Source organism: Lithobates pipiens, unplaced genomic scaffold (genome assembly GCF_037356315.1).
Source record: "Lithobates pipiens isolate NorthernLeopardFrog02 unplaced genomic scaffold, aLitPip1_a1.2 Scaffold_22, whole genome shotgun sequence".
In the NCBI taxonomy this organism is placed as follows: domain Eukaryota; kingdom Metazoa; phylum Chordata; class Amphibia; order Anura; family Ranidae; genus Lithobates; species Lithobates pipiens.
The window spans coordinates 269,467,102-269,539,190 of record NW_027507784.1 but is presented as its reverse complement, the minus strand read 5'-3'; positions in this window follow the sequence as shown (position 1 = coordinate 269,539,190).

Below are 72,089 nucleotides of genomic sequence, written 5' to 3'. Positions count from 1 at the left end.
ACAACCACTTTAAAATATAAGATAGTTGGTAGCAGCATAACATGTAGCAGCTGCATATGCTCTATTATTTTTTTTCCACAAATATGGAGTAACCCCTTAAAGTGTCAGTAAATCTTTGTGTCAGTTTCTCTAAAATAATTTTCTCTTTGAGCTCAACCTTTCCTTAATTTTTATATTATTTCTTAGTAAATATCTGGAGTTTCTCATTCAGAGTGGCAACATTATGGCAGCTGATTCTCCATGTTCTGCGTTGCCACTTTCACTTCCCCTGTGAGAAAGCCTCTATTTTCTTCTGGAAGCCACCCCATGTGACAATGGCTTTCAGGGGGGCTACAGGAAAGTGACATGCAGCAGTTTTCTCCCCAGCTAGACTCTTCTCATTACATGTACAGATTTTATAACATTTTATACAAACTGGCATTTTATTTAACAACACTTTTGAATCCATGTACTGTATTGACATTTTTTCTTTGATATTTAAATGTACATTTAATGTATATTTTGACCATAATGTCATGTGATCACAACAGCAACAGTCAGCTCTCTGCTGCCATTGGCATAGGAAAGGAACATCATGCAGTGGTGCCTGATGGTCACATCACTGCCTGCCTCTTAGCGCCACCTAGTGGCTGCACATACTGCGGGGCAGAGTAAGATCTGGAAATCACGTAACCACAATCTACAGTTGCTCAGTAAAGGTTTAAATAATAACAAAAATGCTTAAATAATAATAGCTGGAAAATAGAAATAAAGAAACAAGCAGCATGAAAATAATATTTTAGGGGAGAAGGGGAAGAGTTAACTAGGGCTCCCCAGAGTAAACCTAGGGTTAATAAGGGGTTAACCACTTCAGCCCTAGAAGAATTTACCCCCTTCCTGACCAGAGCACTTTTTGTGATTCGGCAATGCGTCGCTTTAACTGACAATTGCACGGTCGTGCGACATGGTTCCCAAACAAAATTGACGTCCTTTTTCTCTCACATATAGAGCTTTCTTTTGGTGGTATTTGATCCCCTCTGCGTTTTTTATTTTTTGCGCTATAAACAAAAAAGCGTCAATTTTGAAAAAAAAATGCATTACAGTATGTTTTACTTTTTGCTATAATAAATATCCCCAAAAAATATATGCACCGCCGGCTCCTGAAGAGCACTCGCTTTGTGTTTTTGTCATTTAACCTCCCTGGTGGTATGATTATTTCGGATTTTAGGTGCTAAAAGCGGTACAATTATTTTGCATGAAAATTTGGCGTTTTATATTTTAGTCCTGTAGTTCTTAGGAATAACTCACTTAAATCTGTCCAAACCAGAGTCTAGAAGACATCCCGGGTATGATAAAGTTTGAAAAATGAAATCATAAATTATAATATAATAAATAATTATAAATAATTGTATCAAATAATAATATAACAATAATAAAAATTATTCAATAATGTAATCAAATCAAAAACACTGAAATTTGCTCAGTTGCAGAATTGTCACTGTTATTACTTTTCAGTATTTGATGACGGATCTCCCCACAAATCGCTATCGCTCATTTCTGCGATTGATTACAATTTATTATCGCTGTTTTCTAGCTGGTCTAAAATCATTTTTGATGTAAAGGGACAGTTTTGGTTGCTATGGACAATCTCCAGTTTCCAGGCATAAAGAACAGTTTTTATTATATAAAGCTGCATGCAGGACACTGGGCAGACCACTAGGGACAAAGGGGATGTGAAATTATTACATACAGCAATGTAATCTGTAAGATTACATTATACTTTATGTATAGTGAGTGTTTCACTTTTTGAATTTGGCGCCAATCTCCATCCCCGTGCGTCGCAACGCTCGCAGGGAACGGAGATCAGCTCCGTGATAGATCGAGAGAGATGTGGCTCACTCATACAGCGCGGGGACATCACTGGATCCGAGGGAGAAGGTAAGTAAGCGTCCTCCTGGATCCAGCGATGCGGTCCCGAGTCTGGCTCGGGGTTACCGCTTTTGGTATAAAAATTCCACCCGAGCCAGACTCGGGAATACCGCCAGGGGGGTTAATATTCCTGGAACCACAGTTTAGTTCTGGGTTCAATTACACTAAATTTTGTTCTCAGTACCAGTCTAGCTGGATTGCATTGTGTTCTGCTTGACCAAAGGTGGTGCTGTCATCTCTGGCAGGTGCCAGAACGCAGTCCAGTTAGGTGCATTGAGTGCCAGTCCTTTCTCGGAACCAGCCCAGTAGGAGTGTCACTCTTGCTGTGCATTCTGGGAGGGGGTACTTAAGGTGCTGACATCACGTGCTTCAGGGTTCCGATCCAGAAGTGCTTTCTGTCTGTTTGACCCAGGGCTTTCATGGCCTGGGGTGCGGATCCACCCGATTCCAAGTCTTGGGGCTGGCTGGCCCGAGGCAAAGTAACTAAAGGAAGGATTCTGAGGTGGTCTGGTGCCGTCTCGGTTTGTGGAGAGGCTCAGCAACAGGGGAGGACTCTTCGGGAGAAGACCACGCAAAGGTTGGCTTCTCAGAAGGAGCCTGGAGGCTTAGTTGAAAGACCCCAAGCAAATATGATCTCATATGGTATCGCTGGATCGCCTGCAAGATACTGGTACTGTACGAGGGTTTTCTAAGTTATCTACCTCTTTCAGTTATTCAAGTGTTTTACAACAAGTCTGTGGCAGAGACTTAATTCAAGTGTACTACAGCAAGTCTGTGTAGTTTTCCGACTAGCTTTCAGAATGAACGGACTTGGCCACACACAATCACACCAAAGTCCAAAGGATTTGAACGTGATGACGTACGACCGGACTAGAATAAGGAAGTTCATAGCCAGTAGCCAATAGCTGCCCTACCGTTGGTTTTTGTCTGTCGGATTAGCATACACACGAACAGATTTCTCGGTCTGGCAGAGTTCCGGTGGGAAAATTTAAAACATGTTCTATTTCTAAAGTCCGCTGGATTTTTGACAAGCAAAGGTCTGATGGAGCCCACACATGATCAAATTGTCCGACGGACTAGATCCGTTGAACCTTTGCTGTCAAAAAGTCCGGTCGTGTGTACGTGGCATTAAACTTGACTTAGTTCCAAGAGTACCTGGACTTTTCTACCTAAACCCTCTAACCCCTCCTACTTTGAGAGACTGTGTTTCGTTTACTCTTCTTTGCAAATAAAAATCCCTTAAGCGGATTTGGCGTCAGTCTCTGCAGTTCTTGGGCCATCTACCTCGGGAAACCCCTAGACATACACGAGGTCAAGAAGGTAACGGTAAGCCCAATCAAATCATCTGCTCCTTCGGGGGTCAGTGCTACATATATAAAAAAAAATAAGTGTTTATTGATTGGTTTGCGCAAAAGTTTTAGTGTCTATAAAATAGGGAATAGTTTTATGGCATTTTTATTGATAATTTTTTTTTTACTAGTAATGACGGTGATCATTGATTTTTATCGTGACTGCGACATTATGGCGGACACATTGGACATTTTTGACACATTTTTGGGACCATTGGCATTAATACAGCAATATAAAAGCGATATAAAAATTGCATTGATTACTGTAAAAATGTCACTGGCTGTGTAGGGGTTAACCACTAGGTGGCGCTGTAGGGTTTAAGTGTGTCCTAGGGAGTGATTCTAACTGTGGGGGGAGGGGCTGTGTGTGGCACGTCACTGATCACCGCTCCCGATCACAGACCGGATTGTCTGCCGAATTCACAGTCCGGCGGACAATTTTTGAGTCAAAACTACTTCCTAAGTCCGCCGGACTTTTGGGAAAAAAAAGTCCGCCGGAGCCCACACACGGGTGGATTGTCTGGCGGACTCTGGTCCGCCTGATAGTTTGATCGTGTGTATGCGGCATTAAAGGTGTTGAATGGCTAAAGACTCACTGGAATCACAAATTATTCCCACTAGAATTCATATATTGTTTGAACTTTGCACTATATGCCAATAATACATATTGTTTAACCACTTTCAGACCGGACCATTTTGCTGGTAAATGACCAGAGGTCTTTTTACACTTTGGCACTGCGCTGCTTTAACTGGTAATTGCGCGGTCATGCAATGTTGTACCCAAACAAAATTTGCGTCCTTTTCTTCCCACAAATAGAGCTTTCTTTTGATGGTATTTGATTGCCTCTGCGATTTTTATTTTTTGCGATATAAACGTAAAAAGACCGCAAATTTTGAAAAAAAATGATATTTTCTACTTTTTGTTATTAGAAAAATCCAATAAACTCAATTTTAGTCATACATTTAGGACAAAATGTATTCAGCCACATGTCTTTGGTAAAAAAAAAGTCAATAATTGTATATTTATTGGTTTGCGCAAAAGTTGTCACATCTACAAACTAAGGTACGTTTTCTGGAATTTACGCAGCTTTTAGTTTACGACTGCCTATCTCATTTCTTGAGGTGCTAAAATGACAGGGCAGTACAAAACCCCCCCAAATGACCCCATTTTGGAAAGTAGACCCCCTAAGGAAATTGATAAGAGGCATGTTGAGCCCATTGAATATTTTATTTTTTTGCCTCAAGCGATTGAATAATGACAAAAAAAAAATTTTTTTTTTTTTTTTACACAAAGTTGTCACTAAATGATATATTGCTCACACATGCTATGGGCGTATGTGAAATGACACCCCAAAATAAATTCTGCTGCTTCTCCTGAGTACGGGGATACCACATATGTGGGACTTTTTGGGAGCCTAGCCGCGTACAGGGCCCCGAAAACCAAGCACCGCCTTCAGGCTTTCTAAGGGCGTCAATTTTTGATTTCACGCCTCACTACCTATTACAGTTTTGAAGGCCATAAAATGCCAAGATGGCACAAAACCCCCACAAATGACCCCATTTTAGAAAGTAGACACCCCAAGCTATTTGCTGAGAGGCATGTTGAGTCCATGGAATATTTTATATTTTGCCACAAGTTGCGGGAAAATTACAAACTTTTTTTTTTTTTTTTTTTTTTTCACAAAGTTGTCACTAAATGATATATTGCTCATGCATGCCATGGGCATATGTGAAATGACACCCCAAAATAAATTCTGCTGCTTCTCCTGAGTACGGGGATACCACATATGTGGGACTTTTTGGGAGCCTAGCCGCGTACAGGGCCCCGAAAACCAAGCACCGCCTTCAGGCTTTCTAAGGGCGTAATTTTTTGAGTTCACTTCTCACTACCTATTACAGTTTTGAAGGCCATAAAATGCCAAGATGGCACAAAACCCCCACAAATGACCCCATTTTAGAAAGTAGACACCCCAAGCTATTTGCTGAGAGGCATGTTGAGTCCATGGAATATTTTATATTTTGCCACAAGTTGCGGGAAAATTACAAACTTTTTTTTTTTTTCACAAAGTTGTCACTAAATGATATATTGCTCACGCATGCCATGGGCATATGTGAAATGACACCCCAAAATAAATTCTGCTGCTTCTCCTGAGTACGGGGATACCACATATGTGGGACTTTTTGGGAGCCTAGCCGCGTACGGGGCCCCAAAAACCAAGCACCGCCTTCAGGCTTTCTAAGGGCGTTACAGTTTTGAAGGCCATAAAATGCCAAGATGGCACAAACCCCCCCCCCCCAAATGACCCCATTTTAGAAAGTAGACACCCCTAAATTTAGGGGTACACTAGTGAGACTAGGTAATAAATGGCGGGTGCCCTGAAACTATAAAAAAATAACTAACCAACCAGCGTCACCTGTAACAGTTATATGGTGATCACTGGTGAAAGGGTTAACTAGGGGGCAATCAGGGGGCTTTATGCGGTAGTATATGGGGGTCCCTGGCGCTATAAAAAGCTGCGGCGAACCTAAATACCTACCTGCCTAACTAGCGTCACCTGTGACACTAATACAGCGATCAGAAAAACGATCGCTTATTAGGCTGGGTTCACACTGGAGCGATGCGGGAACGCCACGAATGCGCGGCGGGTTCCCGCATCGCATGCCTCCCGGCGGCAGTTCACACTGCCCTATGCGAACTGCTGGGAGTGTCAGTGAAATGTTAATGACACCCCCAGATCAGTTCGCATATCGCAGTGCGATCTGCAAACTTGGATCGCATGGTGTGAACACCCATGCGATCCGATTCTGCTGCGGACCAAAAAAAGGGTCCCGTGCGAGTTTGCGGCGGGTGCGGCGGGTGCGACACGAATTCAGCCATACTATCTGTATAGCTGAACTCGAATCGCACAGAGATCGGATGTGATTTGCACTGCAGTGCGGTGCGAATCACATCCGTTCTCATAAACCGCTGCAATGTGAACCCAGCCTTAGTGACACTGGCGACGGGGGGTGATCACGGGGTTAAACCTTTATTGGGGGGGTTAGGGGGGTACCTTAGAACTAAAGGGGGCTAACCCTAACTGCCCTAACAGTTATTAGTCACAAATGACACCTGCCGGGTGATCAGGGGGTTAAACCTTTATTAGGTAATAAATGGCGGGTGCCCTGAAACTATAAAAAAATAACTAACCAACCAGCGTCACCTGTAACAGTTATATGGTGATCACTGGTGAAAGGGTTAACTAGGGGGCAATCAGGGGGCTTTATGCGGTAGTATATGGGGGTCCCTAGCGCTATAAAAAGCTGCGGCGAACCTAAATACCTACCTGCCTAACTAGCGTCACCTGTGACACTAATACGGCGATCAGAAAAATGATCGCTTATTAGGCTGGGTTCACACTGGAGCGATGCGGAAACGCCGCGAATCCGCGGCGGGTTCCCGCATCGCATGCCTCCCGGCGGCAGTTCACACTGCCCTATGCGAACTGCTGGGAGTGTCAGTGAAATGTTACTGACACCCCCAGATCAGTTCGCATATCGCAGTGCGATCTGCAAACTCGGATCGCATGGTGTGAACACCCATGCGATCCGATTCTGCTGCGGGCCAAAAAAAGGGTCCCGTGCGAATTTGCGGCGGGTGCGGCGGGTGTGGCGGGTGCGGCGGGTGCGGCGAATGGCTGAACTCGAATCGCACAGAGATCGGATGTGATTTGCACTGCAGTGCGGTGCGAATCACATTCGTTCTCATAAACCGCTGCAATGTGAACCCAGCCTTAGTGACACTGGCGACGGGGGGTGATCACGGGGTTAAACCTTTATTGGGGGGGTTAGGGGGGTACATTAGAACTAAAGGGGGCTAACCCTAACTGCCCTAACAGTTATTACAGTCACAAATGACACCAATGCAAAAAAAAAAAAAAAAAAAAAATGACATTGGTGTCACTGTGACTGGGGGGCAGGGGTAATTGGGGGGGTGATCGGGGGGTAAAGGGGGGGTGTGAGTGTGCCTGGCATGTTCTACTGTGTGTGGGATGTGTTGGTGCAACTCACTGATCCGCTCTCCTCCGTGTCGGAACGAAAAATACCGACACGGAGGAGAGAATACATCACTTCCTCTCCTGTGTTTACATTACAGGAGAGGAAGTGATGTCACCGGGGATTTCCATTCGTCGGGAGCGATCGCGAGGGGGTGGCCATGAATGAATGGCCGTCCCCTCGTCCGGGATCGCTCCCGAAACGAAAACCGACCGCCGCAGGCACCGGGCGGGGGCCCGATCGGGCCCCCGACCCGCGGGAGGCAAAGGACGTACATATATGTGCTTATGCCTGCCCGTGCCATTCTGATGACGTACATCGGCGTGAGGCGGTCGGCAAGTGGTTAACATGTCATTTTCACTGTTTGAGCATAACAGCTTCAGACAAGTCAACATATAGTTATTGGAATTTTTTGAATCACATATTTGTATTTTTAGAGCAGCATACAATTTAATTTATATTTGCTACTCTGTTAGTATATCACAGGAAAGTTGCTACTGGGTCACATTTGGGATAATAGCACGGTTTTTACCGTATATACTCGAGTATAGGTCGATCCGAATATAAGCCGAGGCCCCTAATTTACCACAAAAAAAATGGGAAAACGTATTGACTCGTGTATAAGCCGAGGGTGAGACATGCAGCAGCTACTGTTACAGCTTAAAAGAGTGGAAAAGAGGGTCAACAATGCCCATCTGCAGCTGTATACCTCCCTGTGTCCATCCCTGTGTCCATCCCTGTGTCTATCACTGTGTCCATCACTGTGTCCATCCCTGTGTCCATCCCTGTGTCCATCACTGTGTCCATTGCAGCCTACCTGTGTCCTGTGCATGCCTCTTTGTCCTTCTGCAGCGATCTGCATGTTTAAAAAACATATGGCGGCCATGCCAGGATCGCCACACCTCTCCTCCTCGTCTGTGACAGACGGCAGCCATTCCACTGTTCAAAAGCCGCGCCTCCGTCTGTGATAGGCGGAACACTCAATTTCCCCGCAGTCAGTCGTCCGTAGTATGAGGATGAGCGGATGTCCGTGATAGGCGGACCACTGACTGCTGGGAAATTGAGTGTTCCGCCTATCACAGACAGGGAGGCGCGGCTTTTGAATAGTGGAATGGCCGCCGTCTGTCTGCACGACACGCTGATCGGGTAGGCAGACGGCGGTGACTCGAGTATAAGCCGAGGGGGGCACTTTCAGCCTAAAAAAAGGGGCTGAAAATCTCGGCTTATACTCGAGTATATACGGTACTTCTTCTACTGAGTCATATGGTCCGCTTTTTGACAACAGTAGCTATTATAGCTGCAGAATTTGCACAGAAAATCTCCACTGTCATTTTGACAGCTCGGGAATATTTATTTACGTATTACAGATACTTACATAGCACTGTCAATTTACACAGCGCTTTACATACATATATACATTATATATATATATATATATATATATATATATATACATTATATATATATATATATATATATATATATATATATATATATATATATATATATATATATATATACATACATACATACACATCCTAGGGCCAATTTAGACAGGAGCCAATGAACCTATCAGCATATCTTTGGAGTGTGGGAGTAAACAGGCAGGTAGTGCTGTGGTTGGAAGCAGGCATGTACTGGCCATCAGGACTATCGGGAGTTTCCCGATGGGCCGATGGCTCAGTGGGCCGGTTTCAGAGACAGGGGAGGATAGAGAGATACACAGCACCAAATGTAGCATTAAAACAACTTTTATTCCACTTAAAGAACATTACTGACAAAGTTAGTAGGGTGAAAGGCATTGAGACACTGTGCAAGAGTCCAGGCTTGCCATCGATCTGAATTAGGAGCCGCCACTGGGAACCAATCGGGCCAGTAGATAGAGCATCAGTGTGTACTACTACTTTCTGACGTGGCAAGTGACATGCAGCATCTGGTGACATGCGGCATCTGGTGGCAGGTAACGTGGCAAGTGACATGCGACATCTGGTGACATGCGGCATGTGATGGCAGGTAACGTGGCAAGTGACATGTGGCATCTGGTGACATGCAGCATCTGGTGGCAGATAACATAGCAAGTGCTCTGGTGTGTACCAACTGGTGACAGGCGATGTGGCAAGTGAAATGCGGCATCTGCTGACAGGCGATGGTGGCAAGTGACATGCAGCACCTGGTGGCAGGCAACGTAGCAAGTGACAAGCTGCCTCTGCTGACAAGTAACATGGCAAGTGACACACTGCATCTGGTGGCAGACGATACACTCAGAGCTCCCACTGATTCTGCATTATGGTGTGTTTAACTATTTCATGTTATATTACAATGTAATAATAGAAATAATGCGCTTCAATTATCCTGACACCATATCAACCATGGTGTCGTGTTGATTGAAGCGCCAACACCAGGTGTTTGGAGTAAAGTGGGCCGGTCTGGATGAAGTCCAGGGCCAAATTTTTGTCCCAGTCCAGCCCTGGTTGGAAGTGCTGCCAGGGGGAAGTGCTATCCACTTAGTCACTGTGCTGCCCATAACTGACAAGTGCCAGGAGGACTACACATACCCTTTGTACTTTGATGAAGTTTTTTTGAGTGTGTGTAGTCAGGGCAGGACTTAGGGTGGCGGGGGCCCCTGGGCTTGAGTCACTTTCGGCCCTACCTTCTATACATTACGTATTTATCTGTGTATAACACGTGCAGGCGTATAACACGGGCCGATGTATAACACGTACCCCAAGTTTAGGAGGGAAGTTTAAGAAAAAAACTTACATTTAAATGCCCATCAATGCAGCCTTATTAGTGTCCATCTGCAGCCTTGCTCATCCATCTGCAGCCTTGTCCAGTGCCATTGCAGCCTTGTCAGTGTAGCCTTGTCATTTTCAGCCTTGCCCCAGTGTCATTTGCAGCCTTGTCATTGCAGTCTTGGGGTTTAAAAATGGTGCAGCCGAGATACAGAGTCCTGTGTATCTCGGCGGCACTCGGGTCCTCTCTGCGGCTATCAGGTCCTCTTGGCAGCTCTCGGGTCCTCTCAGTGGCTCTCTGGTCCCCTTGCAGTCCCTAGCGGAGCCAAGAGTAGCTGAGTGTACTTGGCTCGGCTCAGTGTCACGCCCAGTCCCTGTGTTATGTCCATCATAGGGCAGGTCTGGGTGTGACTGTGAGCAGAGCCAAGCTGAGTACACTTGGCTATGTATTTTGGCGGGGCCCACAGGGCCCCCTATTGGGCAGGGCCCATGGGCTTGAGCCCAGTCGAGCCCAATGGTAAGTCCGGCCCTGTGTGTAGTATATGCACTAATCACAACTGTTTAAAAAGCATAAATACCTTGTGAAGCCATTCTTATACTCACCTAACTCTGCCATTTCCCTTGCCGATACCATGTCTGGGGGTGATGCCCAATGGATTCAATGCTGCAGTCTGTGCCCACACTGACTGGTCCCCTTATCATGGAGCCATCATGCCACTGCATGTATTTTATATGATAACAGAACCTTGCAGTTGGACAACCAGCATGAAGTGTACAGGTCACTTAGGCACTCTTTCTCCGCAGGAAAGAAAATAGAATGCTGATTGACAGGATAGTACTACCGATTGTCAAGCCTAGTAAGTGTTTTGAAGATCTTGGGATTGAATTGCTAAAGGCAATTAGACTGTGCACTTTGCAAGTACAGTTGCTCCAGAGCTTTGTAAAGAATTCCCAATAACATGCAAGAAAAAAAAAGGCGCTTTGCATGTACGTGATTGGACAATGGAAGTCAGCTGAGCTTCCCCTCATTTACTAAGCTCTCAAGCAACTGCACTTTATAAAGCGCAACTGCACTTGCAAAGTGCACAGTCTATTTGCCTTTAGTAAATCAAACCCCAAGTCCCATCCCAATGTCTCGTGACAACATCAGGTTACCAACATGAATCTCTGCGGGGCTCCCTCCATCTAGGCTGCAATTATGACAGGATAGCCAGGTTATGTGACCTGATTTCAGAAGATTGTTTAACTGCTTGCTGACCAGCGCACAATGATTTACGTCTGTACAATGGCAAAGCTGTGCAAATTGGCGTACCTGTACGTCCCCTTTAAATTGCGGGCTAGTGGGCTCGCGCACGCCGCTTACCTTGTGAGCATGTCCCACGGACTCGATGTCCGCCGGTGGCCCGCGATCGTGACACAGAGAGGCAGAACAAGGCATTTCCCTGTTCTGCCTAGCAACATGACAGGGATCTATTGCTTCCAGTCATCAGGAGCAGTGATCTCTGTCATGTTCTAGTGAGCCCATCCCCCCTACAGTTAGAACACACTGAGGGAACATAGTTAACCCCTTGATCGCCCCCTAGTGTTTAACACCTTCCCTGCCAGTGTAATTTACATAGTAATCAGTGCATTTTTATAGCACTGGTCGCTGTATAAATGTCACTGATCCCAAAATAGCGTCAAAAGTGTCCGATGTGTCCACCGCAATGTCGCAGTCATGATAAAAATTGCAGATCGCCGCTAATTACTAATAAAAAAGAAATGAATCATAAAAATGCCATAAATCTATCCCCTATTTTGTAGACGCTATAACTTTTGCGCAAACCAATTAATATATGCTTATTATGATTTTTTTTTTACCAAAAATATGTAGAAGAATACATATCGGCCTAAACTGAGGAAGAAATTAATTTTTTTATATTTTTTGGGGGTATTTATTATAGCAAAAAGTAAAAAAAAATGCTTTTTTTCAAAATTGTTGCTTTTTTGTTTATAGCGCAAAAAAATAAAAACCGCAGAGGTGATCAAATACCACCAAAAGAAAGCTCTATTTGTGGGAAAAAAAGGATGTCAATTTTGTTTGGGTGCAACGTCGCACGACCGCACAATTGTCGGTTAAAGCGACACAGTGCCAAATCGCAAAAAATGCTCTGGTCAAGAAGGGGGTAAATCCTTCCAGGGTTGAAGTGGTTAATGGTGCTTTCAGAATGTATTTTCTCTGCTGAACTATGTCTTTATTTGTGGGGCTTTGACCTTCACCTTAAGTAGATTACTGCAATCTGGCAGAAAGCATAAATATAGTGCTAGGGTTTCTTATTACATTTTCTTATAAAAAAAAATCCAGCATGTTTTTCAAACAGAATGTCAGCAATACACCTTGTAAGAACGTTATTTTTAATATTAAATATTGCATACTTATAATTACAATGAAAAAATAAAATAATAAAAAAAAGTTGACTTTCCTTTTAATAAGTGTGTATTTTTCATATCCAGCACAAGTCCCTTCGATATATAAAGCACTCTTCCAGCTACCACATTTACAAAGTGGAATAGTATGAGGCTTGCAGACTGCGGTGGGAATAGAAGCTTTGCAATTAAGCTATGATATATATTATTGTGCTGGACTTCCAGACATTACATCTGTTTCCTGTTGTGAACACCGCAAATGACAAACGTGCACTGACAAGAACTTATGAAGAAAACAACTGCTCTGCTTGGCACAATTATCCGGTATTGTGGTCAGTAATGCATATTTTACATCACTTGACAGTGAACTTCTAGAATTTACAGTTTTATGTTTTCACCGTAAAATTACAAATTGATGGAAAAATGTCATTTTAGCTTTGATTTTGAAGCTGTCACAAATCTAGGCAATTGGAACTGAGAACATAAAGAAAATCTATGTAACTAGAAATGAGGCCGGATTATGAGGCTTCATCAGGTTAATTGCTATTTATAGGTGCTCACACACATGTGGCATGTCTCGATTCGAGCATGACCGCTGTGATGTGTGCAATCTTACTAGGATATTGAAAGGTAATGTACCCCTGAATACAGGCAACTCTGGGCAATTTATGCTACTATCTTGCTTTCACAGCACACTTGCTGTGTCTGTGTATTAATCTCAGTGTATTGATTAACCACTTAAGCCCCGGACCATTTTGCAGCTAAAAGGACCAGGCCCCTTTTTGGGATTCGGCACTTCGTCGCTTTAACTGACAATTGCACGGTCGTGAGACGTGGCTCCAGAACAAAACTGACGTCCTTTTTTTCCCACAAGTAGAGCTTTCTTTTGGTGGTATTTTATTTATTTATTTATTTATTTTAATCACTGTTTATTAAGGAAAAGAAGCATATACAGTAAAACACAGTGACCAGCGTTTGGGACAACAAAGGTGACATTAACATTTACCATAGCTCTAGGCAATGGCCGAGACAAAAAGGACAGAACTTCAGAGGTGGGTCAAGTATATATACCACATGTGAGTCCCTAAGATCCCACAGCCAATGGCAATTCTACAAAATATCCCAGCTGGAACTCTCAGACAAGTGTGTCAATTAGGAGTACATCCTCCTTTCCAAATTTAAGAGAGAATTTACAAGATATAAAGAGAGAAGAAAGCAGGAGACGAAGAGAACACAGAAGGGGACGGGAGGAGGGGGGGGGGGAGGAAATATATGTCCGCCTCCACAGCATTCACCATCATCGTTATAACCTTAGGTACTGAGATTACAAAGGTTGAGACATAATATCTGCATAATTAGTGGTGTATTTGAAGGCAACCCAACAGGCCCAGATCAGATTTACCACGGAGGGAAAGGGTCAAGTACTCCATGTAATAAGTGTTATCTACCTTAATTAACCAACGGCGAAGCGTTGGGATCGTCCTTGTTTTCCAAAACTGCAAAATAATGTTTTTTGCTGCATTAAGGAGGTGGGGCGTAATTGACCTTTTATAGGGGCCTGTTGGTTTCACTGTACAGTGGAACAAGATATACCATGGGTCATTAGGGATTTCCCAGCCCTGGATCTCTTTGATCCAATATAAGACAGTGAGCCAGAATGGACGAATCCTTGGCCAGTGCCACCACATGTGAGGGTGAGTAGCCCTCTCCCCACACTCTCTCCAACACAGCGGTGAGATCTGGGGGAAAACCTTATGGAGTACCACAGGGGTGTAGTGCCACCTGGTCAAGAGTTTATATGCCACCTCCGACATTTTTGAAGATCCAGAGGAAGTGTGTGCCAAGGTGAGAATAGTGGACTTTTGGGTCGAAGAGAGTTCTTTTTGAAGATCCAGTTCCCAATTGCATAGGAATGTAGGGGTTCTGGTCGAGTCGAGGGACACAATGCATGGTAGAAATATGAAATGGGTTTCTCTTTTGGATGAACATCAGAGAAAGCGGCCTCCAGAGGTGTCAGCTCAGTGAGGGAGCGTAAGGGCTGCGGGAGTGAATTAGCAAAAGCCACCAACTGGTGGTGTTTCCAGCGGTCCATATAAGAAATGGGAGAGTCACATACTATGGCAGAGAGTGGTAAACGCCAGAGGGGCCAGCGACCTGATGCAGGTAAGCTTTAGTTCCCAGATGCCAGGAGTGAATTTGTGGATCCATGTTACCAGGTTATTAGTTATGCCCCGTCAAGGGCATCAAATGTGAGTTGTATGGCAACCCCTGGGTCCTACACAGGGAATCCCATACCATGAGGGATGACCGTGTCAACGGTGATGTATTAGCTGACAAGGCTCTAAATTTCCTCGGTATCCACATCAGTGTAGAGAGTTCGGTACCACAGAGTTCCGCTTCCAGGGCAACCCACAGTTTGGTATCTTTACAGTATTTCCAATCCGAGAGCCTGGCCAATACAATGAAAGCCTGAAATCCGGCACTGCTAGCCCTCCATCACATTTAAGACATATGAGTAAGGATCTAGGGAGTCTGGGTTTCATCCTATTCCATACATATCTATACACCATGGAGTTCAATATCGTAAAGAAACCTACCTTTATCCCAAACGGGATCATCTGAAGCATGAAGAGCACCCTAGGCAGCAGGTTCATTTTGACCATCCCAATTCTCCCCATCCAGGAATGCTTCAGCTGGGACCATTTCTGAATATCCGATCTAAGTGTGTTAAGGAGTGGTAGGAAGTTTGTACGGAAGAGAGTCAGTGGAGTAGGCATGAGGTAAATACCTAAGTACTTCATGTGTCTTGTCTGCCAAGTAAAGGGGAAGGCCTGTTTCAAGTGTGACTGAGGCCGCGTACACACGCGGGGACTGTTCGCTCAACTTTGTCCGCTGATCAGTGTTTCAGCGGACAGTCCGCTCGTGTGTGGGCTTTCAGCGGACAGTTTCAGCGAACAGTCTGCTGAACAAAGTTTTTCGGAATTTCCGAAAAACTGTCCGCTGAAACTTGGTTTCAGCGAACAGTCCCCTCGTGTGTAGGCTTGTTCGTCAAACTAAGTTCCGCGCATGCTCAGAAAGGATTTACACGCCGAAGGTTGCATTGCAGTGTATAGGACGTCGTTTTCTAGTCCCGTTGTACGTGCCGTTCACGTCATCGCGCACGGTTTCAGCGGACTGTTCGTTCATCGTGTGTGGGCAAGTCCGTCCATGCTAAGTTTGAGCGGACTGTCCGCTGAAACTGTTTGACAAACAAAGTTGAGCGAACAGTCCCCGCGTGTGTACGCGGCCTCAGAGCGTGTGGGGGCCGATATATTTAATAATTCCGATTTAGACATATTAATTTTAAAGTTGGAGACCGTACCATAAGCTGAGAATTCAGACATAAAATTTGGGAGGGTAAATAGGGGTTGTTGGACATAGAATAATATATCGTCCGCATATGCTGCGTATTTATGTTCCGTCTTGCCTACTGTTATGCCATGTATATTCGGGTTTCGTCGACAATGGAGAGGAAGGGTTCTAAGGAGATTGCAAACAAAATTGGAGAGAGTGGGCAGCCCTGGCGCGAGCCATTATGTAAGGTGAAGGGGTCGCTTAAAATTCCGTTAATTCGTAATTGAGCAGTGGGTTGTTGATATAATGCCGAAATTTGGGATCGCAGAGAGTGGCCGATTCCTAGGTGGGACAACGTCGCATGAGGTACTCCCAGTCCACCCTGTCAAACGCCTTTTCAGCATCTGTAGAAAGTAACAGGGTGGGCTGGGAGGTCCGTTGTACATACGCCATTAAAGAAAAAGTGTGCAGGGAGTTATCCCGTGCCTCTCTTCCCGGGATGAATTCTTCGGTCCTTCGATATCCACTGCGGGATCAGGGGGAGCAATCTGTTTGCAATAGTTTTGGCATAAATTTTTGCGTCAATATTCAATAACGAGATGGGACGGTAGCTTGCGCAATCACTAGGGTTTTTCCCCGATTTGGGGATAACCGTGATATGAGCGTGGATAGTCTCTGGACAGAGAGCCCCGTCAGCCGAGGTCACATTAGCATAGGTAGTCAGATGGGGAACCAGCATGTCAGCGTAAGAGCGATAGTAAGTCACCGTGAAGCCATCTGGCCCCGGAGCCTTGCCACAAGCCATGCCTTTTAGGGCACCTAGGAGCTCCGCCGGCGTAAACTCACCCTCCAAGGAAGCCAAGGTCTCCGAGGGGAGTTTTGGGAGGTCAGCGCGGGCCAAATAGTCCCGGATGAGTTGCCCCCTAGCTTCCCTGTCGCTAACAGCCTGGTGAACATGGTAGAGACGCCAATAGAACTCTCTGAACGTCCTGGCTATGTGTGGGGTGTCTAATGCCATAGTCCCATGCAGCCTTCCACTGTTTCACGGAATTGGCTAACAACCTGCTGGGTCTATCCCCCCATTCATAAAACCGTTGGGATACCAGCCGAGAGCGTTGTTTCTGCTCCAGGTGTAGGAGGGATTTCAACGCCTCTCGTTTTTCAGTCAGGGTGTGGAAAAGGGCCGGGCCTGGTTCAGTTTGTGTTGTTACTCTAAGCGTTTAATTTCCCGCAGTAGGGCAGCTTGGTGTAATATACGTTCCTTTTTTTTCCTAGCCCCCAGCTCCATGAGCTTACCTCTAATAAATACCTTGTGGGCCTCCCATAATGCGCCTGGGGAAACATCGGGACTTACATTATTCTTAAAATAAAATTCTAATTCCTCACCTATTAATTTCCTGTCCAACTCCTCAGATATAAGATCCTCATTCAACTTCCAATTAGTGGATTTAGGGGGCAGAGACTCTACTTTGATAGTGAGTGAAATTGGCGCGTGATCCGATAAGGGAGAGGTTTCTATGCCTGATCTCACTAGTAATGGTAAGTGTTGATGGTCAATAAAACATAAATCAATTCTAGAATACGTCTGGTGTATCGAGGAATAATAGATAAAATCTCGCTCCCGCGAGTGAGTAATCCTCCAAGCATCCATCAGCTGTAATTCGTGGAGCTGTGTACAGATGAATTTCAACCTTTTGTTAGATAAAGACGAGCCGCGCCTAGAGGTGTCCAGAGTTGGCTCCAAAGGAACATTAAAATCACCCGCTAGGAGGACGCACCCACTGGCAAAACCCCGCAAAGAGTTAAGTGTAGAGGCAATAAAGCCCGCTTGATCCCGATTGGGGAATAAAGAGTGGCTAGAGTGCATAGCATGCTGCCCAAGGTGCCCTCCAGAAACAGAAAGCGTCCAGCAGGATCGATTAACATAGACTCTAGTGTGAATGCAGTTCCTCTGCGCAGCCCGATGGCCACTCCCTTAGCTTTGGAAACATCTGAGCGGCTATAGTACCACATGGGGTATTTCGGGAAGTGTAATCTGACCAAGGTCGTGTGGGTGAGGTGGGTCTCCTGAAGGAAGACCACATCTCCCTGCAAGCGATCCAGCTCCCTGTATAGACTGTGTCTTTTCCCTGGGGCATGCAGACCCCTGATATTAAAGGATAGAAGGTTCACTGTGGCCATGGGGTCTCGAGGAGTGGAACCGTGTACACCGTAATATCACTGGTACAGAGCCAAGGTGGACCGGGCCTACATGGATGAGGGGGGGTAGGAAAGAGTACAGGTGAGGGAAGGGAAAGGGAGGGAGACAGGAGGGGAGAAAGTGAAGAAGAGCAAATAGAAAAAAGACGAGATATCAGAAGAGAGAGTAGAGAACATAAACACCAGAAAAAAAACTGTCTAAGAACAGCTATTGGTACACGCATAGACATGCAGTGCAAAAGCAGGCCCAGCGCCCCCATACCCGCCGTCCTATACAGGGCTAGGGCACCGAGACGCTGCCCCAAACTGCCCCCGCTAGAAAAGGGGGAGACGGAGCTCGGGCAACTGGGCGCAAACCACGCCATGGGCGCCGGCACCGCACAAAAACTCACAGCATCTTGGTGGGAGTGAAAATAAAAATACACAAATCAGGGCATAAATCAATAAAAATAAACAGAATCAAACAGAACACAATGTCCAAACCTGAGCATGGTCTCCCGATTAGTCCTGTGGGAACAGCAGGCAGTGACCTACACCCATGTTTGTAGGGCTTGTCAATCAAGGCAATAAGCAAGGCCTAGCATAAGCTTTGGGGTAGGGAGAGTGCAAAGCTCTTAACAGGTGCTATCCCCTAAAGGGCAACAAAGTGATCCCAGGTAAAAGGGTCAAGAGGGGGTATACTTGCAGTAGTAACTGAGGGTCCTGCTCCGGCTGGAGAAGGAAGCGATATGGCTCTCCTTGGTTTCAAGATTGATGCTCCTGGGAGGAGGCATGTTGTTTACGGCCCGCTCTCTGCCATCCTTGGTCGATGCCACCTCGTGAGGGTGGAACGCCATCTTGCCAGCCAGGCAGGTCCGGAGCAGCGACATTTAAGTCCTTACAGAATTTTACCAGGTCCTCCAGGAAATGGAGGACCACGGTTTTACCATCTGCGGTGGCGATCAGGGCCGCTGGGAAGCCCCACTTGTATTTAATGGAGGCCGCCCGGAGCAGTTCCATAAGAGGACGCAGGGCCCTGCGTCTGTAAAGGGTCTCCCTTGCCAGATCGGGGAAAAAGTAGAGCGTTGCGCCGTCAAATTCAAATGGCGTGGCGTCTCTGGCCATCTGCATTATCATCTCCTTCTCTGGGTAGTGATGGACCCTGCAGATGACATCACGCGGTGTGTCAGTAGCGAGGTTGCGAGGGCGAAGGGCTCTATGCACCCAGTCAATTTTCAAGGGGGCATTCGCCACCCGACCCAGGAGTCCATTAAAAATGTCTCTAATGGACGGTAGTAGGTCATTGTCTCTGGTCACCTCTGGGAGGCCTCTAATCCTGATATTGTTACGCCTGTTGTGATTCTCCTGGTCCTCGATTTTGTAGATGGTCATCCGATGTGCAATGGCAAGCTGGCAGGGGGTCGTCTGCAGTGTCCTGATAGCGCTCGCATGTCGGTCTAAGCGCTGTTCGGATTCCTCCACTCTTAGCAGCACCTAGGACAGGTCAGAGCGGACCGCAGAGACCTCTTTCTTAATGACCCGTTCCAGGTTCAGCAGCATAGATGCCAGGTCAGACTTGGTCGGGAGATCGCTCACCCTAGTGGCAGCTCCGGCTGAGCCAGGCAGACCATCCTCTCCTCCCGAGTCGAGTCAGACGAGCGTGGTCTGCGTTCCGGCCTACCTCGGGAGTCAGGCCCTGTCCCCAACAGCGCACTGCGTGGAAAGTGGCCTAGGCCGTCTTGCTCCTCCGCATCCTCGGGTTCCGTGGAAAGAAACCTCTTAATTGACCCTGTTGAAGCACCCTTCTTGGGTAGGGACTTGCCCGTCTTCCGTCCCATCTTCAGATGGAGTGGCTGTGAGGGTATTGTAGCGATAACGCTGAATTAGCTGTGCCGGCACTGGAGCTGACGGAGAAACACGTCCGCTCTAGTGCATTGCTGAAACCACCTCTATATATATATATAGATATATATATATATATCTATATATATTCCCCTCAGTTTAGGCCGGAAGGTTGTCTTCTACATATTTTTGGTAAAAAAATCGCAATAAGCGTATATTGATTGGTTTGCGCAAAAGTTATAGCGTCTATAAAACAGGGGATAATTTTTTTTATACTAGTAATGGCGGCAAACAGCAATTTTTATTGTGACTGCGACATTATGACGGACAATTTTGACACATTTTTGGGACCATTGGCATTAGTAAAGCAATCAGTGCGATTAAAAATGCATTTATTACTGTAAAAATGTCACTGGCAGTGAAGGGGTTAAGTGTGACCTAATGTGTGTTTCTTACTGTAGGGGGGCATGGCTTGGAATGTGACATCACTGATTGTCTGTTCCCTATGACAGGGAAAAGACGATCAGTGACAGGCTTACTAGGAAGCACGGGGAGAGGTTTGTTTACACTTACCTCTCCACGCTCTTCAGCTCTGTGACCCGATCGCAGGACACCAGTGGCGATTGGGTCTGCGGGTCACGCGGGCATGGTCCCAGAGCTCAGGACCGGGTCATGAGCACGCCGGCGGCGTCGCTCGTCAGACCCACAGCTGGGCTCTTAAAGGCCAACATTCCTGTATGTGGTTGTGCCCAGCCGTGCCATTCTGCCGATGTATATCGGAGTGAGGCGCTCCTTAAGTGGTTAATCTCCTTTCGTTTCTCTCTGGCTTTTTAGACATTATTACTTTTTTGCTGGTGCAGCCATCAGGGTGCTTCTTGTGGATGTGAACCAACGGCCAGTCTGGGGTCGCATGCTTGTTCACCTATGTTGTACATGCAGACTCTTTCAGCCAACATGGATCCCTTGTAAATGTTATTATTATTTTCTCATGTTTCCCCAATGAACCTTTTATATAAGTACCTAAAGCCAAATACTATATAGCTCATTATGTAAAATTATCTGTTTTTATGTACTATAGCATAAACATTATGTAACTATACCTACATTTCAGATAAACATAAAGTCAGCCAGATGTAAACCACCCCTGATGAAGGAAAATACATACCAATAATTTCCGAAACATGTTGGGTTACATGCTATCAATCTTCATGGACTGACCTCAGCTTGACTCTGGTAGTACCTGGACTATTCATCTGGGGTTTTATATATACAGTATCTCACAAAAGTGAGTACACCCCTCACATTTTTGTAAATATTTTATTACGGTATATCTTTTCATGTGACAATACTGAAGAAATTACACTTTGCTACAATGCAAAGTAGCAAGTGTACAGCTTGTATAACAGTGTAATTTTTCTGTCCCCTCAAAATAACTCAACACACAGCCATTAATGTCTAAACTGCTGCCAACAAAAGTGAGTACACCCCTAAGTGAAAATGTCCAAATTGGGCCCAAAGTGTCAATATTTTGTGTGGCCACAATTATTTTCCAGCACTGCCTTAACCCTCTTGGGCAGAACCAGAGGTTCACAGGTTGCCACTGGAGTCCTTTTCCATTCCTCTATGACATCAGGGAGCTGGTGGATGTTCGAGACCTTGCGCCCCTCCACCTTCCGTTTGAGGATGCCCCACAGATGCTCAATAGGGTTTAGGTTTGAAGACATGATTGGCGAGTCCATCATCTTTACCCTCAGTTTCTTTAGCAAGACAGAAGTCATCTTGAAGGTGCACTTGGGGTTATTATGTTGGAATACTGCCCTGCGGCCCAGTCTCCGAAGGGAGGGGATCATGCTCTGCTTCAGTATGTCACAGTACATGTTGCCATTCATGGTTCCCTCAATGAACTGTAGCTCCCCAGTGCCAGCAGCACTCATGCAGGCCCATGCCATGACACTCCCACCACCATGCTTGACTGTAGGCAAGACACACTTGTCTTTGTACTCCTCACCTTGTTGTCGTCACACACACTTGACACCATCTGAACCAAATACATTTATCTTGGTCTCATCAGACCACAGAAAGGTTCCAGTAATTCATGTCCTTAGTCTGCTTGTCTTCAGCAAACTGTTTGCAGGCTTTCTTGTGCATTATCTTTGGAAGAGGCTTCCTTCTGGGGCAACAGCCATGCAGACCAATTTGATGCAGTGTGCGGCATATGGTCTTAGCACTAACAGGCTGACCCCACCCCTTCAATCTCTGCAGCAATGCTGGCATTTTTCATATGTCTATTTCCCAAAGACAACTTCTAGATATGAGCATGTGCACTCAACTTCTTTGGCCGACCATGGCGATGCCTGTCCTGAGTGGAACTTGTTCTCTTTAACCACTGTATGGTCTTGGCCATCGTGCTGCAGCTCAGTTTCAGCATCTTGAAAATATTATTATAGCCTAGGCCATCTTTATGTAGAGCAACACTTCTTTTTTTCAGATCCTCAAAGCGTTCTTTGCCATGAGGTGCCATGTTGAACTTCCAGTGACCAGTATAAGAGAGTGAGAGCGATAACACCAAATTTAACACACCTGCTACCCATTCACTCCAGAGATCTTGTAACACTAACAAGTCACATGACACCAGGGAGGTAAAATGGCTAATTGGACCCAATTTGGACATTTTCACTTAGGGGTGTACTCACTTTTGTTGCCAGCGGTTTAGACATTAATGGCTGTGTATTGAGTTATTTTGAGGGGACAGCAAATTTACACTGTTATACAAGCTGCATACTCACTACATTACATTGTAGCAAAGTGTCATTTCTTCAGTGTTGTCACATGAAAAGATATAGTAAAATATTTAGAAAAATGTGAGGGGTGTACTCACTTTTGTGAGATACTGTACATATATGTATTAATTGGTTCATTGGTATACCTTGTATATTTTAATATCATTGTTCACTAATTTTCTCATATTGTGCACTCAATAAAAGTGGCACTTTGTTGCCTTTCACTTACTTTATTACCTCTATTTCTGCCTCTAAAATCATCCTCTGGTGCTCCACACACAAGCTTACATTTACTACATCTGGCCCAGGGAACCTGGTCCTTTAAAACTGCTAGCTAGCTTATTAGTGGGTTAGGAATGCTGTGATAAGTGGTCAAAAGGCAGTCAAGCACCCAGAGAACAGTGGCAAGTAGTAGCCCGGACAACCTTTTTTCAGCTTTCAATTAATAGCTGCAACCTTAATTATCCTTTACACAGAATCTTAAAGAAGGGAGTGCTCCAAAAAACCCTGAAATATATTGGCTGTATTCTAATCTGTATTCTAATCTAGAAAAACAATCAATAATCTAGAATTCCTCCCGTTTACAAGCTTTATTAAGCTTGCCTCTGGTAAGCGTGCATTTTAGGTGGTGGTGATCACTGTTTTGGGTGTCAGTTGGTTTTCTCACTTTATTGGACAACCTACCTGTGGCTTCACTCTACTTTATTGGACAATTATTTCACTTGCTTGTATGGATTGGTTTCCTGTGTGATTTGGATGTTTTAAATGGACTGATCATTTTAAATTTTTTACTATCCACACTGTCACGGTTATTTTAATTGATTTATGTTTCTTGTGTTCAATATTTTTTATTGGAGTTTAAATACAGAAAAGAAGCAAAATAAAGAAGATAGTGAACCACATGTACATTATACATTATAACAATATTGCATAGGTGGGTTCAGGCCAAGACTGAAGGATATATAAGATATCCGGGCCGTGCAAATATAAGACAAGGCATGCAAAACAGAAGGAGAACAACTTTATGTAGGAAAGCCTCCCATCCAGACACCCCAACTGGGAACATGCTGTATCTGGAGGAGTAGGCACTCTACTGACACAGGAGTGAAGTTCTCAATGAGGATGTTAAAACAAGCTGCCTGCAGTACAGTACATTAATAGAAACAACATATTAACTGGTTCGTAAGTAAACCAAAAAAACTATATAAACCTGAACAAGTAAGTATTGAACAGCACATCTTAAGATATGAGGTAGAGGAACTCAAATCTCATGGTACCTTCAGTGTAATGTGGTATATCGAAATAGCAATATAGTGGTAGATCAGGTGTGTAGAGGGCTTTGGTTGGAGAACCAAGCATCCCAAGTTTCCCACCGCCTTGCTGTTGTGGATAGGTGTCCTTCTGCAATAGCGTACATTCGTTCGTACGAACCATAAGTATGTACCAGGGAGTAATTTCTGCACAGGAGATATGTGCAGAGGATTTCCAGTTGCCGGCTATCATTAGTCTAGTTACCAAAAGAATCTGTGTAATTATACATCGGAGGTTGTGCGGGTAGTTCTCTATGCCTATGGACAGAATCGCCATTTCAGGGGACGGTTTAATAGGGATGTTAGTGACTTCAGCAATGAGGCGGAAAACCTCTTCCCATAAGGTATTGATTCTGGGGCATTCCCATAATATATGATAAAGGGTGCCTGGGGCTCCGCATTGCCGCCAACAGTTGGTGCTTAAGGAATTATTGTAGGAGTGTATTTGCGTGGGAGTAATGTACCACCTGAGGTTGAGCTTATATGTAAGTTCCCATAGGTTAGCTGATTTTGTTGTTGTATAGGCGGAACGTAGTGCTGATTGCCATTGTTGTGAAGAGAAAGTAGTACCGATATCTCTTTCCCATTTAAGCATAGGGGGAAGTTTATCAAAAGTGGATTTACCGTTAAGCGTAGCATAAAAAAGCGATATGCCTTTAGTAGGGGCTGTAGTGCTGGAGAGATATCTCCAGAGTTTCAAGGGCATGGTAATTTGAAGGTGCGGGTGGTTGATTAAACAGTGCGATGCTTGAATATATTTGTAGTAATCTTTCGAGGTGAGTGAGAAGGTACGTTGCAATGTAGGGAATGAATGGAGGAAGTCAGAAGAGTATAAGTCTGCAATATGTGTTATACCTTTATCTTTCCATGGGGTTATCTGCATGTGGGGTATGAGCAGATTGAGGATGTCTATCGGTATGGGTATTTTACACGGAGTGTCAGATGCAGGTGAATTAGTAAGGAGATAGGAGAATGCTGCTACTGATGCATGAATGGTCGGAGATATAAGTTTGTCAGATTTGCGTAAAGTTGGGGCACTCAGGAGCCAAATTTTCAGGTTGCCACTAGGGACCTGGGAAGCTTCAATGGAGCTCCAGTGGTTAGCAGGGTCAGGAGTGAACCAGGCTCTTAGTTGCGCTAAAATTGCTGCATTATAGTAGTCTTTAATATCAACAAATCCCATACCGCCTGCCAGTTTGTGTTTTGTAAGAGTCTTGTGATTCACTCTAGGCCTCTTACTCTGCCATACAAAGCGTTTGAGAAGGGAATGGGTTTGCGTAAAGAAGGAAGTGGGTAATGGGATGGGCAGCGATCGGAAGAGGTAGAGTAATCGCGGAAGTAGGATCACTTTGAAGGCAGCTAACCTGCCTGCACTGGAGAGTGTCTCTTTAGACAATCTAAGCAAATCTGTGGGTAAAGCATGCAGGAAGGTGAGATAGTTAGCTTGGTAGAGGTCATTTGAGTTGGCAGTAAGTGTTATACCCAGATAATTGAGAGTTTTTGCTGACCACACGTAATGATAGCTGTTTTGCAAGAAGGTTCGCTGTTTCTCAGTTAAAGCCATAGGTAATATATAGGACTTGGTAGTGTTTACTTTATAGTACGAAACATGGCTGAAATCATCAATTATACATTGTACCGAAGCCAGGGAGATAAAAGGGTTGGTTAATGCAAATATAATGTCATCAGCGAAAAGGCTGATTCTGTGATCAGATTTTCCAATAGAGAAACCAAAAATGGCATCGTGGGACCTAACTTTTGCTGCGAGGGGTTCTATTACAAGATCAAAAATCAGGGGCGAGAGGGGGCAACCTTGCCTCGTGCCGTTTGTGATGGAAAATGGGGTAGATAACATAGAAAGACAGTAGACTTGGGCTGAGGGGGTAGAGTATAAAGCTAAAATTGCAGTGAGGATAAAACCCTGAAAGCCAAACTTCTCAAGGGTTAGTTTTAGGTATTGCCAATGAACCCTATCAAATGCCTTCTCTGCATCCAAAGAAAGAAGCAGAGAAGGCACTCGATGGGTCGTTGCATAATGTATGATATTGACCATACGTCGCGTGGCATCGGAAGTTTGGCGTCCCTTGACAAATCCTGATTGGTCAGGATGTATTAATAATGGTAATAGATCAAGGAGTCGAGATGAGATCACTTTCACGTACAATTTCACGTCATGATTGAGGAGAGAAATAGGGCGAAAATTCTGAGGTACGTTTGGATCTTTCCCTGGCTTCGGTATGGTAACAATTAAGGCTTTGAGCATTTCTTGGGGGAAGGAAGCGGAGGAGGCAGCTGAGTTGAATACAGAGGTTAAGTGTTCAGTAAACGTTGAACTAAATAACTTATAATACTCTCCTACAAAACCATCCGGGCCGGGGGCTTTGTTGTTTGGTAGGGTTTGGATGGCCTTGCCGATTTCAGCAGGTGTGAATGGGACGTTTAGACATTCTAGTTGTTGAGGAGTTAGTTGGGGTAATTGGACCGAGTGTAGGAAGTCTTGAATGTGAGATGGTTGGGGTTGGCTGAGAGAGGAATCGTTAGAAAGGTTGTATAGGCCACTGTAATATTCACTAAAGGCATTGGCAATATCTTGCGGGTTGGTTAGTTTAGATTTGGTAGTGGGGTGGAACAGATAGGGTATGGGCGATTTTGACACATGTCCATTGATCTGACGTGAAAGTAGTTTACCTGGTTTATTGCCCTCAGCAAAAAATTTCATTTTAAAGCGTTTTTGCAACTTGTCATGGGATTCTAATAAGCAAGGTTCTAAGTTCGAGTCTTAGGGAAGTTAATTGGGATTTAAGTGCTGAAGTGGGGTTTTGTTTGTTCAATGAGTCAGTAGTTTGTATTTTGGTAAGAAGATCGTTTAGCTGCTGCCTCCTACGCCTCCTGTCCCTAGCTCCATATTGGATGAATAGGCCTCTCATGTAGGCCTTATGAGCTGACCATAATATACGGGGATCATTAACAGAGTCCTTGTTGTGGGAAAAAAAATCTAGCAGATTGTCCTTTAATAGACCAACATATGGGTCAGTTTGCAGGATCCTAGTGTTGAGTCTCCATAAATATGCTGGAGGGGATTTGGAGGAGTCCTCAATGGTTATACTAACCGGAGAATGATCAGACCAGGTCGCAGAGTGAATAGTCGAGGAGGAGATTTTTTGTAGAGTCCAAGGGTCCGCAAGAAATAAGTCTATACGTGAATAAGAGTTGTGGCAGGAAGAGAAAAAGGTATAGTCCTTTTCGTCAGCGTGCATACATCTCCAGACATCATAGAGACGAAAGGTAGATAGAAGGGGGTTTAGAGCTGGTCTGCGTCTTTTGGTGCAAACAGAAGAGTCTAATGAGGGATCAGGAGTGCAATTGAAATCTCCACACCAAATCATTGCACCTTGTTGAGCTGCAGCAACTTTCTTATGTAGTTTACGGAGGAATCTCGTTTGGTGCACATTGGGAGCGTATACATTGACAATAGTGTAAGGGACAGCATTAATCATGCAGGTTAGAATGATGAATCGCCCATCAGCATCTAGAGTAACTTGGGTGAGCTGGTACGGGAGGGAGTTGCGAATGGCAATGAGCACCCCTTTTCTCTTAGAGGTAGCATTGGCTGTATAGATGGTACTGAAAAATTGGTTCGTGCAGGAAGGAGGGTGACTGGCTAGAAAGTGAGTCTCTTGTGCACATAAGATATCGCATTGGGTTTGCTTGGCTAATGACCATAGGGAGGCTCTTTTAGCAGGATGGTTAAGCCCTTTGGCATTGATGGAAACAATTTTGATGGTCATGTCTGTGGAGGCAGGTCAGAAGGAATCGTAATATCCGGAGGTGTTACCTGGAATACAGCAAAAGGAAGATGGAGGTCCCAGAAGAATTGACATACAGTCTCAGAGGGTGCCGCAGGAAGGTTCGTTGGTGGATGATCGCGGCTTGCAGATAGAAGTATACTCGTCGTTTGCTGGGTTGATAGACACTCAGAAAGACCTGCTGGGAAAGGGTAGAAGGGAGACAAACAAGCAACAAAAAAAAAAAAAAAAGAAAAGAAAAAAAAAAGGGGGGGGGAATACACACAGAACTAGCTGTTGATCGTGAGGTAAGGGTAAGAAAGCCTGTATAGAGGCTCTAGTTAATGTGAAAGGATGCTTGTAATTTAGGCTAGAAATCGGATTACGTCTGCTAGGAGTAGCAGAAAAAAGAAAAATGATGAAGGAGTGTTTGCGATGGAACAGTCCCGAGCACAGCCGTGCTAGGAAACACTAATTGGGGGTAAAAGATTTTTTTTTTTGTACCGAGCGTGAACCTAAATCACATCTGAACGGCGTGTAAAGATCCCGAACCCGGGATCCTAGGGAGGGAGTTGATTCCTGCGGGATCTTGGTGGGAGGGATTGAGAGGACATAGAGCCCATGTTGCTCTGGTCCATGGGGACCGTTTCAGTAAGAACAGGAATGATGTTCCAATCTCGTAAGAGCCTCAGACCTTGTTGTAGTGAGGTAACTAGGTGATTGGATCCTTCATGTTGGATATATATTTTGGCGGGCGCAGCCCATTGGTATTGGATCTGATTGTTACGTAACGCCTTAGTTATAGTATTGAGTTGTCTACGTCTACTCAGAGTATGCTTTGATAAATCAGCGTAAATTTGCAGGTGGCCGTATGGTTCAGGGAGAGAGGGTAGACCTCTCACTTTTTGCATAAATTGCTCCTTAATGTGGTAAAAGTGTACCCTGAGAATCACATCCCTAGGTACAGCATCTAAGAGGAAGGCAGGTTTTGGGAATCTATGTATACGGTCAATGACCAATTCAATGCCTTTTGCCTCAGGGATTATAGCTTTAAGAAGGTTTTTTGCATATAGGGGTAGCTCAGCAGTCTGAACAGATTCAGGGACTCCACGAATTTTAAAGTTGTTTCGTCTGGCTCTGTCCTCTAAATCTGCGATTTTATCCTTAATCCAAGAAGTTTCGTGGACCTGCGCTTCCTGGGCATCAATCATGTTGTTCACTGTGACGGTGACATCTCCCATATTGGCCTCAAGCTGCGTGGCTCTGTGTTCCAGAGCTGAAATACTGAAGCTAAAGTTCTGCACTAAAGATAGCATGTCTGTCTGTAAAGAGCTTCTGAGGGACATCAGCATCTCTTTTAGAGTAGTGTCCATTACTGCTTGTCCCGCTGTAGGAAAGGAAGCAATGGCGTCAGGCTGCTGAGGTAAGATATAGGGCATGGCGGCGGCCTGGGCTCTGTCCTGAGGTAATTCATTATCTAATCTCATTTTGGATTTTGCTGGGCTATTAGCTAACGGTGTACCCGGAGGTGAAGAGTAAGAGTTTTCTCTTGAAACAGCACTTACCAGTGCGTTGTCTGGTGTGGAGATCCAGCCCGCACGGCGGGGAGAAGCAGCCGTCTCCGCTATATCACAGCGAGACAGGGCCGCGGCGCCATTTTGACTGCGCCTCTCGGACGGCTGGTACATGTACGCCGTCAATTTCTTAGGAATCCGGTCGTCCTTACGTTTGAGGGACATCTCTCCTTCGTTACAGGGTGGATGCGTCGTTCGAACGAAGACAAAATTCTCCCGGGGGAAGCTTTCAGACGCTATGTCAGGCCGTCAGTGTGGAGAGCTCTGTGATCAAGCGTCCATCTTGGTCACGCGCCGGACACGCCCCCCTGATTTATGTTTCTTGATTGCTATCCTTACCAATGTTTTATAGGTTTTTATGTATTTTCACATTTATTAGTAATTTTTAGGATTTGGGAATCTAGCGCAGCTTATTTTGTCTGTATTCTAATCTAATTTTATCAGTAAAGAAATGGATTATTCACACATGAAAGACACTTGAGCACTCATTGTGGCTCCATTTGCCAACCAAAATGCAAATATTGAAGTTACCTAAATGATTTTCCTGCAAAAAAAGAGTGTTCATTCCCTCTCTTGCATACAGAGTGTCCAAATGGCACCCCACTGATAAGGCACTTTCCCCTTAAATATTTTGGAAAACCCAAACTTTCAGAAATGTTGATCTCCATGTCCCTTGCAGTGCTCAATAGTCCCTCCTGCCGACAGCTACATCACTACAGCACACAGTATTGGCATGGAGGTCAGTGGGAGAAACCAGTGGGCAACTGATGCTCACTGTGCAGTAATGTTCTCTAGTCTCCTTCAAAACTCTGGTCCAAAACAATGACATGCAGCTGATGTGGAAGGTCTGCATGTAGACTAGAAGAATAAACTACCAGGAAGCCGCGAAAAATCAGCACTGAGATGTAAAAAAAAAAAACAGATGAAAAAAAATCATGGAAACATTATTTTCAGGAAATCAGGTGGAGTGTAGTTAGAGTTTAGTAGATTAAGAGGAGTACGTGAGCTGTGTATATAAGTATATAATTTCCCACAGTGATAAATGATATTTTTATTTTATAAATGCATTTAAGGTATAATGTTAATATAGGAAGTACATAGAAAAATGGTCTGTACAATAGCTCAAACGGGTTGGAGCTAATTCTGCATTAAAAGGGTTTTCATTTAGACTAAGTCTATCCATCACATTTCCCTGCATACAAGGTCAAATCAGATTTACAGGAAGGTTTCAAACATTAGAGCCGGCATGCCCTGCTACAGTGATTTTTCATATCCCGGGCAGTTAATTATTTCACATGTTAATCAATTTTCCTACCAGCAGAGCATGCAAAGCCAACGTGACACTGAACTTGTGACAAGCAAGGGTAGGCCTTAACTCACTTTCATGATTTTCGAAAGCGAAGGCCTTTCTGAATTAATTATGAACACAATATGCACAGGTTGGGTGGTATATTTGTAAAACCAGTGGGAAGAACAGCATGGTATCTAGACAACAATATATATAATATATCGAGATTTCAGTACTTTGAATGCAATTCATTTGCCATAGAAATATACCAGCCCAGGTGTCTACATTATCTAACTGTGAAACGAAACCTTGGGAATGCTCAAGATAATATCAAGTGGTTTTGACAGCAACAAAAAAAATAATAGTCTCTCCCATCACATTTTTTATTATGCTAAAGCATTACATTATTTTTCAAAATATGACATTATTCAGAATGGAAAATGCCAGCTCGCTGACTAAATTGTATTCAAAACACAAACATTTCATAAGAATATGATTACAAAATCATAACAGTATGAATGGAATGTAATCAATATTACCAAGCTGCAATCCTGAGCAGAATTGTGCACAATAAATTGGAAAAAGTTACTGGGTCAGTTGGAAAGGCTGGGCCACAGTAATTGCAACGTAAGGAATTTGTGAGGACGGAGACATAAAACATAAGAATAATTAAGCATTAGAAAAATGTACAAATTTTGCATGTTATAAATATTTAAAATGGCTTTGTTACTGTCAAGTTAATTTATCAGCTTAAACTGTAGTTAAAAGTTTGCTACGAAAGTATTCTTCAGTAATGCAAGGGAAGCCTATACATCAGCACAAGCATCTTGGAATTTACCATTGTAGAACCTTAAACTATGGGGTTAGTTTAATAAAGCTGAATAAAATAAATGAATAAAATTTCCCCCAGAGCTTAGTAAATGAGGTGAAGTTGTGCTGATATCCATTATCCAATCGCATTCAAGCAAAAATGCATTTTTTTCCCTTGTATGTGATTGGGTAGTCTTTGCAGAGTGCAATTTTGCCATATTCACTAAGCTCTGGGAAAATTCTCATGCAAAGTGCAACTTCCCTTTCAAAACAAACAGTCTATTTGCCTTTAGTAAATCAACCACAAGTGCTCTCAAAACAGAGCATGTAACAATTCTGCTACACTAGTTAGTTCTTTGTTAAAGTGGTTCTAAATGCAGAAGGTAAGACATCTTCTGCATGCAGTCCCCCCCCCCCCAGCCCCCACTTATCAATGCAGCGATCTGCTGCTGTCAATTATAACCGGTGAGGAGGGAGTGGGGAGCGAGGCCAAGTCCCACTGTCCATACCAATAGACAGCCAGGCTCGGGAGCAAGCGCAAAAAAGTGCCCATATAGCAAGCAGCTTGCTACTAGGGCACTGAGTAGAGAGGGAGGAACCAGTGGACTTGCATTGGCAAGGAACCAAAGAAGAAGAGAATCAGGGCTGCTTTGTGCAAAGCAATTACACAGAGCAGGTAAGTATAACATTATTATTCTTTTAAAGTAAAAAAAAAATGAATTTAAAATCACTTCCACTCCGAGAAGACATCGGATGACAAAACGCGTATGTCGGAGCAGGGATGCTCTCCTCACCGTGCCTACCAGATCATACTCGTGGCTTGGAATTTTGGCTGAGGACAATTGGTAACAAAAACAAGCGTTACTTCCCTAGTGTCTGGCTGACACTATGCAAATGTGAGTGTTTTTAATCTGTACTTAATGGAGTTATGCAATGAGAGCCTTTCTTCTTTTTACTTGACCTCTATGTTTGATCAGGACCTGTATGTGAGGATCCACTAAGAGGGGTCGCATTTATAGCCAGCACCTTGGAGTCACTTACCTTTAAAGGATCAGTAATAAGTGCAGCAGCTGGTTTATTATAGGATCAGCCATTAATTCTGGTGAGTTAATTTAGGTTGTTTGGTGAAAGATCTCACTGGGTGTCACACACACACAATGTTTGGAATAAGTCCTTCGGAGCAAGATTCAGCACATTTTTTTTTAGTGTTTTCTTGGGACTCTTTTCCTTTTATCACTGTGGACTGTGTTTGATTTTTCACTTCATGGACTTTTTATTGAATATTTTTTATTCATTATTTATTGTGAGTCACATTAATAAGTAATTTTGCACTGCATCAATACTTTATTTCTTATAAACTGTATCTTTGCAAATGTTGCACATTATGACAGAAGTATACTGTTCTATTTTGGTTTACAATATCAGTTTTAGTAATTGCAAATTGTAGGTATGCTTTTTGACACAGATGATATATGATTGAGAATTGTTATCACATTATATTTGGTAGCTAATACAGAGGTTAGGATTAACCAGCGCTGCTCTCCTTTTCTGTTCTATATTTAGAATCACTGTAATGCCGCGCACACGCGATCGCACATTCTGACAACAAAATCCATGGGATTTTTTCAGGCAAATGTTGGCTCAAACTAGTCTTACATACACACGGTCACACAATGTTGTCGGAAATTCGAACGTCAAGAACGCGGTGACGTACGACGAGCCAAGTAAGTTGAAGTTCAATAGCCAGTGCTGCTCTTCTGCTTGATTCCGAGCAGGTGTGGAATTTTGTGCACCACAATCTTGTGCACACGATCATTATTTCCAACAACGGATTTTGTTGGAAAATTTGAGATCCAGATCTCAAATTTTGTGTCGGAAATTCCGATGGAAAATATCTGATGGAGCCTTAGGGCCAGATCACACTGTTTCACACCAGTAATGCACATTACACACATTGCTACACTGGGGAGCCATTCAAGGCAATGTACCTATGATGCAACATGTCACAATGCGCTACCATGCATTGCTGTGTATTACCTTCCCAAAAGAGGGTTAGGTGAGATTTTGGTTGCAATTAGGTGCCTCGATGCAACAGATGTAAATGATAGAAATATATATAGTATCTCACAAAAGTGAGTACACCCCTCACATTTTTGTAAATATTTTATCTTTTCATGTTAAAACACTGAAGAAATTACACTTTGCTACAATGTAAAGTAGTGAGTGTACAGCTTTGTATAAACTCAACATACAGCCATTAATGTCTAAAATGCTGGCAACAAAAGTGAGTACACCCCTAAGTGAAAATGTCCAAATTGGGCACAAAGTTTCAATATTTTGTGTGATCACCATTATTTTCCAGCACTGCCTTAACCCTCTTGGCCATGCCGTTCACCAGAGCTTCACAGGTTGCCACTGGAGTCCTCTTCCACTCCTCCATGACGACATCAAGGAGCTGGTGGATGTTAGAGACCTTGCGCTCCTCCACCTTCCGTTTGAGGATGCCCCACAGATGCTCAATAGGGTTTAAGTCTGGAGGCATTCTTGGCCAGTCAGCCAACTTTACCCTCAGCTTCTTTAGCAAGGCAGTGATCATCTTGGAGGTGCGTTTGGGGGTTGTTATGTTGAAATACTGCCCTGGGGCCCAGTCTCTGAAGGGAGGGGATCATGCTCTGCTTCAGTATGTCACAGTACATGTTGGCATTCATGGTTCCCTCAATGAACTGTAGCTCCCCAGTGCCAGCAGCACTCATGCAGCCCCAGACCATGACACTCCAACCACCATGCTTGACTGTAGGCAAGACACACTTGTCTTTGTACTCCTCATCTGGTTGCTGCCACACACGCTTGACACCATCTGAACCAAATAAGTTTATCTTGGTCTCATCAGGCCACAGGACATGGTTTCCCAGAAGTCTCCACTAAGATACAAGTCAGATTTTGGTCATCAAAAATAACAAATAAAAATATAATTTTCAATGAGATCTTCCCAAATTGAAATCACGTCTAAAGGAATGCAGACCCTGCCGATTTCCTCTTTGAACCCTGCAGGTGCAACAGCTAATTGATAATTATAAAACACTCTCATTCAGATCTTTAGCGCTGATTTTTTAGTTTTTTTTATTGTGTGATTTAAAGTAGAACTTTTTTCCATTTTGGATAGAGTAAACCCTTGTACACACGGTCGGACATTCTGACGGAAAATGTCCGATCGGACCATGTTGTCGGATAATCCGACTGTGTGTGGGCTCCATCAGACTGTTTCCATCAGAATATCCGACGGACAAAGTTTTAGAGCTGGGCTATAAAACTTTCCGACAACATGATCTGATCGGACTTTGTCCGATTGTGTGTAGAGAATTCCGACGAAAAAAGTGCCACGCATGCTCAGATCAAATTCCTAGACCAAAGCTATTGACTACTAGCCTGAACGTAGTCCCATCGTAACAAAATAACGTCATCACGTTACGTACGATCGGATTTTCCGACAACTTTGTCCAACTGTGTGTATGTAACACAAGTTTCGGACAAAATCCGACGGATTTTGTTGTCAGAATGTCCGACCGTGTGTACAAGGACTTAGAGAGAGTTATAATCCCTGCCAGCTTTTTTTTCCATCTGTGTCCCATTGGGGAGATTTCCCTTCACTTCCTGTCTTATAGCCAAAATGGGAAGTGAGAGGAAATCCCTCCAAAATTAGGGAATCCCAGGGTGTCACCAGGGTCAGCAGAACTAATGTCCCCATTGGAAGATTTCTCCTCTATTACTTTTCTGACGCCAACCCAAAATGTGGGATTTTTTTACTTTAACATTCAGTGATAATGGTAAACAGGACAAATATAGAGTGTCAGTCTCCCTAATGGGTGCACAAACATCAATAAAAACCTGGTAGATGTTCCAAAGGCAAGAAAGTTTTGACTTAGTTAAACATTAAGTGTTTTAATACATCTTAAGAATTTGTATTCATATGATGGCATGGTGTGCCTCGATGACACCATTTTGTGAATCTAGTATAGAATATTACATGCAAATGTTGTGTGGTCATCTTATGACCTAGAAGGAACATCTTGTTATCCCAAATTGTGTGTTGTTGGGTGATGACTCCAACTTCTTTTTTTTTAATGTGAGACTGACACTACTCCCAAAAAAAGGCTATTTTCCTTTTTTATTCAACTTTACTTTGAAAATACATAGACAGACAAAACATCCAGAAGGACAAGTAATGGGGAGAATAACCAAAAAAGTATTAGCTTGTTACAAGCTAATGTGTAATTTAGTATTCAACCAAAACTAAAGTGCCTCTAAATATATTCACTAAAATCTCCAATAATTTTATACCTGAAGAAAATTTCTGTAAAATTATGTGAGCAAATGAAACAAACCTAGCAAATATATATTTTTTCCTTATATGACTCAGACCACCTCTGCAGCCTCAACCTACTCCACCGTTGTCACCTACTTTGATCGCCATGATCTAAACTCCATTACTGGGGCATAAAAGTCACCCAGTAGGTTATAAATCAATAAAAACAATTGAATAAAAGCACAATAAGGATGATGAATGTTTGTATACACTCGTTTATCTGTATACAGAACCCCTGAAATTGTTATGCAATGACTGGAATGGCTGAAATATGGGAAAACTATAAGCTCCAAGACCCTGACAGAAGGAAATATATATTTGCAATATAAGCTGAACTTTAAGGCACACTAGATATGTGACAATGGGTTCTAAATGAGAAGGTTCCAATGAAATAAATCAGGTAGCTGGGAGGAAATATGAAGAAAAACTAATCAATTTATGTGACACATAGACCACAGGTTGGAAAAGGTTATAAACACCACCCACATAGAGATTAAAATAGTTCAGGAGTCCATCTCAGCTATTTGCAGTCCATTACTTTAATGGTCAATTTATAATCATTTATAGGTCAATTTCCTGGACATTCTTCCACACAGATGAGTAATAGAAAACACCTTGTGAATGTTTTATACATCCTCCGGTGTGCTGCTCAGTTGCATTGCTAAGACTTTGAGAAGACGATTCAGATTTTCCATGTCTTGATATGCTCGTCACATGCCACAATTTTCAGTTTATTAGATGTTTTATTTTTCTGAAGCAATCATAGCACACTGCTAAATCTTATGAATATTAGTATTTTGGAGCAACGTGAGTTTCCCTGTCATCTATGGTTTTTGCTGTTAGTCTGTTTTGCTAGGTAATGGCAAAACATGATAATCTCAGCCAATGGTTTAGCTGTTGGTTACCACTTACACAATATGCCTGCTCATACGTAGAAGTAACCTTGGTATTTAATAATGACTTGTAGAGCTATAATTGAATCTCCATCCTTGCAAACCTAAGCCTCCCAACAGAGATTTCATAGTTCTGATTAAATTCCTAGACGTGTAACACACAAGAGAGCTACCCACTTAAACAGGTAGCGGAAACTACTTTTTTTGGCAGTTCTATTTTGATTTATGTAGGCTTAGACAGTTTGAAAAAAGTTATATTTTTTGGCGTGTCTACCAGCTGACCCATGAAATTGCCCTGCAAGACATTTAGGAAATGGCGAGCCTTAGATGAATGTGCAGTGCCTTACACCCAGTCTATGTCTGGATAATAAAAATCCCCCATTATGATGACACTTCCCATCCTTGCCGCTAATCCAAATTGTGATAGGAGTTCCGTCTTCCCCTTGTACCCCAGTTTAGGGGGCCTATAGCATACTCCCAGTATTACTTTCCCCTTAGTTTCATCCTTTTGGAGCTCTACCCATAAGGATTCCACCTCCACACTAGCTTCTTTAGTGATATCATCTCTCACATTCACTTTTACATTATTCTTCATATACAGGCAAACCCCTCTCCCTTTTTTACCCTCTCTATCTCTGTGATAAAGGGAATATCCTTGAATGGTTGCCAGCCATTAATGAGAGCTGTTGAACCAAGTCACTGAAATTCCCACAAAATCTAAATCCTCCTTGTATAACAGTATCTCTAGTTCTCCCATCTTGTGCGCCAGGCACCTGCCATTGATGAACATGCCATGTAGTTTAGACCGGTCACATACTGTCCTCTTATTGGGTGTTCTGAGGTTGCAAATGGGACTTGTTACTCTACTTACTTCGGGTTTATGTGCTTTAGTTAACCTACCACTAATGCCCCCAGTACTACCCTCTGGATTATGTTCCACACTGACTATCTCTACCTCTGGACCCTTTCCTCCATCACCTAGTTTAAAAGCCCCTCTAACTTTTCGGCCATCCTCATTCCCAGCAGATCTGCACCCTCCTCATTTAGGTGCAGTTCGTCCCTTCTATAGAACTGGTGGCCGACTGAGAAGTCGGCCCAGTTCTCCAGGAACCCAAACCCCTCCTTGTTACACCAGCTCCTCAGCCACTTGTTTACCTCGCTAATCTCCCTCTGCCTTTCTGGTGTGTCTCGAGGTACCGGTAGTATTTCTGAGAATACTACCTTGGAGGTTCTTTTCCTCAATTTTGCTCCTAAGTCCCTAAGATTGTTCTTTAGGACACTACATCTTCGTTTGACTTTGTCATTGGAGCCAACATGCACCATGACAGCCGGGTCTTCCCCAGCCCCTCCCAGTAATACATCCACCAGATCCGTGATGTGCCGAACCCGAGTGCCCGGTAGACAGCATACAGGCAGTTCAGGTTTTTGTCACAGATTGTCCTCTCTGTGCTTCTAAGAATTGAGTCCCCTACCACCAGAATCTTTCCTTTCCCTTTGCTTCCCCCCCACTCTCACTGGGGGAGTTCTTCCCCTGGCAGCTAGGGGAGTGCCTCAGCTGCAGCAGTGCTGGTCCCTGACTGGTTTCACCAATGTCACTCAACGGGGTGTACTTATTGGGATGTTACAGCCCAGGATTGGCCTCCCTGGCACTTTCCCCTCTACCCTTCCTGACTGTCACCCATCTACTCTTTTCTAGTGTCTGCACCTCTTTGTCTCCACCCGCCACTGTGCTGGCCCCTGCCGGCACATGCCTGGTACATTCCCAGCTCCCCTTTAGTATAGAGGGTCTTCTCAGTGCTGACAGTTGCTTCCCTAGATTCAGAACCTGGGTTTCCAAGGAAACAATGTGCTTACATTTTGCACATCAGTATTCGCTCTTGATCGCATTGGTTAACAAGTATATGCTCCAGTGAATGCTGTATGGCATGGCAGAAGCACATTTGGTAGACAACAACAGAGGGTTGCCTACCTATAACATAAAGAGCCTAAAGAAGGACCTTCACAGCAGGATCCCCAAATATTATTTATGAAATAGACACTGTTCCAGAGGAGGACAATACCGAGAAATTAGGGTCTAGTTCTCACTCTACTCAAAAGTTAACATGCTGCTATGTTATACTAGTGCTGGTTGTAGCATTAGGGGATGGGAATGCTAACAAATAAAAAGTAAAATGATTTTATACGATGCAAATTTTTTTATGTATGTTAAAATAGCACTAAATAGTGAGTGCACCAACCAAATGTAGCAGCTGGCATGCAAGGTGACTGTGCAAAACCTTGTGATAGAAATATAATAAATGTGCAGCGCTTAGTGAAAGTGACAAATTAACTGTATATACAATAAATGCAATAATAAAATCCAAGTGATGGTGAAATAAAATGACAGTATGTGCAAGTAAAAAAAAAAGTAAATGAAATGTGAAAAAGTCTATCCAGTATATGATCTATAGGTGTACTATGAGTTCACCAAAGGTCAAAAGAGTATCAAGCAGAGAACGATGTCCACCAGGCAACACCGTTCAAGTATGTGATGAATGTCTGCATGAGTGAACCTTCCCCCAAATTATTCACTCACCAGAAGTGAGACATATACAGGCTTCAATGAATAATCACTAGTCAGCCATCTTCACTTCATTACATGAGCAGCATGGATACTTGCTTCTACAAAGCAGCGAACTAGATGTAAAAAAAGCTCACCAGCCGGGAGCCCAGAGAAAGCTTACATATATAGTATCTATTGTGGAAATATTAAAATTCCATATATGTACTGCAGCACAATAAAAACAAGCCAGGCACACTTACAATAGTGGCCGCCACTCCAAGCACATGGAGGAGGCAGCATGACGTCAGCATGTAGGCCCCTCTCTATTGAGATATGCGTACACAAGATTTTAATAATTGGGTTTACATACTGTATACTTGAAAAAGAAAGGAAATCTTGTGTAGCAAAATAATGAAACTCCACCCAAACCATCAATCCAGTCGTAATTAATTAAATTCACATTATCATCAATAAGGAAATCTTGTGTAACTAATCATGAAACTCAAAAGTGAGTACAGATCTGTGTCATAGGGCCTGTCCCGTGAGGGCCATCCCTTCAGCTAGTAGAGTCAGTGGACGGGTGTCAGTCAGTTTCTACTGGCAACTGCTGAATAATATACCTAAGAAATGCCATATCATATTATGCAGATTGCGGGAGTGTAATTGAAGAAAGGATTTGTTACACAGTGGAAGAAAATGTCTGCTTCGCAGTTATCAGGGCAAGAACTCTGTCAAGTTGTAGCCGAGAAAGAGTTAACTTGGGACGAGGGGAGCGGTGCGTCAGGTGTTGGGACAATGCATGTGTTACAGAGACAATGCCTGCTATGCAGTCAGGAGTAGGTATGAGCTTCGAGTTCGAGTCAAACTCATGTTTCACTCGAACATTGCCTGTTCGCCTGTTCAGCGACCAGTAAACAATTTGGGCTGTTCGCGGCAAATTCGAAAAACCGGAACACCCTGTACAAGTCTATGGGAGAAATCTAAAGTGCTAATTTTAAAGGAGCTAATATGCAAGTTACTGTCCTAAAAAGTGTTTGGGGACCTGGGTCCTGCCCCAGGGGACATGGATCAATGCAAAAAAAAGTTTTAAAAACTGCCGTTTTTCCAGGAGCAGTGATTTTAATAATGATTAAAGTGAAACAATAAAAGTGTAATATTCCTTTAAATTTCATACCTGGGGGGTGTCTATAGTATGCCTGTGAAGGGGCGCATGTTTCCTGTGCTTAGAACTGTCCCTGCAAAAAGTGTCATTTCTGCAGGAAAATAAGTCTTTTAAAATCACTTGTGGCTATAATGAATTGTCGGCTCCCATAATACAGAGAACACTCAATGAGTGTTCTCTGTATTACGGGAGCCCACATTTCATTAATTTAAAAAAAAAAAGCATGGGGTTCCCCTAAATTCAATTACCAGGCCCTTCAGGTCTGCTATGGTTATTAAGGAGAACCCCACGTCAAAATAAAAAAAAAATTGACGTGGGGTTCCCCCTAAATATCCATACCAGACCCTTTATCTGAGCACGCAACCTGGCAGGCCGCAGGAAAAGAGGGGGAGACGAGAGAGCGCCCCCCTCCTTAACGGACTCTGTAGCAGACATGGTGGCCCTTTAAGAGATGAGACTTCTGGAGGGAGATGGGAGCAACTGTAGGGAATGGGGACTTGTAGAAGTTTTAAGCGTTTTTAGGCACTCATCAGATTGATCGAGTCAAACATAAGTGTGTGTGTTCGCCTGTTCGCTGAATAGCGAACAATTTGGGGTGTTCACAGAAAATTCGAGAGCCGCGGAACACCCTTTAAAAGTCTATGGGAAAAATCAAAAGTGCTAATTTGAAAGGTTTATATGCATGGTATTGTCATAAAAAGTGTTTGGGGGCCTGGGTCCTGCCCCAGGGGACATATATCAAAGCAAAAAAGTTTTAAAAACGGCAGTTTTTTCAGGAGCAGTAATTTTAATAATGCTTAAAGAGAAACAATAAAAGTGTAATATTCCTTTACATTTCGTACCGGGGGGTGTCTATAGTATGCCTGTAAAGTGGCGTATGTTTCCCATGTTTAGAACAGTCTGAAAGCAAAATGACATTTCTAAAGGAAAAAAGTAATTTAAAACTACTTGTGGCTATAATGAATTGTCGTCCAGCAATACACATAAAAGTCCATTGATAAAAATGGCATGGGATTCCCCCACAGGGAACCATGAACCAAAATAAAAAAAATGCATGGGGGTCCCCCCAAATTCCATATCAGGCACTTCAGGTCTGGTATGGATATTAAGGGGAACTCTGTGCCAATTTTTGTTTTTTTAAATGGGGTGGGGGTCCCCCTCAAAATTCATACCAGTCCAAGGGTCTGGTATGGATTTTAACAGGAACCCCATGCCAAAATAAAAAAAATGGTGTGGGGTCCCCCCAAAAATACATACCAGACCGGTATACCCCCCTCCTGAACCATACCAGGCCACATGCCCTCAACATTGGGAGGATGCTTTGGGGGTCTGTGACCCCTCAAAGCACCATGTCCCCATGTTGATGGGGACAAGGGCCTCATCTCCACAACCCTGGCTGGTGGTTGTGGGGGTCTGCAGGCGGGGGGCTTATCAGAATCTGGAAGCCCCCTTTAACAAGGGGACCTCCAGATCCCAGCCCCCCCTGCTTGAAATGGTAAGGGGGTACAAAAGTACCCCTACCATTTCACAAAGAAAGGGTAAAAAATGGTTAAATAAGACAAACACACTTTTGAAAAATTCCTTTATTAAAAAAAAAAAAAAAAAAAAGATTCCAGTGGTGGTAATCCACTCTTTCTATCCAGCGACAGATGATCATCTCTCTGGGGTCCAGCGATGGCTGATCTGATCCAGCGACGGGTGATTTTCAGTCCAGCGCAGTCCATCCATGCATCCATCTTCTGTCTTCACTGAGGAGACACAGCAGGGATCGCAGCGCCTGACATTTCTTATATTAGGAAGGCGGGGTCACCCATACGTCATTGGGGAACCCCTGGCTTCCCTCACTAGTTTCAGAGGGGGCAGGGTCAGGTGACGGGTGGCCCCGCCCTCCTAATATAAGAAACAGCAGGCGCTGGGATCCCCGCAGTGTCTCCTCGGTGGAGACAGAAGATGGATGCATGGATGGACTGCGCTGGACTGAAAATCACCTGTCGCTGGATCAGATCAGCCATCGCTGGACCCCGGAGAGATGATCATCCATCGCTGGATAGCAAGAGTGGATTACTACCGCTGGAATCTTTTTTATTTTTTTTTATTTTTAATAAAGGAATTTTTCAAAAGTGTGTTTGTCTTATTTAACCATTTTTTACACTCTCTTTGTGAAATGGTAGGGGTACTTTTGTACCCCCTTACCATTTCAAACAGGGGGGGTGGGATCTGGGGGTCCCCTTGTTAAAGGGGGCTTCCAGATTCTGATAAGCCCCCACCCGCAGACCCCCACAACCACCAGCCAGGGTTGTGAGGATGAGGCCCTTGTCCCCATCAACATGGGGACATGGTGCTTTGAGGGGTCACAGACCCCCAAAGCATCCTCCCAATGTTGAGGGCATGTGGCCTGGTACGGTTCAGGAGGGGGGGCACTCTCTCCTCCCCCTCTTTTCCTGTGGCCTGCCAGGTTGCGTGCTCGGATAAAGGGTCTGGTATGGATTTTTAGGGGGGCCCCACGTCAATTTTTTTTTTAATTTGACGCGGGGTTCCCCTTAATATCCATACCAGACCTGAAGGGCCTGGTAATTGAATTTAGGGGAACCCCACGCTTTTTATCAATGAATGAATTGTCAGCTCCCGTAATACAGAGATCACTCATTGAGTGTTCTCTGTATTACAGGAGCCGACAATTCATTATAGCCGCAAGTGATTTTAAAATACTTTTTTTCCTGCAGAAATGACACTTTGTACAGGGACAGTTATAAGCACAGGAAACATGCGCCCCTTCACAGGCACACTATAGACACCCCCGAGGTACAAAATTTAAAGGAATATTACACTTTTATTGTTTCACTTTAATCATTATTAAAATCACTGCTCCTGAAAAAAACGGCAGTTTTTAAAACTTTTTTTGCATTGATCCATGTCCTCTGGGGCAGGACCCAGGTCCCCAAACACTTTTTAGGACAGTAACTTGCATATTAGCCTTTAAAATTAGCTCTTTAGATTTTGATCGTTCGAGTTCCATAGACTTTAATAGGGTTCTAAAGTTCACATGAAGTTTAGGTCTGTTCGCAGGTTCTGGTGCGAACCGAACAGGGGGGTGTTTGGCTCATCCTTAGTCAGGAGTAGTAAGATGGTCTCCAGCAATAGTGTGGGAATTCGGTTGGCACGTGAGCAAGAAAGTGTAACTGAGACTCAAGTGGAGACAGAAGAAGCAGAGGTATGTGTGTCTGTGGCAGGTAACACTATCTGCTTTACAGTACCATTCATATATGCTGAGCAGTGTCGTTTTAGCAGCAGTGAAGGAGTTACTGTACCTCACAGGAAAGAGCGCACCAGAGAGATCTGCCCAGCAGGAGGAGCCACCGCCAGAGAGTCAGCTAGTCTGGGGATGTGGTCAGAGTCGCTGCTTGTGGGCTGCCAATCCAAACAGTGGGAGGGAGCAGTGATATCACTTCCACCGCGGGGTGTAGCTGAGAAGGAGACACATGTGGAGAGTAGCAAGATGGCGGATGCCGGAGTGAGTCCAGGTGCAGAGGCTATTACATGTGTTGGGGGAAAGCTTGCAGAGGGGACTGAGAATCTGACACTTACAGACACAGGAGTCTGGTTGATACCCCGGGGAAGTCTGTAGCTGTGCAGGCAGGGGTCAGAGGGTGTGTTGGTAGCATCAACAAGAAGTCCAGCTTTTATACAGGCAAAAGGGGCTCAATGGGTCCAGCTGGGGTCCTCCAGTTCATCAAGTGAGGGGGAACCAGGGATTATCGATGTGGGGTCACCCGGGTTTGAGTGCCGATTTGGATCCTTGGAAGAGGGACTCATGAATAAGGATCAAAAGTGGAGACTGAGCGGGATTGGGGAACTGAGGAGAAAGGAAGTCCTCCATGTTCCAGTTCACTCAGTGAAGAAACTGAGGCAGCAGTTATTCGTATGTGCAAGAAACCTTGGGTTCTGTGAGGCCTATACTACAAGGGTCCCAGATTTGTCCGCGCCGTGTACTTATGCTTGGGCCCAGGCTCAGAACGATGCTTATTCAAACCTGAACTCTAAAGTGAAGACCCCATATGCCCCACCTGGGAGAGGTGACAGGCAAAACATCCCAGGGTTTCTGTTTCCAGAGATATATTCAGAGGAAGGTAGCCATGGAATATGGATATGATTATCCTTATGCTCCTCGGGAAATAATGGAGGAAATCGAGGTCAAGAAGGGGGCTTGGTGCGATCAAGCGTTCTGGGACTTCCTCTATTTCCCCAAGCCACACAGGAACCAGCCTAAGCCATAGATAAGGGAAACCAACCAGTCCATTAAAAAAAAATGGAATCTAGGAAGATCCATATACAATCGACTGTGTGGAGGCCAATCGTTTAGATGGAAAAAGCCAAGCTTGGGCCTTCAGTATTCTGGTTCCTGGAGGAACGATAGTCCGAATACTGCATCTGGATCATGATTACTGAGTCCTGCCAATTTCCTGGTCAGTTTGAAAGGACTGCTGGTTATAAAGGGGCTGCTAAGCCTGAAGAAGTTACTACAATTACCACGTTGCTGTTGGGGCTAAAGTTACCTTTTCCCAAATCCCCTTCCCTTCTATCCTTGCAAATAGAGGAGGGAGCTACTGAAGTTGAAATTGCTTCTCCCCACTCGGGAGAAAAGAACTTCCACTAGAAAGGACTTCTATTCAAGCCACGGACTGCTACCTGGAGGGTGTAAACCCCTAGTTGCTAAAGACACTTTGCACAGATATCTTGATAAAGACACTTTGTGAAGGTACCTTGTTAAAGACACTTTGCAAAGATATTTTGTTAAAGACACTTTTGGGAAGATCTTTTGAGCCAGTGGGCCACCACAGCTGTTAAAAGAAATGTGTGTTATATCCTGCCAAGCTGAAAGGGCAGTAGCTCATGGCTCTTCAGAAGGGGAGGTGCCAGAGATAAGAGATTCCTTGAAGAGTTTCTACAAATGCCCACACGTAGTTATGCTATTGCTAAGGCTCCAGCAATGATGGCTGGCAGCAAGGAGAAGATGTGTTGACCCAATGTTGCAGAAAGGGGTCACTGCGGGCATCAGTCAGATGGACTTCACACTTCTTCATCTTGACTTGTGGGTTTGGCTAGTAGAGAAGAGTCAGTACTCTGATATTTAAGAGGTACTTTGCCTATTATTAGCCATATGGTTCCCATGGGGAACAAATGCAGAATATGTTTAGCTAGACTGGTAGGTTGTTTTGTTTTTCTTTTACAGGAACACAGGACACTGGGTCAAGAGTTGCCCTTAGGGGGCTGGATACAACAACTATCTCTATGTAAACGCTAGCAATAGGTGTCTGTTTAGGTGATGAAGGCACCTCGGCAGAGGGGACAGTCTCACTGTAAGTATGATAGACTGTACAGTTTTTATGTTTGTGTTTTCTTTGCAGGGTTGCAAGAAGTCTTTATGCCTCAATGGATGTTGCCCATGGGAACATTATTGTACATATGTAATGATATTATTGTTGTATAGTTAGTTAGGGTAATTAGTAATTTCCCTACCAATCGGTCTATGTTTGGCAGGGGGTGTGCTCATATAGTGGTAGATGTTTATTTGAAAACATTTGTCAATATCTTTGTACAGCAGATGCTTTATATTTTTTTCACTCTAAATTATTGTGCTTCGGCCACATATGGGGTATGCCCCATGGCTTAGTACATATGTTACATTCCCTTTTGCAAGTTTGTGGGATACTCCTTGTAATTTTTGTACAGGTATTTTGTAGTGCCAGCTGTTCAAAGCCAGTGAGGACATGGCTTATTTTGGCAGGATGTGGATGTAGCACCCTCCTAGGTAGGTGCTAGAAGAGAGTATAGTTTTTGGGTCTTTCTGCTTACCAGGAAGGCTGTCAGGTAAATTTAGATGCTCTCTGCCTACCAGGGAGCAGGGGTCCATTGATAGGGTCTGCTCATGGTGCTTATGTTGTCTGAATGTTTCACACTTGTCCAATAGGGGGGCATATTGGACAGTGGGAAGACTCCTGACAAATGAGAGCATAGGTATAGTTACAGTCCTGGTGATTGGCTGAGGAAAGTGCCTTAGTGCTTGCTGGGTGATTGTATATAATTATATAATCCAAGGGCACATGTGCTTGCGGTCTTCGGTTGGAGAGCAGGGTCCTGGAGGGAGGGGGCGGCTGCCTCCTCTGTAGAAGCTGCCATGCAGCCTGACCTGAGGGCCTGAATCCAAGTAAAGCTGCAACCCAGATGTCCTGCAGAGCTGACTGGAAGGGAGACGCACCAGGAAGGATCTGTTTTGGCCTATATTGAGGATAGATCTTTGTCATGGGGCCTGTCCTGTGAGGGCCATCCCTTCAGCTAGTAAAGTCAGTTAACGGGTGTCAGTCAAAGGGGATGCTGAGTGTCCTGAAGGTAAATAGTTTCACCAAGTCTGCTGCCAGAGCAAACAAAGGACTTATTCTTCCCATACCAGTATCGTATGGTATAACAGAAAGTCTGTTACCACATTCAACCTGGTGAGGTCGAGTGAGAGTTGTCCATATCTGTAATTAATTGCAGTTGGAATATCCCCCTATTCCCTTCTTCCATCCAAGTTCCAACAAGAAATACCAAAAAAATCAAATCCCTGGAATGATTACTAGATACGGTAGATAGCGAGCGGATGAGAGTGCCTTGATAACTGGGTGTAAGATAGGAAGGGGAAAAGCCCAAGGAGGTCTACACACAGCAATCCCTATGGGACAGTGCTACACCAATAACATTTATCTTAATTTATTTTAATTACTGCACCTTTGATTTTCCTAATCTTTTGTATAATAAAAAAGTCCATCTGTGCTCCCTCTTAAAAACATTCTAAAGATGCAATGCACAGACAACTACTCCCATGGCACCGAGCACCAGAAGGAAGCCAAAACAAGTGTGTTTTCCTTTATTTGGAAAGGCATCATCTGACCATGAACTAATCAACTGCTGCGCAGAGCTCTCCTACTCTAACCACGATACTAAACATTTGTGCAGTGGTAGGCGTCCGTGCAATGGTAGCAGAGAATAATAGCAATACATTTAGTATCAAAACCTATATTTTAGACAAATTACATTGCTATACATTTTACTTATTAAAAAAACCTTCCCCAGGGTACAAACCATGTCCTGCTGCACCACAATCACTACACTATAAAGATTCATTATCAAATAATGTCATTCTAAAATGTTCACTTCTCCTCCATTATCAGATGCATCAAGTGCCCGCCAAGGAGCACATCCCCACTTGGCAAACCATGTGTCAAAAGACAAAGAATGGACCACACACTGATGACATCACTCTGCTTCAAACCTATTTATTCAGATCACACAATCACATTCCACCTGTAATACAACCAGCTCCAACGCATTTTACCATTATAGGCTTAGTCATAAGAGTCTCTATTGACTACACTGAAAACCCACAGAGTAGGCATGTGGTCTAATAATAATAGGTTCATTTTAAGACCTACAGTATATAAGTAAGACACTGCCAATTTTCTATATATTTCTACCCTAACAATGACTGTTATTCTGAATGATTTCTGTATGGTATCACCAGCAGGACAAAAGAAACAAGGAAGAAGTCAGTTTATAAACCCTGACATTTTTTAGAGAGTTGTAGATACTATTTAGAAACCTGTCTCTTGGTAGTATGGAACTTGCAACAGATTAATGTTCATGTTAGTAAGGTGTATGTGACACCTTCCAAGTTCCCATGATAGGAAAGAGGAACACTTTTCGGCAAAAAGTATGTAGGCAAAGGGTATACTGCTTCCATGCCTCCAGCCATGCGGCTCATGGATAAATTATTACACAATAATGATTGCTTTAACCCTCAAGTGGTTTTTGTATCACTACTTTTCAGAATAGCAAATGTAATCATCATAAGGTTAAAAAAAAGGTTTAGTGCAGTAAAACATTTATGGTAGTTAAACAGTACATTTTTGTATAGAGGTCTATATATCAAATCAAAAAAGAATAACAATTGAGCAGAAAAGAGGGACCAAATGATTTGATTCCAAAAGAGGGATGGTTGGAAGCTATAGAGATCTCTATGACTAAGCCCATAAGGTTGAAACATATCAGAGAGGAGTAGTCTTCAGGAGGGGAAGCGTTGCATCATTTGTATAGCCGAATAAACTTTATTGAGCCAAGTGACATCATCGGGATGCCGTCTTCCTTTCTTTGTCAGTGTAACCTTTTCAGATTTTGAAAAACATAATGGAAAAGTGAGGAGCAGAATGAAGGGCCAAACTTGTACTGGGGCTCATTCATCAGATGCTATATCACTGCCCTAAATAGAGTATAGAGTATATCGCTATATAACTGCCCTTAATAGAGTATATCTCTATATCACTGAGCTAAATAGAGTATATCGCTATATCACTTCCCTAAATAGAGTATAGAATATATCACTGTATCACTGCCCTAAATAGAGTATATCTCTATATCACTGCCTTAAATGGCATATAGCATATATAGCTATATAACTACCCTTAATAGAGTATAGAGTATATAGCTATATGACTGCCCTGAATGGTAACCCCTTGTATACAGTAGTAAAGAGAGACACAGTAAGTATACACCCTCGTGACTTGACCCCGTGATAGGAGGGACATGCCCCAGCCCACAACTAGTCTGTTTTAGGCCTTATACCCTGACTTTAGCTTATATAAGAACAAGGTATACAAAAAGCTTTTTTGCAAGTCATTTTCAAAGTTTATTAGAAAGCTTTAAGCTTAAGAACATCCTTCAGTCCCAGTTTGGGGATGTTAAACACATATCTCAATGGGAATGCTGAGTATCATTTTAAACAAGCTGCTAACAGGCTTCAGCTAGCACAATCTAAAGCTTGTTGAAAGCCTGCTGAAGCCTGCTAACATCTTTTTGCAGTCAGCAACATTATGATAATATGATCCCCAAACTAGAGCAGGATTAAAAACAGGTATTTTCTGTACTTGCAGAAAAGATATGCAGCCTGAAAAAAGAAAACATATGCCACCACATCTACAGACTATTAAGCTCAGATAAGTTAACAGAAAATGTGGTCACTTCACAGTGTGTGTTCTCATAGCAGTGTTGATAGATCTGACTATTGCAGTTAACATCCTTCTCTCTGCAAAAGTGTGCCGCTAATTTTGCATTGTTGATTAATTGACAGTAATAGCCCGAATCAAAAGTAAAAAAAAAGTTTCTCAACCAGCAGATGGATTTTAAATCAGCAGGAATATGTAATCTATGGATTGTGAAATGCCCTCATATAACACCATGTTGTATTGTAGGTGTGGTGACCTTATAGAGTATATTACAAATGAGATTTCAGCACCAAAGGGCTGGTATGTAGAATATTAAATGTCAGTATGAAAACTAAACATTTTTCCTTTGGGTGGGGAAAATGGTTTGCCAAGAATTCATGTAGAGACCCATTTAGCCTGGATGTACACTAGACTCATACGACAACAGACAAGTGTGCTGATGAAGGATGAGGACCCTGAATACTATTACACCCAGCAGTAACAAAAGATTTTAGTGTTATGTAAAGTTCACAGTATGACAAAATGATGAAGTGTGATAATGAAATGAGGCAAGAATAAGATTCTACATCAAATGCATTCTAGAAAGAAAAACAGTGGAGAGAATCTGGCAATACAATAGCAGATTTTCAAACAAACGTTTGAATAGATATTTGTATGACCATTCTCATCAGTACATTCGATTACTTGACAATTGTCATTTGAAAGTACTTTTTTCTTTAACCACTTCCCGACCGGCGCACGACGATGTACGTCGACAGAATGGCACGGGCAGGCATTAGGGCGTACATGTACGTCCCTGCCTTCCCGCGGGTCGGGGGCCCGATCGGGCCCCCGCCCGGTGCCTGCGGCGGTCGGTATTCGTTCGGGAGCGATCCCGGACGAGGGGGCGGCCATTCATTCATGGCCACCCCCTCGCGATCGCTCCCGACGAATAGAAATCCTTTGTGACATCACTTCCTCTCCTGTAATGTAAACACAGGAGAGGAAGTGATGTATTCTCTCCTCCGTGTCTTTTTCATTCCGACACCGAGGAGAGAGGATCGGTGAGTTGCACCAACACGTCACTACACAGTAGAACATGCCAGGCACACTCACACCCCCCCGATCACCCCCCCAATTACCCCTGCCCCCCAGTCACAGTGACACCAATGTCATTTTATTTTTTATTTTTAAATTTTTTTTTTTTTTGCATTGGTGTCATTTGTGACTGTAATAACTGTTAGGGCAGTTAGGGTTAGCCCCCTTTAGTTCTAATGTACCCCCCTAACCCCCCCAATAAAGGTTTAACCCCGTGATCACCCCCCGTCGCCAGTGTCACTAAGGCTGGGTTCACATTGCAGCGGTTTATGAGAACGAATGTGATTCGCACCGCACTGCAGTGCAAATCACATCCGATCTCTGTGCGATTTGAGTTCAGCCATACAGATAGTGTGAATGGCTGAATTCGCATCGCACCCGCCGCACCCGCCGCAAATTCGCACGGGACCCTTTTTTTGGCCCGCAGCAGAATCGGATCGCATGGGTGTTCACACCATGCGATCCGAGTTTGCAGATCGCACTGCGATATGCGAACTGATCTGGGGGTGTCATTAACATTTCACTGACACTCCCAGCAGTTCACATAGGGCAGTGTGAACTGCCGCCGGGAGGCATGCGATGCGGGAACCCGCCGCGGATTCGTGGCGTTCCCGCATCGCTCCAGTGTGAACCCAGCCTAATAAGCGATCGTTTTTCTGATCGCTGTATTAGTGTCACAGGTGACGCTAGTTAGGCAGGTAGGTATTTAGGTTCGCCGCAGCTTTTTATAGCGCCAGGGACCCCCATATACTACCGCATAAAGCCCCCTGATTGCCCCCTAGTTAACCCTTTCACCAGTGATCACCATATAACTGTTACAGGTGACGCTGGTTGGTTAGTTATTTTTTTATAGTTTCAGGGCACCCGCCATTTATTACCTAATAAAGGTTTAACCCCCTGATCACCCGGCGGGTGTCATTTGTGACTGTAATAACTGTTAGGGCAGTTAGGGTTAGCCCCCTTTAGTTCTAAGGTACCCCCCTAACCCCCCCAATAAAGGTTTAACCCCGTGATCACCCCCCGTCGCCAGTGTCACTAAGGCTGGGTTCACATTGCAGCGGTTTATGAGAACGGATGTGATTCGCACCGCACTGCAGTGCAAATCACATCCGATCTCTGTGCGATTTGAGTTCAGCCATACAGATAGTATGGCTGAATTTGCGTCGCACCCACCGCACCCGCCGCAAACTCGCACGGGACCCTTTTTTTGGTCCGCAGCAGAATCGGATCGCATGGGTGTTCACACCATGCGATCCAAGTTTGCAGATCGCACTGCGATATGCGAACTGATCTGGGGGTGTCATTAACATTTCACTGACACTCCCAGCAGTTCGCATAGGGCAGTGTGAACTGCCGCCGGGAGGCATGTGATGCGGGAACCCGCCGCGGATTCGTGGCGTTCCCGCATCGCTCCAGTGTGAACCCAGCCTAATAAGCGATCGTTTTTCTGATCGCTGTATTAGTGTCACAGGTGACGCTAGTTAGGCAGGTAGGTATTTAGGTTCGCAGCAGCTTTTTATAGCGCCAGGCACCCCCATATACTACCGCATAAAGCCCCCTGATTGCCCCCTAGTTAACCCTTTTCACCAGTGATCACCATATAACTGTTACAGGTGACGCTGGTTGGTTAGTTATTTTTTTATAGTTTCAGGGCACCCGCCATTTATTACCTAATAAAGGTTTAACCCCCTGATCACCCGGCGGGTGTCATTTGTGACTGTAATAACTGTTAGGGCAGTTAGGGTTAGCCCCCTTTAGTTCTAAGGTACCCCCCTAACCCCCCCAATAAAGGTTTAACCCCGTGATCACCCCCCGTCGCCAGTGTCACTAAGGCTGGGTTCACATTGCAGCGGTTTATGAGAACGGATGTGATTCGCACCGCACTGCAGTGCAAATCACATCCGATCTCTGTGCGATTTGAGTTCAGCCATACAGATAGTATGGCTGAATTCGCGTCGCACCCGCCGCAAACTCGCACGGGACCCTTTTTTTGGTCCGCAGCAGAATCGGATCGCATGGGTGTTCACACCATGCGATCCAAGTTTGCAGATCGCACTGCGATATGCGAACTGATCTGGGGGTGTCATTAACATTTCACTGACACTCCCAGCAGTTCGCATAGGGCAGTGTGAACTGCCGCCGGGAGGGATGTGATCGCTCCAGTGTGAACCCAGCCTAATAAGCGATCGTTTTTCTGATCGCTGTATTAGTGTCACAGGTGACGCTAGTTAGGCAGGTAGGTATTTAGGTTCGCCGCAGCTTTTTATAGCGCCAGGGACCCCCATATACTACCGCATAAAGCCCCCTGATTGCCCCCTAGTTAACCCTTTCACCAGTGATCACCATATAACTGTTACAGGTGACGCTGGTTGGTTAGTTATTTTTTTATAGTTTCAGGGCACCCGCCATTTATTACCTAGTCTCACTAGTGTACCCCTAAATTTAGGGGTGTCTACTTTCCAAAATGGGGTCATTTGGGGGGGGTTTGTGCCATCTTGGCATTTTATGGCCTTCAAAACTGTAACGCCCTTAGAAAGCCTGAAGGCGGTGCTTGGTTTTCCGGGCCCCGTACGCGGCTAGGCTCCCAAAAAGTCCCACATATGTGGTATCCCGTACTCAGGAGAAGCAGCAGAATTTATTTTGGGGTGTCATTTCACATATGCCCATGGCATGCGTGAGCAATATATCATTTAGTGACAACTTTGTGAAAAAAAAAAAAAAAGTTTGTAATTTTCCCGCAACTTGTGGCAAAATATAAAATATTCCATGGACTCAACATGCCTCTCAGCAAATAGCTTGGGGGGTCTACTTTCTAAAATGGGGTCATTTGTGGGGGTTTTGTGCCATCTTGGCATTTTATGGCCTTCAAAACTGTAATAGGTAATGAGAAGTGAAATCAAAAATTTACGCCCTTAGAAAGCCTGAAGGCGGTGCTTGGTTTTCGGGGCCCCGTACGCGGCTAGGCTCCCAAATCCCACATATGTGGTATCCCCGTACTCAGGAGAAGCAGCAGAATTTATTTTGGGGTGTCATTTCACATATGCCCATAGCATGTGTGAGCAATATATCATTTAGTGACAACTTTGTGTAAAAAAAAAAAATAATTTTTTTGTCATTATTCAATCGCTTGAGGCAAAAAAATAAAATATTCAATGGGCTCAACATGCCACTTATCAATTTCCTTAGGGGGTCTACTTTCCAAAATGGGGTCATTTGGGGGGGGTTTGTACTGCCCTGCCATTTTAGCACCTCAAGAAATGAGATAGGCAGTCGTAAACTAAAAGCTGCGTAAATTCCAGAAAACGTACCTTAGTTTGTAGATGTGACAACTTTTGCGCAAACCAATAAATATACAGTTATTGACTTTTTTTTACCAAAGACATGTGGCTGAATACATTTTGGCCTAAATGTATGACTAAAATTGAGTTTATTGGATTTTTCTAATAACAAAAAGTAGAAAATATCATTTTTTTTCAAAATTTGCGGTCTTTTTACGTTTATATCGCAAAAAATAAAAATCGCAGAGGCAATCAAATACCATCAAAAGAAAGCTCTATTTGTGAGAAGAAAAGGACGCAAATTTTGTTTGGGTACAACATTGCATGACCGCGCAATTACCAGTTAAAGCAGCGCAGTGCCAAATTGTAAAAAGACCTCTGGTCATTGACCAGCAAAATGGTCCGGTCTGAAAGTGGTTAAACGTTCGATTTTGAAGTAAATGGACTTTCTCAAATTAAAACCACATTCACAATTAAAAAAATTACTAGTATGACATTATTTAAATGCACCTGTCTGTTGGCAGCGCCAATTCGCCGTCAGCTCCTGCCAAGCTGGCCAAGGGTGCCTCCTATCTTCTTCATGCTCAGGAATGAGATAAGGGTATGCACAAACCTGTAAGGAGGAGAGAACACCATATTGTGACTCACATGCTCTAGGCCTGAAGTCCTCCTCTACTGCAATACTCACATCCTTCTGGCCCAAGGCCTGTTACCATAAATAAAGGAATGTCCACACAAGTAGCTTTTTAATGAGTTACTGGAAAACGTCATGTTTAACAACTCAGTACGACATCAGTGCTGCCAACTCGAACTCTGAAAGTCCAGCCACCTTCCCATATTCTCTCTTGCATAAGTCCCCCTACAGTGGGTCGTCGCATGGAGTCTCTCTTGGCTTAGGCCTGTGAAATGGATATTTTGATGATAGGCAACTCCTATCCTCATATTGATTACTGGTTCCAAATTAATAACTACTGCAGTAGGGAACAGACACAAAAGATACGCTCAGCATCTTTCCAAATAACCGTTCTCCTTTATTATGACGCATGTGAAGGTTTTTATACACATGATTACGTAGGTATCACATTAATATTACAATTGTACGTTTATGGTAGCAAGGGGCGTTACATAGGCAGGCTAATTCTAATCAGGACTTGAAAGAATGCAAAACATGTACTGAAAACATGGTTAGTGCCGTGTGCACAGTGAGGGCATTATGCAATACATATACAATATAATACAATTATATACAGAACCTACAAATTTCCATTACAGTCTCCTCTCTTTTGATCAATATTTTGATCACTAACCATACCTGCTATCACCTTTAACCTGGAACCTCCACACGCTTAGGTGGAGGTAGTCCTGGCCAAAGAGGCAAAAACTCCATTGTGGAGAAAATAATAGCTGAGCAGCTTTTTCATTACAAAATGACTTTTCATTGTGAAAAACGATTGATAAGACATATTTACAGAGTACTGGCTGTACACTCCTGTGGCCAGAATGGCCTTCTAGCTTAATTGCTGGTATGCTGACTTATCAGCACATGTAAACACAGACAATTCTACATAAAATGGAAGAGGTACAAAAGACAAATATGACTTCAACATGGCTAAACTACTTTTCAAATATATATATCCCTTACAATTAAAGTAATTGAATCAAAAAATACCCTAGACTGTTATCGCAAGAGGGAAACAAATCAGACACAGAGATTTCTTTAATTTGGACATTTTTTCACTGTCTGGTGTGGATCCAGGTGACTTTTCCTTCAAGTTTTGCAAAACTGTACATGAAATAGATGCTGTATTGAGTCTCCAAACATTTCCTTATATATAAATGTCTCTTAACAATCCACATGTCACCTGGCTTTAGTTTTAGATCCTTCCAAACTTTTAGGATCTGGAATTGGGGAGAAAACACATAAATAAGTTTGTCAAAAACCTTAAAAGATCAGCAACATTCTCTGTGAGGACTTCAGCTGCTGAGACAAAATATAAGCAAGTGAGTAACACACACCCAACCCAAATCCCATAGGGAGAGTCCTACATCCCCCTACGGGCTTCATAAAATATAATAAAACATTCAGGCAAAAGTTTTCTAGTTTCTTACTCTACTTTGTCCGCTACATTGTAGAAAGTAGGGGGTGTAAAAAATAAAACCTCAAAACTTCTAGTAAGGACTCTCCTATAAAAATGTTTTCCTCTGTTACTCTCTGTAGATTCTGCACTCTGTACTTACAAACTACTTCTGATAACCCTTTTTTTTACTGGGGCCTTTGCAGTAGCATTTGCCACTGAACATCCAGAAAACATGTCCATACAAACAAAATACATACTAAGATCCTGACTTGGGCATCTGGATATATCTTTTTGCTATCTCTGGAAGGGATGTCCAGCTTTTGGTAACACCTTTGGTAACAGGTAAAAAGTGGTATGTTATAAAAACAACTGTGGAGAACCCTGGCTCTATCCCACGCTCATTTACTAAGGCGGCCATAACTACTTGTGACTGATGACACGGTCCATGTGTCAATCTGAAGGGAAAAGAGTGTCTGGCAGACATAAATGATCACCTTTTCCAAAGTCTTGTTTCGTAAGAAGTTGCCCTCTGTGGACCACTTGTGCTTCTCGTTCTGGGGTCCTTAAAGTTGAATTATTAATCCCAGCTATACTGGGCCAGAACTAGGGTGGAATCTGTGAGTTGCACAGACCCAGCAAGTGTCCGGGGCTGTAAATGCATCATCCTTAGAGTCGCCTGGTCTGCTTCCATATGTGAGTTTTACTGTTAGTATGGCTACCTCAGCAAGAACCTGGAAGGCTGAAAACAGCCAATCAAATTAACTTGGCATGCTTGATTGGTTTACCTGCCGAAGTAAAAACAAACTTCTGGCCCTTCAAATGGAACCAAAAGCTCTCTATATCTCGACTATCTATATAAATATATACTCTTTTTATAGCTCACAGGCTTTTCTAAAACATGGAGCTCTGCTTCTGGAGCTGGGGAAAAAGGATCCAATGACTCTGAATACAGGGAATCCTTCTGGGTGATAAACTTCATCCTCGGTATAAAACCAGGAATAACACTACAAAAAAGTAAATACTCGGGTCTCCAGGGAGTGTGTCCTGCACTGGGCTCACAGCAGCTGATTCCTACATCATCAATTTAACATATGTGTTTTTTCTTTGTCTCCAGCCTCCTCCAATAGAGGCAATAAGGTGGCTGGATTCAAATGTACACATTTTTCATTGTTAGATTTGTACATAAACACACAAAACAAATTCATATTTTGAACCTTTCATTAGACAAACACTTAGTTAGTTATATATTTGCTGTGCATAATGTCGGACCATTAAAAATTAAATATTTGACCAAAATAATGTCTGTAACTTTGTCTAATAGCACCTTTGCATAAAGCTACAGCTCTGATATATCAGAGTGAACCCTTCATTACTGGGTCCAGCTTGCATAAACAATGGCTTGTTTTCTATCATGCTGTTTGTGTAAGAACTCCAGTTTCATGTTTCAAAAAGACAACTTTTTCCTGGCAATATTATAATAAATGATAAGAATACCCTGCAGTCATGCAGAGATGTCCATAAATCCAAAATATTCTTCTACTTATACCCATTGCACTTACAAGGAAAAGGGGCACATCATTTCACAATCCATACATTCTGCTTTGGATATCAAAAATAAAAATACATAAAAACAAAAGGACCAACAATATGTATGACGGACCAGAAAGCACTTGGCCATCAAAAACTATAAACCAACAGGCTGCAGGCAGCAGCTATCCTAACAGGGTGTGTGGACTTGATGTGATGGGTCTGTTATATTTAAATGTTATTATTACTCTCACATCATGGACCGCACATCAAGTTATTATCAGACTTTAAGATTTCATTTCTGTAGAAAAACTTCCTCATGTATCCCATTCATCTTGGCTTTGTTAAACATTATTGCAGCTGTATTCAAATTAACAACCTCATCTTAATCTTTTTTTTCTTTCCACTCAATAAATGTAAAATTACAAAATTGTTATCTTAATCTAAACTAATTCAATTTTTACCAATTTCCCCATTAACTTGGATTTCATTTCCAACCAAAGGTTGTCTAAACCAGTTTCAATATATCTATATTTATTAATAAAATTGTTAAACTCATATTAGAAATTAATACTCATATGATAATTTCAATATCACACACTAATATATATGCACAGATAAATGTCCTTAAAGGGGGACATATTACTTCATTTAACTCAATTTCTCTCTCTTTTTTTTAAATGCACTGTTTCCACTATCAAAAGATATTCAATTAGTGTAAGACATGGTTAAATGTAACCTTGATTCTACCATGTTTGGAAAACAGATTCAAAAATAATTGTGATCGCATTGTTTATCATTAGATTCGTTAACCCGGCACATTTTGTTATAAATGTTTTGTCTAAAAAACTGAAATTGCCATGGTGTCCTTCCAGCTTATCACCAACCTCTCATGCCAGCCACATTCTTTGAGGAGAGCACAAAGGAGGGGGTTACATTTGCGTACATGACACACACAAGTGATAGAACTAAAGGTTCCAGCATTCACAAACATACTCAAATATATCTCTAAAATTGCTTACATTATTCCCATTTGTACACAACACATGCATATCATACTCTCACTTTCTTTAAACTCTTTTTAATACTTCCTTGCTTAAACTTCTGCTTTCTTTATTTTGTTCTGATATCCTTTGCATCCAATGTATTGTAATTCCATACTTCACATACTGTACCTTCTATGATCAGATGGGCAGCCATAGTGCTCATCCTATCTTCCCTCTCTGACAACATATAAAGCATTCTGTTTTAACTCTCATTACTGTTTCTTGACTTTACTAGTTGTAATGCCTGACCCCAAATTCATCCCACAACTTAACATCAAAAAGTCCCTTTCTGCCTAGTGTTAATGTCACTCTTGATCCATCCTGCTCACATAAATAGCTGTTTCTCTAGCTATATACTCTCCATGATTCTTTGTCCCTGTGGACTTTGGTGGTAACCCAGTTACCCTTTGTGGATCCCTGTCCACTTTAGCCATTAAACTAGGGGCTCAGTATAGGCGGAACCGCACCTTGGGTTCATATATAGCGTTCCTCTTGCGCTGGGCATTTTTGAGGGTCTCTTACCGGTCATTCCCTTACTTAATTTAATGCCCATAATGTCTGGCCAGTCTTCTCTACGTGTGCCTATACCGTCTTGCCTCTAAACTACTTTATCTAGCAGATGTACTACATATACCTGTGAACAGCACTATTCTTCCCTTTCTCTATAACACTCTGATGGACAGTAGACAACCTGACATATAACCACTAATCAATACAGTTCGATTAAGGGGAGTAAAATATGTACCCTTTGTCCCAAAAATGCCTTACCGATCAAGGAAGTCTGATAACTCAAATGTAAGCAAAAGGCTTACCTCAGCTGGCTGATTATCAGAAATTCCCGGATCGTCTCAAGCTCCTCGTTTCGGATACTCAGGGTCACCTGATAACCCCTGCTGAGCTGGCTCGCCACCTGAAATGGATATTTTGATGATAGGCAACTCCTATCCTCATATTGATTAGTGGTTCCAAATTAATAACTACTGCAGTAGGGAACAGACACAAAAGATACGCTCAGCATCTTTCCAAATAACCGTTCTCCTTTATTATGACGCATGTGAAGGTTTTTATACACATGATTACGTAGGTATCACATTAATATTACAATTGTACGTTTATGGTAACAAGGGGCGTTACATAGTCAGGCTAATTCTAATCAGGACTTGAAAGAATGCAAAACATGTACTGAAAACATGGTTAGTGCCGTGTGCACAGTGAGGGCATTATGCAATACATATAAAATATAATACAATTATATACAGAACCTACAAATTTCCATTACAACCTGGAACGCACTCTCCTCTCCAGGATACAAACTTAAACAGCATATAATAGTTGCCAACATTTCAAAAAAGTTTCCAGGGACACCTTAGTTTGCTGTGTGTGTAGTTCTACAAGAAGCATATTATTAACCTATTATTTATTTATTACAGGCATATACAGTATTGGACTACATTACACTGTATGTAACTATTTTTAAATTACTGTACATATAGGAAGAATTCTCATAATAAGGACAGAAACACAGCTAAGGTTTTGTTCAGGGGGCACCAGGGCACAGTATGGGGGGGGGGGGGCAGTCAGGAGTGCAAAAAACAGGTAGGCAGAAGGGCAACGCAATGGGGGGCACAAGGGCACAGTACTAAGGGATCAGGAGAGCCAAGTACAGGGGGCAGCAGTCTATGGTACAGAAGCAGTTTCCTCCACGTGCAGAGCGGCACAGAGAAGTTACTGTGTATTCTTGTGCACTGATTCCCACTGGCGTTCCTCTCTAGTCCATCTCACGTGATTTCAAACACAAGCGCCAGGGATAAACAGGGCTGGAGGGGATCAATGCAGTACACTCCATGTGCCGCTCTGCTGGTGAACGCATGAGATGCATCTTGGGCTGGCGGTCCCCAAGGCAGTGAAGCAAACGCAATCTACCTGTCACCTACCCATGATCGATGGGTAGATCACAATCGATGATTTGTAGACCCCCCCCTCTATACTTAAATGACAAAAAAAAAAGGACAGTGACTATTCTTGATAAGCATAATTTCTTCAGCGTTTGGTGTTGCATCTGAAATGTTAATACCTACTGGGGTGGGGTTTCTGAATACAAGAAAGAGAAAGACATAGGAACGATCAGCCCTTTCACTGCCAGGCCCTGTGTTGCACGTTTAAACTCAGGTGGCTGGACCATTACTCAATTTTTACATTGTTTTTTTATTTTTCACTTACAGCATCCAGATATTGTTAAAGACCCCCCCCCCCCCCCCACAGGCCATACATTTTCTGGAAGCACATGACCTGTAGAATAAAATAAAAGGTGCTACTGATTTTTTAGGTCCCGCAATAGTCACACAACCATTTGCCAAGATGATATTTTTGCTTAAAAAAATCCTGCTAAATTCCCACTAAATATAAAAGCTAAAACTGTATTGAGTTAATAACTAACACATATCTGTACATTTTAAATTGCCCCTTTTTTCAAAACGGTGAAATTAAAAAGTACAAAAAACTGTGAATAAGCAAAATCGTTCTAAAATTCTGAGGTTTACAATTTTTCACGTACAGCTTTCAGAGTTTAGTAGGACTCTCAAACCATACATTTTCTGAAAGCACATAACCTGTAGAATAAAAAAAAAAGTGCTACAGATTTTTTAGGGCCCGTAATAGTTGTGAAAATATTTACCAAATCACTATTTCCTCAAAAATAGTAATAGACTACAATCATTAGTAACCACTTGCCGACTGCTGTCAGCACATATATGTCGGCAGAATGGCACAGCTGGACAAAGTAACGTAACCGTACGACTTTGAATTTCTCGCCGTGCACGCGCATGCCTGCCACAAGCTCCGTGACAGTGCCCGCGGGACCTGTGGACTCGTTCGCTGATGGCATACTTGCGATCGTGTCATGGAGCTGAAGAATGGGGAGATGCCGATGTAAACAGCATCTGCCCGTTCTGTTTAGTGACAGGACACTGATCATCTGCTCCCTGTCATTGGGAGCAGCAATCAGTGTCGTGCCACTGCTAGCACATCCCCTAGACACACTTAACCCCTCCCCGCACCCTAGTGGTTAACCCCCTCACTGCCAGTGGAATTTTTACAGTAATTAATGCAATTTTATAGCATTGATCGCTATATTAACCACTTAACAACCGGCCCATAGCCGAATGACGGCTACAGGGCGGTTGTTTAACTCTGGAAGGCCATCATATGACGTCCTCCCAGAATTCCGCTCTCGCGCGCCCCCTGGGGCGCGCACTCGAGAGCATGCATGACCGCCGGGTCCTGTGCATCATGGATCACGGTAAACGGCCGCTCATCGCGGCCGTTTACCACGTGATCGCTCCGTCAAATGACGGAGTGATCACTTGTAAACAAACTGGCGTCATGTTATGACGCCGGTTCCTCCCTCCCCCTCTCTGTACCGATCGGTACAGCGGAGGGGGAAGAGATCAGTGTCAGCAGCGCTGTGGGCTGCATCTGCAGTGCCCACATCGCTGCTCACCGAAATTTAACACCTCAATTCCCTGCCATTACTCTGCAATACCCTGCAATACTCTACAGTACCAGCAAATACTCTGCAATACCCCCCAATACTCTGCAGTACCAGCAAATACTCTGCAATACTCTGCAACACCCGCCAATACACTGCAACACCCGCCAATACTCTGCAACACCCGCAAATACTCTGCACTACCCGACAATACTCTGCACTACCCGACAATACTCTGCACTACCCGACAATACTCTGCAGTACCCGGCAATACTCTGCAGTACCCGGCAATACTCTGCAGTACCCGGCAATACTCTGCAGTACCCGGCAATACTCTGCAGTACCCGGCAATACTCTGCAGTAAAATTCCAGCCAATACTCTGCAATACCCAGACAATACTCTGCAATACCCTGCCATAAATTGCCATACTCGGAGATACCCAGCCATACTCGGAGATACCCTGCAATACCCAGCCATAGTCGGTGATACCCTGCAATACCCAGCCATAGACATCCTCCCCCTCCCGCCGCCCTCCGGTGCTTCTACCGTCTCGCCAATACGATCAAAGCCAGAATCTTTTTTTTATTTATTTCAGGCTTTCCAGCCTAGAGGTGAGATATGGGGTCTTATTGACCCCATATCTCACTGTAAAGAGGACCTGTCATGCCATATTCCTATTACAAGGGATGTTTACATTCCTTGTAATAGGAATAAAAGTGATCAAAACATTTATTTTTGGAGGAAAAAATTTCAAACTAAAATAAAGTAAAATGAACAATAATAAAAAATTTTTTTTAAAGCGCCCCTGTCCCCATGTGCTCGCATGCAGAAGCGAACACATACGTAAGTCCCGCCCACATATGAAAACGGTGTTCAAACCACACATGTGAGGTATCGCTGCGAACATTAGAGTGAGAGCAATAATTCTAGCCCTAAATTTAAAGCGTCGCCTATGGGGATTTTTAAGTAGCGATGTTTGGCGCCATTCCACGAGCGTGTGCAATTTTGAAGAGTGACATGTTAGGTATCTATTTACTCAGCATAGCTTCATCTTTCACATTATGCAAAAATTGGGCTAACTTTACTGTGTTTTTTTTTTAAGCACAAAACAGTTTTTTTTCCAAAAAAAGGATTCTAAAAATTGCTGCGCAAATACCGTGCGAGACAAAAAGTTGCAACGACCACCATTGTATTCTCCTGGGTGTTTGTTAAAAAATCATAAATAATGTTTTGGGATTCTATGTAATTTTCTAGCAAATAAATGATGATTTTTACATGTAGGAGAGAAATGTCAGAATGCTCCAGAACGCCTGATGGCGCTCCCTGCATGTTAGGCCTCTGTATGTGACCACACTGTGTAAAAGTCTCACACATGGTATCGCCGTACTCGGGAGTAATAGCAGAATGTGTTTGGGGTGTAATTTGTGGTATGCATATGCTGTGTGTGAGAAATAAACTGATAATATGATAATTTTGTGAAAAAAAAAAGTAAAAAAAATCTTGATTTTGCAAAGAATTATGGGAAAAAATGACAACTTCAAAAAACTCATCATGCCTCTTACTAAATACATTGGAATGTCTTCTTTCCAAAAAGGGGTCATTTAGGGGGTATTTGTACTTTTCTGGCATGTTAGGGTCTCAAGAATTTAAATAGGCCGTCAGTACTTCAGGTGTGATCAATTTTCAGATATTGGCACCATAGCTTGTGGACTCACAAAGACCAAATAATATCCACCAATTTGTACTTATTTTTACCAAAGATATGTAGTAGTATAAATTTTGGCCAAAATTTATGAAGAAAAAATTACTAATCTGTTAAATTTTATAACAGAAACAAAGAAAAATTCATTTTTTTACAGAATTTTTGGTATTTTTTCTTTTATAGCACAAAAAATAAAAAAACGAGAATTTCATATGGGTACAGTGTTGCATGACTGAGTAATTGTCATTCAGTAAATGTGAGAGCACCGAAAGCTGAAAATTGGTCTGGTTATTAAGGGTGTTTAAGTGCCCAGTGGTCAAGTGGTTAATTCCAGTGGTCTCAAAAATGTGTTAAAATTGTCCGATGTGTCCACAATAGTGTCGCAGTCACGATAAAAATAAAAAATAAATAAAAAAAAGAAGCTGATCGATGCCATTACTAGTAGTAAAAAAAAAAAAAAATTATACAAATGCCATAAAACTATCCCCTATATTGTAGACGCTATAACTTTTGCACAAACCAATCAATAAATGCTTATTGCAATTTTCTTTTACCAAAAATATGTAAAAGAATATGTATTGGCCTAAACTGAGGGAAAAAATTTTTTTTTATATATTTTTGGGGGATATTATAGCAAAATGTAAAAAATTTGTTTCAAAATTGTTGCTCTTTTTTTGTTTATAGAGCAAAAAATAAAAAACGCAGAGGTGATTAAATACCACCAAAAGAAATCTCTATTTGTGAGGAAAAAAAGGACATAAATTTTGTTTGGGAGCCACATCGCACAACCATGCAATTGTCAGTTTAATCGATGCAGTGCCGAATCGCAAAAAGTGCTCTGGTCAGGAAGGGGGTAAATCCTTCCGGGGCTTAACGGAAACACACACACAACATAACTTACAAATTTGCTGCTAAATTCCTGCTAAGGTATTTTTCACATTGGGCATACAAAAGCATACTCCCATGGAATGCCGGGTTTACCCACACAGGGATGCACAATTGTCAATTGGCTGCACAGACACAGCTGCTGCTCCCCATCTGACATCCGTGCAGGTGAGTGGGCATGACTAAATGCAGACATAGTGTGTTCGGCATGCTTGCTCACTTGAAGGTGGTAAAAGCCCAGAAAAGGGCAAAGGCAAATAATCTAGGGTACCACCTGGTATTCACCAGAGCTCCTAGAGGTGAAGATGTGATGCTGCAGGCGACACCTAGGTTGCGTTCCTCCAACTCACTCGAGCAGACTGCAACTGTGTTGTTATGGTTATTTTAGAGTTTTTTAGCACAATTATAGAATGACAATCATTTATTGTTTTAGAAGCTAGGCCTCTCCTATTCAGTGCTAACAAACCTGTGGGACTGTTTCATAAGCTCAGGACAGGAAATTGTGCTACAGGTAGTAGTGGAGGGGAAAGAGGACTTGACAAGTCATGTGCTGAGGAACAAAGGGACAGTAGTGCTGGGGCCTCTATGACAACCTAACAACAAGGAAGGTCTGTGCCAGAAGAAACTTCGCCTGGATGATGCTAGCATCCGATTTCTGCAACCTTTCAAAACAGCTGGGAGTCTAGGTTGCCTATATGCCACAACCTGAGCTAAGTAACTTTTATTATCTTTCTATTGTATACAGATCATAGAGGTGTCTATGCTTCCTTGCTTTATTGCAAAGTGACCTTAGAAGATGTAACAGCAAACAGCAACTGAGAGTAGGTAAAAACTCTCTTGCAGGGCTGGGCACTGGAGTCACCAGATAGTAAGGTACACAGGCAGATAGCCAAAAAATACAGGAATACACTGAAGGACAAAATAAAAACACAGGCTGGGAGTTTACAGGTGATGATAACTAGGCTGGCTAGTACTTACAGTGGAAACGGACCAGTACAGAAAAGCACATAACAAACTAAAGTGCAAAGAAAGACACAGAGGTGGAGAGAGATGGAATACAGGTAGGTGTACTTGAAGAGTCAGGGCCAGACTGAGAAACACAAGACTAGGAGCAGGCGTGGACACCTCAGGAACACAAGGCTGTAAACAGGCTGGGACCCACTGGGAACACAAGGCTGGAGGGGCACACTGAAAACACAAGGCAGGAGTTCACTAAAGATGCAGGAAAACACTTACAGAGAAGACAGGGGGCTGAGGGTGAGTGGCTGCTAGCATATTTACACATTGCTGGAACATTGAGTAAATTGCACGCTAGCTCTTTAAGACAGTGCCCCCTCTGTGATTGGCTGGAAGTCAGAGGTTGCACACAAAGGGAAAGACCCATTGCTGGAATGTGGAACAGGTGAGTGTAACATGTTCTCATTTGAAGATAGCCTTCACCTCTTCTGGTATTAACGGAATTTCCCATTACTTTCTGTTTCAATGATAATGGTCCTCAAGACAAATACAGAGGTTTAAAAACGCTACAGATACACTTTAACTCTTTCTTTATTTTCTAACTCATTTATAGTCATTTTTTCCATGTAAAATTGTTACAAAGAACTTGGCCAATAACTTTATGACTGATGGATAAGAAGCATCCATGCAGATAAAATGTATACATTAAGATTATAAGTTCACCGCCAGGTTAAGAGCATTAAAAAATGCTAAGTACTCAAATAGAATTATTATTAGGCAAAAAGTCAAAGCATTACTTACTGTCATTTAAAAAAAAGTAGCTGTATGATGTGAACTTCTGATACATTTGAGAGTGCACATTCATAATTTATCTGCTGATGGATATAATTCTCATTCCGCATAGCACCGTGACCCCTTCATCTGGTTGTCCTGAATATTAATTGAGCACAATGTTCTGGAAGAGCAAGGTGAGTCTATTACAACAAGCAGTGCATGTTTTGTCACTGAATGTCAGGTAATGTTCAGATCGTACAGCACACAAGTAGCTTTAGTATTCTAATTGATGAAATATATTGGCTACTGCAAGTTTTGACTGCTTAAGGAACTGCAACATAGAGTTAGAAGGACTGGAATAATACGGTAGCTCCTCGGAGCCTTCACTCCGAAAACTCTACTTGGATAATAAAATCTGATGCCACAGATTTTGGCCATAAGTATCTGATCATCAGTAATCTATTTGCATGTAGTATGCTACCAGTCATTTCATTCAACACCAGTGGTCCCACCAAAGCTACAGAGTCAATGTCCAAAGAGTTTTTGTTGTTGAATTACAGTCAAACAGATGATTTTTGTCACGATCAGGAGTGAGGCCGAGATGCTGAGAGGGCTCCCCTTGCGGCCGAGTGCAGCACAACCCTGAAGATGACACAGGGATGCAGTGCCCACAGTAGCACAGGTTGCCAGGTAGCAGCGGCAGAGGACAAGAGCCCGGGTAAACAAGTCTCTGGGGGCAACCGTGCTAGGAAGTCCAGGAGCGGAGCAGCAGAAGTCAGAAGAGTAGTCAAGCCAAGCCGGGATCGGGTGCAGGGAGCAGACAAGGAACGTCGGGTACAAGTCAGGAGTAAGAGCCAGGAGAGCAACAGGAGCAGGTCGAGCAAGCCGGGTCGGAGATCGGATAGCAGAAATCACGGGTACAGGTACACAGGGGAGCTGACGATAATCCAGCAATGCAGCACTGTCAGGCGAACGTTTAAATAGGCGAGGTGCCCAGGTCACGTCGTGAGCGCGTCGAGGCGATCGTACGGCTACGTCGAGTACCTTGCGCATTCGTATCAACACCGCGTATGCCCGCCCGGTTAGACGTAGCGTCGGCCGTTCGTCTTGAAACTACCTTACGCTTCCGTAGGCACTGACGCGCGTTAACACGAACGTACCTCGTGAGATTGCGCCTATTTCCAATTTTCAATTTTATTTTTTCAGTGTTTTGGAGCTAACTACAGATTTAGCAGCTTTAGTAAGCTACTCATGTTTTCGTTTTGGTGACACTTATTGGAATACCAATGTACAAAAAAAATGATGATATATACTGTATGTGATGCAGTCTGTGCATAGTTTTAACACATCAGTTCCTCAGTGACAAAGTTTTGTAATGGGATAACCCTTGGCTCACCAAGCTCACAAGCAGGTGAAATGCAGAATTCAGAATACTCTGAAAAGCTAATTTTCCCACAATTCCCTGTGTTCCATTAATTCTCTGGGCTCTCAGCCCTTGGGCTTCTGGACACCCTAGCAAATGTTTTGGAATTTCCCATCTTCTGCAGCTCAGAGGGACTTCAAATAATGAGAGAGAGGTGGCTGGGCATGTAATCTGCAAATTGTAAACAGAGTACTGCACTTCAAGTGGGGTGCCTTGTTTCTCCAGCCACTTACCTGTGATACCAGCCCCGGGACTCCTCTAGCTGCTTGCCTGTAATTCCAGCCCAGAGATCCCTCCAGCTGTTTTCTTGAGTATCCAGACCTACCCTGGCCTTCACTGTGAGATACTATTGCAGAGGCTAAATAAGTATTTACATACTGTACTGCTTTCACAAGTAGTAGTAATTCTCTAGTATCTCTGGCTACAGAGCCTCATAGAGACTGTGCTGTGCTGCCTAGTGTTCTAATGAGTCATAGAGGCATTTCTCCTAGGGTCTCCTCTTTGTACAGCTTCATAATTGGGTTTCATACTAGAGAGATATGGCACCACTCAACGCATCCTGCATATATTCTCACTGGCACTCTCTCTGTTTCAGGTGCTAGTCCCTTGAGGAGCATGTCCCACTCTCTCTATCCATAGCAATACAAAGCCCTGGACAGCATTCTATGTATATATCAACCACACCTCCCAGTGAAAGTACAAGCTTTGTTTTTTTTTACATTATTCTGTACTGTATGCACATTCACCATTTGACCCTGCTTGGATTGATTGTTAATGGGGTACTGGTTTAGTAAATTTCAAGTAAAAGTTAACTCCTGTCTGATTATTTGGCTGATTCTTTTTAGTTTTGTCGCCTGTAACAGACCAAACTGTCCAGCAAAAGCAGCAGTTAAAGGGTTGCAAAAAAACTCTAAGGCCGCGTACACACGGGCGGATTGTCTGCCCAACTTAGTCCGCTGAAACGTGTTTCAGCAGACAATCCGCTCGTGTGTGGGCTTCAGCGGACTTTTTCAGCGGACAGTCTGACGGACTTAGTCTTTCGGAATTTCCGTAATTTTGTCCGTCCAAACTTGGTTTCAGTGGACAGTCCGCTCATGTGTAGGCAAGTTGGACGGACTAAGTATGGCGCATGCTTAGAAAGGATTTACACGCCGAAGGTTGCATTGCAGTGTATTGGATGTCGAATTTCTAGTCCCGTCGTACGCGCCGTACACGTCATCGCGCAAGCTTTCAGCGGACTGTCTGTTCATCGTGTGTGGTCAAGTCCGTTCATTCAAAAGTTGAACGGACTGTCTGTCGGATTGTCTGACGAACTTAGTTGGGCAGACAATCCGCACGTGTGTACGCGGCCTAAGTCACTGCAGGTAAATCAGTAACTGCAATTTAAAGCACGTGCACCAGGAGGATTCACCTGCAGTGAATATTTGGTGAATATATATTCACTACTACATGTCCATCTAAAACTACCTTGGCCTTTTAATTTTGCATTGAAAAGCATTGTCAAAAATAATGGATCTACTGCTAGGATAAACCCATAATAAAATATTGTTACAGAAGGAATTTTAAGGATAAAATGGCTTTTAATTAGGGCTGCATAAGGTCATTTGTAACTATTCTAAAAAACCTTCATTAGCTTCATAATTTAAATTTTTTTGACAAAAGGGAAAATAAGGAAAATAACAGGGTAAAAGTAAACTAAAATAAAAAATAAAGCAACAGAACACAAATAATAGTTAAATACACCTAAAAGGAATAAATATGAAGTACATTAATTTAAATAAACCAAAAGTACCCTAAATACATGCCCCCCCCCCCAAAAAAAAAAAAAAAAAAAACACAATCATATCCACTAAATAATGACCACTCTGATCACTTTGTAGATCCGCAAGGATACCCTGACAGGGAGCCATCTGTAAACTCTTAGGCCGCGTACACACGGGCGGATTGTCTGTCCAACTAAGTTCATCAGACAATCCGACAGACAGTCCGTCCAAATTTTGAATGAACGGACTTGACCACACACGATGAACAGACAGTCCGCTGAAAACTTGCGCGATGACGTGTACAGCACGTACGACGGGACTAGAAAAACGACGTCCAATACACTGCAATGCAACCTTCGGCCGTGTAAATCCTTTCTGAGCATGCGCCATACTTAGTCCGTCCAACTTGCCTACACACGAGCGGACTGTCCGCTAAAACCAAGTTTGGACGGACAAAACCAAGTTTGGACGGACAAAATTACGGAAATTCCGAAAGACAAAGTCCGTCAGACTGTCCGCTGAAAAAGTCCGCTGAAGCCCACACACGAGCGGAACCGTGTTTCAGCGGACTAAGTTGGGCAGACAATCCATCCGTGTGTACGCGGCCTTACAGTTTGGGTACAGAGCTCCAGCAACACTTACTGTCGAGCTACTGAGCTAAACAAAACCTTGGTTGTGTGGTTGTAAAGCTGGATTGAGATAGGACTCAGGTAAGTATTTAGGGATGTGAGGGGGAGATACAAATACTGGGACATTTTTTACCCTAATTCAGGGAATATATTAGGCTGTGGTCGTGGCTCACAGCAGGGGTCCAGTGCGTCCCGGAACACCATTTCAGGTGCGAATCAGGACCAAATTTTTGGCTGAATTCGCACCTGAAATTGAGCCAAAGATGCACAGGACCCTTTTCCAATGAGCTCCATGGTCGCCCCGGAGCTGTGTGAACCGGCTTCATTGAGAGCCAATCCAATTCGCATCAGTGTGAACCCAGCCTTAAGGTAAAACATGCCCTGAATTTAGAACCACTGAACATCTTCAAACCCAGTTCTTCCACTAGCTTGTCCCTAAATTAAAAAAAAACTGCAGACAAAATAATATATTTTATGTTGATATCTGTTAGTACTTCTATTATTTTTATTTTTAAATCCTTTTTATGCACATAGCGAATTTATTTTCTGTACATAGCACATGGGAAAAAATCTAAATGGTATCCCAAACACAATAAACCCATGCAGAGATCCCCGCAAATAATTGGTTTTATTGCAGTCAGTGTCCCTATTACAAAATTATACTCACTTACTGTATTTGTGACCACCAAGTGAAGGGATATTTCTTCAAAAGTTTGTCAGACAGCAGTAAAAGCCTGACAAAGGTTCAAACTTTTGCCACTCTGTTAAAAAACTAGAAGAAAAGTGTCTAAAGTTGACCTTTAATTCTAACACTAACCCAGAATCTATCAAAGAGATATCCGCCTAGCAATCCTATTTATGTGAGAAAAAGAAAGTACAGCTGTCTGTAAAAAGAGTGGCAAGGAAAGATACTATATGGGCAATGACTACATTCATTGTTCATGACAGACCCATTAGATGCTCTGATAAACAGTAATCCAATGCTTTGTTATGTTAGAATCTAAAATAGCTGACTTTATTCCACCCCATGGAGAAAACCTGCCAACTGTCATTTTGGCCACAAATGTCAGTTTGCTTTGGGCAATAGCAAGAAATCCCAAAATATCAATGGCTTCTATTAAGGTGTGGTGTTCACATTGAAAGATGTGAATCTTTTTTGCTGGCCAATGCATATATTTTATTTGTTTTTGTAAGGGCTTACCGTGGTTGGATTCCATAGTGCAGAGATGTATGCTCACCCTTGCAAATACACACAGCCCATGGTAACAAGGTAAAAATCTACCTGGGCTGTGAATCTATGCACGGTTGACAGGAATTAACCAGAGGATTGTTGAGGTGAAGCTGTAGTCAGGGATTCGAGAACTCAGAATAAACAATGAACAGAGCCAAAGTCAGAAGCCGGGGTCAGTCTTAGAATACTGCAACTTGAAAACAAGAACACAGGAACCTTTGGCAATACAAGAGACAATGAACTGACCAAGCCCTCAGAGTGAGGGCATGTTTTATACCCAGCTGATTAGATAAACTGCCTCAGCTGAACCAGGAGTAGGGATGAGCCGAACACCCCCCTGTTCGGTTTGCACCAGAACCTGCGAACAGACCTAAACTTCGTGTGAACTTTAGAACCCTATTAAAGTATATGGGACTCGAACGTTCACAATCTAAAGTGCTCATTTTAAAGGGTAATATGCAAGTTACTGTCCTAAAAAGTGTTTGGGGACCCGGGTCCTGCCCCAGGGGACATGGATCAATGCAAAAAAATTTTTTAAAAATGGCCGTTTTTTCAGGAGCAGTGATTTTAATAATGATTAAAGTGAAACAATAAAAGTGTAATATTCCTTTAAATTTCGTAGCTGGGGGGTATCTATAGTATGCCTGTGAAGGGGCGCATGTTTCTGGTGCTTAGAACTGTCGCTGCACAAAGTGTAATTTGTGCAGGAAAAAAAGTATTTTAAAATCACTTGCGGCTAAATTGTCGGGTCTCCGTAATACAGAGAACACTCAATGAGTGTTCTCTGTATTAGCCGACAATTCATTCATTCATTGATTAAAAAAAAAAAAAAAAAAAGCGTGGGGGTTCCCCTAAATTCAATTACCAGGCCCTTCAGGTCTGACATGGATATTAAGGGGAACCCCG